Genomic DNA, 72089 nt, shown 5'->3' on the forward strand with positions numbered 1-72089 from the left:
CAGCCCATGAGTGTTTGTAGCCAAACAATTTTGCCCCTCCATCATTTGGAGTACCATAAGTTGGGTCCACTGGTGGCAAACACAAATAAGGATGGGGAATGTGTGAGTATCTTTTGCTAGGCGGCTTCGGCTTCTTTTTCTCTTTAACAGGAACAATTTCTTGCTCTTCTTCATCATCATCCTATCCCTATTCTCCATCCTCTTCCTCTTCTTCTTCATCATCATCCTTTCTCTCTTCTCCATCCTCTTCCTCATCTTCATCGTCTCCCTCCTCTTCCTCCTCTTGTCCTTCTCCTTCTTTGCCGGGTTCTAGTTCTTCTTCTTCTACATTTTCTTGGTCTTCATTTCCTTGCTCTTGTTAAACCTCTTCATTTCCTTGGACTTCATTTCATTGCTCTTCTTCATCATCATTCTCTTCTTCAATAACATTATCAATTGTATTCTCCATCACCTCTTCATTGACATCTTGGATTACATCACGAACATTATCTTGGTTGACTTCCAGTAACAAGCCCCATCCATGTTTAGCATTTGTGGCACCATGTTTTCGGAAATCTAAATGTTTTGCTCCACGGGGGGGTGGGAGTTTTCAAATCCTCATCTAGTTGTAGTCTCAATCCTTTTCCTTTGTTCCTAATGAACAAAAACCAAAGTATTAGCTAAACATAAGAGAATATTGTGTTACCAAATCAAATAGAAATAAAGAATAAAGTAAACACAACACTTGTGATTAGTAGACTATAGTTCGGTTACCATTTTTTTTTTTTTTGCATCGTAACCGAACTACATATTTCAAAAGTTCAGTTAGCCATAAAATTATCGACAAAACCGAACTCATTCTTAACTTTTGAAAATTTTAGTTCAGTTACGGGAGTTATTTTTGCGAGCACACCGAACTAAATTTCAAAAGTTCGGTTAGCAAGAGAAATTATCGACAAAACCGAACTCATTCTTTCAAAGGAAAAATTGAGTTCGGTAACGCGAGATTTTTTTTCGAGTAGACCGAACTGTGTAGTTCAGTCACCGAATATTTTTCAATTTTTTGCGAGCACACCGAACTGTTCTTATTTTTGGAGTTCGGTTAGCAATTCTAGGGTTACACAAAAAATTCTCCTAGCCGAAATGTCTACTATAACTACCATTTTCAATGGGTTTTGATGATTTCTAATCGATTTCTTCAACAAATAACGAATTGAAAAGAATGGGTACGAAGGAAATTACCCGCGAATTTGCATTTCACTTGAATCGGACTTCTTGGTTGCTGTTGGATGATTGATTTTGCCTCTGAACGGTGGTTCAAGTTCTTTTTGAAGTAGCAATTTTTTGGGAGATTCACTATATGTGGGAGTCCCGGACTCAATCCTGGAAGTCTGGCTGTTTGCTTGGCACGCATTGCTTATGAAGATTGATTAACCGACGATGAAATTTTTTCGAATCGACGATTAACGTCGATGTTGGCGAAGAAGAAGAAAAGAGAGAAGAAGAAGAAAAGAATAATCAGTTTTGAAACTGATTTTAAGTTTTTATTAAGGTTTTAATTAGGATTTAATTAGTGGGTTAGATTAGTGGGTAGTGGGTTAGATTAGTGGGTTATTAGGATTAGTTATAACCTTAATTAGAATAAGGGCAGATTAGTCTTCCCTAATCTTTTAAGACACCCCTTATAATGTAGGGTGGACATTTGTATCACAAAATAGTCCCCCACCTTTTTTGAGTAGTCCCCAAAAAAAAATCGTTCAACCCAAAGAGAGACTCTCCTTGTTGGACATTTAGGAGTGACTAGGCCAATACGTAGTAGGACTTATGGTGAGGTACCTGCCACTGTCAAACATGCCTTGCACTTCTGTCTTCTGCAAATGAAATCCGACTTCGATTAAGACCTTCTTCATCCGGATTGGGATTCAGACAGTATGGTTCCCATTTTTGAGTGTGACCGAGATTTCTTCTCAGAGATCCTACACTTTCTTCCTCACATTCCCGAACAAGTGTGTGGAGTTCTGGTTGTGTCTCGCCGAATTACTGTGTATTTTTGTACTGAACCTCTACAACTCTGCCGGAAAAATATTATAAGTAAAGAAGAAAAATAACCGCCTCTTCAACTCTGCAGTCTGCAATTAGGTAATTCCTCATTCAATTTGCGACCCCTTGGCTCAGTGTTATGTTCTCCTTAATTTCTATCTACCAATTGATCATTTGATTGTAGGGTTTGCGGTCTTTCTTTTAGGGTTTTGAGATCGCTACGGATTATGATCATTTCTTGTGTTATCCATGGTTTTTCTTTTTTCTGTGAATATTTTTTCATTTTTTTTTTTGATGAAAATTTAGGTAGACTCATCTGCTTCATCTGGATGGTGGAAGAGCCCGCCAGCAAAGACAGAAGCTAGAAGAAAGAATGATAGACCATCAAAAGACTTTTGTCTTGGCCTATCCATGTCTCTTTCGCTATCGCTCTACGGGTGTTCTCGTGTTCGAATTTGAGAAATCGGATTTGAACATTACAGGTAAATATGATTTTCTTTTAACAAATTTATTACTTTCGTGGTCTTTTTCATGTGATCTGAATTGATGCTTTCAAGTTAATATGCTAGCATTTTATTTTTTTACTAGAGATGAGATGTATGGAAGTGACTAGAGATAATATTGGATGGGATCCTGAGGCTTTCTCCGAAAATGTACCTATACCCTTCGGGAGTTGGGTTGACTGTACAGCTTTTGATCCTATTCTTGTTATGATTGTGGAGGGAGATGACGCTGTTCAAAAAGTTCGTGAATCGATATCCAAGAAGCAACAACCACCCTTCTGGATTGTCAAGTAAGCTTAAAACTCGTCGCTGTTTTCAATTTATTTCAATTCCAAAACAACCTATTCACCATACAGAATCACGACTGTACAAAATCCATGTCAAGATTTGTTGTTATGCCGAACCTCTAGTCCTGCATAATGAGAATTACAGGAAATCCATGGTGTACAGAAATGAGGTTGTATGATGTGAACATTGCAAAAAAATAGAGACTCAACTCCCGTTTCCTAGATCATCATGTTTCAGTTTTTCTCTTTTAGTGGCCAATGAGTTAGACTAATCCTTATCTTACTTAAACATACAATTTTTTGGAGAACTTTTGTATCTGACATTCAAGTCAACCTAGACTTGAGCGGTGACTCTCCATTTTTGGGCCTACGAGAAATCATTGGTGATCACTGTCCATTTGCATCATAAAGCACTCTCTTTTATGTGATTATGAAAGCTACCAATTTCTGCATGTATATATTCATAATGAAGCACCCAACCATGGCCGTATATGTTAATGAACATTGGGAACTAATAGCCAACAATCATAAGAAGGACAGGATCTGTCTAAAGGTTAAGTCTCCAAGTCCAAAGTGAATGAGTAGTTTACATGACTCACAGGAGGACCTTTTATCGTTTTGCATGTTTACTTTTAATGGCATAAAGCATCTGCTATCTGTGCATTATATATCTCCATTTCTATGTGACTGGAGAAAGACGGTCTGCACCAGCGATTCATGGGAGGCGAAACCAGAAGATACTGAAATATGGTTCGGTTCTGTTAACTTTATGGTTTCGCACATTAAATATCAATGGCATAAAGCCTCTGTATTTTTCATATATCTCCGTTTCTGTGTGACAGGAGAGAGGCTGTCCACCAGCAATTCATGGGAGCAGGCAAAAATATATATTGATTTGTGGTTCGGTTCCATTGACTTTAACGAAACCACGAAACCATAGACTTTGACAAAGCAGTTCGTCAAAGTAAAAAGGTAGTAATCGTGCTTCCAGGGGGGAACATATACGGCCCATTGCACGAAGTAAAAGATATATGGAAGCTAGATGCCTCCTACGAGATAAAACAGTAAGTTACTGTGACACAGCTCTGAGAATGTTTTAAATTATTTTTCTTCTGAAGGGCAAAGAGTTCATGCTAAACATTCGAAGAGTTTCTGGATTTTGTTGTAGAACAATATTCACTTGACTTGCTTGCTAGGTAATAAGCGATGTCTTAGGATACAGAGTTGTGACTGTTTTGCCTTTTACCTTTGCTTACAATTGCAGAAATTCTTAGTTGCCTCGTGTCCTGCAAAAATCCATTTATTTATTTCTTGTTGTTAGTTTGCTATGATAAGAAAATGTACTAGAATCCATGTTTTACTTTCGTAGGATAGTACGGGACTTGGGATTGTTATTGCTATTTTTGGTTGATTTTTGAACTTTAACCTTATCTACACATTTGGCCGTGTTCAATATTTATGTATGACAAGTTTCTGAGTCTCTGACACAACGAAGTTGAGTTTCTTTAACACTTATGTCTTACTGTGTCACTGTTCTAGGATAAGAATCAGTGATGATGCATACATCTTTGTGCTATTTAGATGGCATTTCTATACATCTTTGTCTTGAATTTCTGTACATTATTTGACCTTCATTTCTTCATAAATGGGTACAATTATCTCCTATATCCATTTGATGGTTTGAAAGCACCGTGATATTCGTTTAATGATCATCTTGCTCACATAAATTTTTCCTATGAAGAAGCTCCTTCTGATAGACTTTTATGCTGGAATTCTTCATTTTTTTAGTCCTTCAATTTATCTTATGGTTGAACCTAGAAACCAACTTTTCTTTCAGTTAGTAACCAATGTTTTATGTTATCACTTTATTGTTAGAGCATGTTTGTGGGTGTCTTTCTTTATTTGGCCGGATGCTCAAAACATTAAATCACGCTGTGATTGTCCGTACATGCTGGAATCTGTTTAGCTTTCTAGATGGCAATGTTCTTGAAAATAAGATAAAGAATGGTGGTCTAATATTTTATTTTTTGTTTACCTATTTTCTTTTGATTGCTTCTTTAATCTGTTCATTTGACCATTAGATTCTGCGTTCGCTAAATTTGTATTGTTATTGATATTGTGGCATGAACATGAATAAGTTGTTTCTTGATTTCGTTGAATCTATTAGGCATAGCATGGGGACGTTTCCTAATGGATTATCATCTAGGCTGGCAGTACATAGATAGCCGCAGTAATTGAATTCCAAGTTATATACTTAATACTTGCAGTAAGTAGTTTCTCTTTATGTTGGTTAATCACCTTTTGCATGAACTCTTAATTTTTATCTTTCAGGGACTTTAAAGCCAATTTTTTCATGGAAAAGATGTGTCTTATTAATCAAGCCTTTAGCTTCCCTGGAGCGTTGTGTTGGTGAAATTTTGGATGCTATTGAGGCCAACAGTTTCGGCATCAGGGGTGTGCTAGTAACCCTGCATCTCTGGTTTTATTTAATGACGTACTTAATTTTGGTATCATGCTCAAATCAGTTGTGTTGCGGTTGTGTAATTAAACTTAATGTTAGGTTTAAAGCTTGTGAAAAAAGCTAAACACCCTAGCATGGCGTGGCCTACTGATTCTGTTTCATACGGAGATGCGTATGGTGTTGCCGTGGTTGTTTATAATTTCAAATCAAGTTTTAAGATTGTGCCCGGGGATTCAAATATCAAGAATATCAACTGTAGGAAGAAAGTGTCTGAAATTAGCAGGTAAGGATTTGAAATGATCACAATTTAATTTTGAATGATTGTTTTATCATACTCGTTCAGTGGTTTAATGTTTCTGTGTTTCTTATAAGATTTGTATTGTTAATTTGTTTGCACAGCAACTACCTTTACAAACGCGAGCTATTGGAAGCTGCTTCCGATTTTTTTGAGTATGGATTTAATGTTTGGACACGGGAAGATGAATGTATGTTTGAGGCATCTTGGTCTCATCCCGTTGCTGTAATTAATTTTACATGTTCTCTTTCTATTTACTAGTATAACAAGCACGTGCGATGCGCCTGCCGCTCTTTCTAAATATAACAGTCAGCCCATGAGCCAACCAACAAACACTTTAGTAAAACCTCTATTGCCGATCAGATAAAGTATAGGTGAATCTCATACCAAAACTTTGTTGTGCTGATATATTATAATTCAGAGTAAATTTCATACATTATAACATGCTCAAGGTCGAGACTTCACAAAATTGGGTAAAAAATATACCTACCCAAAAGGATATAGTAAATATATATGCAGAGTGATAATACTTAATATAGAAGCATATACATCTTTCCACTGGCTTCCATAACAATCTGCAGGTCATGTACCACCTTCTATCATCTTTTACTCATGTTTCAGATGTGCGATGCAGTAGCAACAACCCATTTGCCTTCTGCATTGATATCAACTCACTACTACTCTGTATATAAATTGAATGCAAAAATAGTGAATAAGGTACTGTATGGGGCAATGACATAATAGTGGAATTGTACTCGCAAGTTGGTGATTCAAAAATCCAAAAATGCCTACGTAACACTATTCTATACCTTTTCAAAATTTCAGCTCAGCTAAAATTGAATGTAGTAAGCTTGTTAAAAAAAATAAAATGAAATGATAGAAAACGCGCTTAATTCACGCTGTTTCCACGCACTCCATCGTGGCCGTGGTTGGATGGAATTTTAGGACATTACACGTCAGTGATGAGTGTATAAGAAAGAGAAAAACTAGATCTAAATCTTAGTCGTTCATTCAGATTAAAGGGAAACCATCGTTCCCTCGCTTATATCAAAATCCCGCGAAATCTGTTGACCAAGACTTAAAACTTTAGAACTCATATACGAAGAAAATTTAACAGCAGATCTCAAATCTCAACAAATTTCTTCAAATTAATTACAAATTAAGACGAGTAATAGTGTAAGTTTCTTGTAACATCTTCTTCTTTTTTTTCCTTAATTCTTCGCAAACAATAATTTTTCTGTTTTTATGTCTGTATATATCGATTTGTTTACTCAAATTGTTAAATTGTTGTTTCAATGTATTCTGGTTTAAGAGGTCACGGAAAATGGAGAACTCAAGGCCGATGACATCAACATTGATTTTTATGATGACGATGATGATTATAATGCAGACGAGCTCAATGAGAGTAGTGAAAATGATGTGGAGTATGAGGATGAGGAATACGACGAGAATCCTGAAATCAGCATTGGTAAGATTTTTGATACACCTCTAGAGGTAGATGAAGCATATAGAAAATATGCAAAATCATTGGGTTTTGCTATGAGGAAGAAAACCCAACGAAAGAATACTCAGGGAATTCTTAGAAGTGTCACTTATTGTTGTAATCGACAAGGAAAGTTCAAATCCAGATCTTTCAAACCTGCAAGACCTAGCAAGACGTACCGGTGTGGGTGCTTAGCTTCTACTGCAAGATTGAATAACGACGACAAATGGGAGGTATCTCAATTCTTTGTTAAGCACAATCACCCTATTAATGTTGAGAATGCTCGACATTATCGTTGTCATAGGTTTATTAGTCCACATGTTAAACATAGGATACTAAACAATGATCAATCAGGGACTAAGGCTGCTAAAACCTTTCAATCTGTGTCAAACGAGCATGGAGGAATTTCCGCCAAGGGAGAAAGGCCATGGATGATCACATTGCTTGTTCAAGCTTTTTGCAAAAAAAGTTCTGTGCTACTGGGAAGCTTTTGTTAATATTTTTAGGTGATTCGGGTTGTTAAGCTCAACTGAAGTTATACACTAGAATAGGAAGTTGAACTTCAATTTTTTTTTTTTTTGTTATACGGCTAAGTTCTCTGAGATACTGGGAAGATCAGTTGTGCTGGGAGGTTCAGCTTCTTTTTCTGTAATAATTTTGAGTTACTGGGAACTTTAGTTAAACTTGTACTGACTTGCAAGTTTCTTTTGATTGATAGAATGTATATATTGTAAGCTTTAACAGTTGCAGCAAATTGTATTTGATGGAAGCTCTCTTAGAGCGACTGCAATGGTACGACTAAACTCAAAGATCAAAGACCAAAAAAAAAGACTAAATATGAGTTTAATCTGTATTGTGACGTTATGGGGAGAAGACCAAATTTGGTCGCGCGTAAAACAATTTTACGCATGAAGACGGGCGGAAGTATTAGTTACGTTTCATTTCTGCGCGGAATTATAAATTACGTTTCAAACGGGCGTAAATATAAATCACGTCTGTTATCAAGCGTAAATATAAATTACGTTTCGTATGGGGCGGAATCTTAAATTCCGCCCGTTGATCAGACGGATTCCAAATGACCGCTCGAAGAAACGTAAAAATAAATTCCGCCCGAGTTAAACACGGTCACACAGCACGTGTGAGATCAGACGGGCGAACATCTGGTGTCCGCGTGAGGAATTGTACGGACGGACATCTTCTGTCCGCGTGATGAATTTGTCAGGCGTAAAATATTTTTACGCCTGAGACGGGCGTATCCAAAATTTCCGCCCATTATAGGTTTTCATTTAACAGACCACATCTCCACTACTAACCTACAACTGTTTCTTCTTCTCTCTTTTCTTCTTCTTCTTCGTATTCTTATTCTTCTCTACTAACAGTACTACCAGTCTACCACTCTACATATCTATTTCTTCTTCTTTCTTCTTCCTATTCTTATTCTTCTCTACTAACAGTACTACTAGTCTACCACTCTACATCTCTACCAAGTCTCCACCACCAATTTTAGTCGAGTGAGACAAGATTTTTAATCAAAATCGATCAATAACTTCATTAAAAAGGTGTGAATCGTAGTTATGGCGTTCTTTTATCATCATATTCTTACTTGATTGTGATAATTTATGTTTGAATTTCACAATTTTAAAAGTTAGGGTTTTGATAGAATTAAAACATTTTTTGGGGGTTTTCCAAAATCAGGGTTAAGAAGATTGATTTTTTTAATGATATGAATTGGGTTTACGTTTAATTTATGTTTTGACAATTTTTAATTTTTTAATTTGAGTTTTGTTCATATCAGTTTGGGATTTTATGATTCTTACAATAGGTTTAAAGTGGAGATGAAATTCATGGAAGAATGAACACCTTCAGTAAGCGACCCTTCTTCTTTCTAGAAGTTGAGGTTGCGGTTGTTTATGGATTTTGAATGTATTCAATTTTGAATGGATGTGTAGTGGCAGTAATGTTCTTATGGTAGTATGGTTGTGGAATGCTTGTATTCTAAAGTTGTAATGAATATGCAGTAGATTGATTTCATATGGATTCTAATGAATTTTTTTTTTAAAACTGTTAATTTGGTGTATTGGGAATTAAAAGAGATTTTTGAATCTAAGTGAAATTTTGCAAGCACAATGCTTCAGATTTGTCTATGGAGGTGATGACATAGGATCTGAAGAAGTCCTTACTGTACGTTTCAGCTCTGATTCTGGTTTCCGCTCCTTAATCACTTACATATTAGTCGCCATATGTACTATTATAGTTAGTACTTTGTACTTAGTAGCATAAGAAAAATAACACCATAACAGGGCACTGATGCTTCTTTGGTTTGATAATCTTCACACGCGTCCTATGAGCTGTGCTAACTCTTTATGTTGCTGTTACAGGCCTTGAGTCTTGAATGTTCCTCCGGTAAAATCCAATAAACTGTTAATCAAAAATCTGCTACGCAAACCCGTTTCAGAGGGGCAGAATTTTGGGTCCGCCCGTGAATTTGGTGTCCGCCCAAGAGAGGCGGAATTTTGGTGTCCGCCCAAGAGAGGCGGAATTTTGGTGTCCGTCTGGCAACGCGGAATTCTGCTGTCCGTCTCATCAGGCGTAAATTTATGTTACGCCCGCAACAAACGTAAATTTAAATTCCGCCCCACCAACATACGTAAATTTGGTTTACGCCCGTTAACAAACGCAATTTAAGTTTACGCCTGACAACAAACGGATTTTAAATTTACGCCCGACTATATTAGGATTTGGGATTTGGTCGCGACTAAATATGGTCTGGGTTTTGATCTTTGGTCCAAATTTGATCTTTACTCCGTCCCACTGTGTTAGGATCTCATCCCATAAATTTGGTTATACTCGCCCACTGTGGATGCTCTTAGAGCGACTGCAATGGTACGACTAAACTCAAAGATCAAAGACAAAAAAAAAGACTAAATATGAGTTTAATCTGTATTGTGACGTTATGGGGAGAAGACCAAATTTGGTCGCGCGTAAAACAATTTTACGCATGAAGACGGGCGGAAGTATTAGTTACGTTTCATTTCTGCGCGGAATTATAAATTACGTTTCAACGGCGTAAATATAAATCACGTCTGTTATCAAGCGTAAATATAAATTACGTTTCTTATGGGGCGGAATCTTAAATTCCGCCCGTTGATCAGACGGATTCCAAATGACCGCTCGAAGAAACGTAAAATAAATTCCGCCCGAGTTAAACACGGTCACACAGCACGTGTGAGATCAGACGGGCGAACATCTGGTGTCCGCGTGAGGAATTGTACGGACGGACATCTTCTGTCCGCGTGATGAATTTGTCAGGCGTAAAATATTTTTACGCCTGAGACGGGCGTATCCAAAATTTCCGCCCATTATAGGTTTTCATTTAACAGACCACATCTCCACTACTAACCTACAACTGTTTCTTCTTCTCTCTTTTCTTCTTCTTCGTATTCTTATTCTTCTCTACTAACAGTACTACCAGTCTACCACTCTACATATCTATTTCTTTTCTTTCTTCTTCCTATTCTTATTCTTCTCTACTAACAGTACTACTAGTCTACCACTCTACATCTCTACCAAGTCTCCACCACCAATTTTAGTCGAGTGAGACAAGATTTTTAATCAAAATCGATCAATAACTTCATTAAAAAGGTGTGAATCGTAGTTATGGCGTTTTTATCATCATATTCTTACTTGATTGTGATAATTTATGTTTGAATTTCACAATTTTAAAAGTTAGGGTTTTGATAGAATTAAAACATTTTTTGGGGGTTTTCCAAAATCAGGGTTAAGAAGATTGATTTTTTTAATGATATGAATTGGGTTTACGTTTAATTTATGTTTTGTCAATTTTTAATTTTTTAATTTGAGTTTTGTTCATATCAGTTTGGGATTTTATGATTCTTACAATAGGTTTAAAGTGGAGATGAAATTCATGGAAGAATGAACACCTTCAGTAAGCGACCCTTCTTCTTTCTTAAGAAGTTGAGGTTGCGGTTGTTTATTGGATTTTGAATGTATTCAATTTTGAATGGATGTGTAGTGGCAGTAATGTTCTTATGGTAGTATGGTTGTGGAATGCTTGTATTCTAAAGTCTGTAATGAATATGCAGTAGATTGATTTCATATGGATTCTAATGAATTTTTTTTTTTAAAACTGTTAATTTGGTGTATTGGGAATTAAAAGAGATTTTTGAATCTAAGTGAAATTTTGCAAGCACAATGCTTCAGATTTGTCTATGGAGGTGATGACATAGGATCTGAAGAAGTCCTTACTGTACGTTTCAGCTCTGATTCTGGTTTCCGCTCCTTAATCACTTACATATTAGTCGCCATATGTGCTAGTATTAGTTAGTACTTTGTACTTAGTAGCATAAGAAAAATAACACCATAACAGGGCACTGATGCTTCTTTGGTTTGATAATCTTCACACGCGTCCTATGAGCTGTGCTAACTCTTTTATGTTGCTGTTACAGGCCTTGAGTCTTGAATGTTCCTCCGGTAAAATCCAATAAACTGTTAATCAAAAATCTGCTACGCAAACCCGTTTCAGAGGGGCAGAATTTTGGTGTCCGCCCGTATGGGGCGGAATTTTGGTGTCCGCCCAAGAGAGGCGGAATTTTGGTGTCCGTCTGGCAACGCGCGGAATTCTGCTGTCCGTCTCATCAGGCGTAAATTTATGTTACGCCCGCAACAAACGTAAATTTAAATTCCGCCCCACCAACATACGTAAATTTGGTTTACGCCCGTTAACAAACGCAATTTAAGTTTACGCCTGACAACAAACGGATTTTAAATTTACGCCCGACTATATTAGGATTTGGGATTTGGTCGCGACTAAATATGGTCTGGGTTTTGATCTTTGGTCCAAATTTGATCTTTACTCCGTCCCACTGTGTTAGGATCTCATCCCATAAATTTGGTTATACTCGCCCACTGTGGATGCTCTTAGAGCGACTGCAATGGTACGACTAAACTCAAAGATCAAAGACCAAAAAAAAAGACTAAATATGAGTTTAATCTGTATTGTGACGTTATGGGGAGAAGACCAAATTTGGTCGCGCGTAAAACAATTTTACGCATGAAGACGGGCGGAAGTATTAGTTACGTTTCATTTCTGCGCGGAATTATAAATTACGTTTCAAACGGATGTAAATATAAATCACGTCTGTTATCAAGCGTAAATATAAATTACGTTTCGTATGGGGCGGAATCTTAAATTCCGCCCGTTGATCAGACGGATTCCAAATGACCGCTCGAAGAAACGTAAAAATAAATTCCGCCCGAGTTAAACACGGTCACACAGCACGTGTGAGATCAGACGGGCGAACATCTGGTGTCCGCGTGAGGAATTGTACGGACGGACATCTTCTGTCCGCGTGATGAATTTGTCAGGCGTAAAATATTTTTACGCCTGAGACGGGCGTATCCAAAATTTCCGCCCATTATAGGTTTTCATTTAACAGACCACATCTCCACTACTAACCTACAACTGTTTCTTCTTCTCTCTTTTCTTCTTCTTCTTCGTATTCTTATTCTTCTCTACTAACAGTACTACCAGTCTACCACTCTACATATCTATTTCTTCTTCTTTCTTCTTCCTATTCTTATTCTTCTCTACTAACAGTACTACTAGTCTACCACTCTACATCTCTACCAAGTCTCCACCACCAATTTTAGTCGAGTGAGACAAGATTTTTAATCAAAATCGATCAATAACTTCATTAAAAAGGTGTGAATCGTAGTTATGGCGTTCTTTTATCATCATATTCTTACTTGATTGTGATAATTTATGTTTGAATTTCACAATTTTAAAAGTTAGGGTTTTGATAGAATTAAAACATTTTTTGGGGGTTTTCCAAAATCAGGGTTAAGAAGATTGATTTTTTTAATGATATGAATTGGGTTTACGTTTAATTTATGTTTTGTCAATTTTTAATTTTTTAATTTGAGTTTTGTTCATATCAGTTTGGGATTTTATGATTCTTACAATAGGTTTAAAGTGGAGATGAAATTCATGGAAGAATGAACACCTTCAGTAAGCGACCCTTCTTCTTTCTTAAGAAGTTGAGGTTGCGGTTGTTTATTGGATTTTGAATGTATTCAATTTTGAATGGATGTGTAGTGGCAGTAATGTTCTTATGGTAGTATGGTTGTGGAATGCTTGTATTCTAAAGTCTGTAATGAATATGCAGTAGATTGATTTCATATGGATTCTAATGAATTTTTTTTTTTAAAACTGTTAATTTGGTGTATTGGGAATTAAAAGAGATTTTTGAATCTAAGTGAAATTTTGCAAGCACAATGCTTCAGATTTGTCTATGGAGGTGATGACATAGGATCTGAAGAAGTCCTTACTGTACGTTTCAGCTCTGATTCTGGTTTCCGCTCCTTAATCACTTACATATTAGTCGCCATATGTGCTAGTATTAGTTAGTACTTTGTACTTAGTAGCATAAGAAAAATAACACCATAACAGGGCACTGATGCTTCTTTGGTTTGATAATCTTCACACGCGTCCTATGAGCTGTGCTAACTCTTTTATGTTGCTGTTACAGGCCTTGAGTCTTGAATGTTCCTCCGGTAAAATCCAATAAACTGTTAATCAAAAATCTGCTACGCAAACCCGTTTCAGAGGGGCAGAATTTTGGTGTCCGCCCGTATGGGGCGGAATTTTGGTGTCCGCCCAAGAGAGGCGGAATTTTGGTGTCCGTCTGGCAACGCGCGGAATTCTGCTGTCCGTCTCATCAGGCGTAAATTTATGTTACGCCCGCAACAAACGTAAATTTAAATTCCGCCCCACCAACATACGTAAATTTGGTTTACGCCCGTTAACAAACGCAATTTAAGTTTACGCCTGACAACAAACGGATTTTAAATTTACGCCCGACTATATTAGGATTTGGGATTTGGTCGCGACTAAATATGGTCTGGGTTTTGATCTTTGGTCCAAATTTGATCTTTACTCCGTCCCACTGTGTTAGGATCTCATCCCATAAATTTGGTTATACTCGCCCACTGTGGATGCTCTTAGAGCGACTGCAATGGTACGACTAAACTCAAAGATCAAAGACCAAAAAAAAAGACTAAATATGAGTTTAATCTGTATTGTGACGTTATGGGGAGAAGACCAAATTTGGTCGCGCGTAAAACAATTTTACGCATGAAGACGGGCGGAAGTATTAGTTACGTTTCATTTCTGCGCGGAATTATAAATTACGTTTCAAACGGGCGTAAATATAAATCACGTCTGTTATCAAGCGTAAATATAAATTACGTTTCGTATGGGGCGGAATCTTAAATTCCGCCCGTTGATCAGACGGATTCCAAATGACCGCTCGAAGAAACGTAAAAATAAATTCCGCCCGAGTTAAACACGGTCACACAGCACGTGTGAGATCAGACGGGCGAACATCTGGTGTCCGCGTGAGGAATTGTACGGACGGACATCTTCTGTCCGCGTGATGAATTTGTCAGGCGTAAAATATTTTTACGCTTGAGACGGGCGTATCCAAAATTTCCGCCCATTATAGGTTTTCATTTAACAGACCACATCTCCACTACTAACCTACAACTGTTTCTTCTTCTCTCTTTTCTTCTTCTTCTTCGTATTCTTATTCTTCTCTACTAACAGTACTACCAGTCTACCACTCTACATATCTATTTCTTCTTCTTTCTTCTTCCTATTCTTATTCTTCTCTACTAACAGTACTACTAGTCTACCACTCTACATCTCTACCAAGTCTCCACCACCAATTTTAGTCGAGTGAGACAAGATTTTTAATCAAAATCGATCAATAACTTCATTAAAAAGGTGTGAATCGTAGTTATGGCGTTCTTTTATCATCATATTCTTACTTGATTGTGATAATTTATGTTTGAATTTCACAATTTTAAAAGTTAGGGTTTTGATAGAATTAAAACATTTTTTGGGGGTTTTCCAAAATCAGGGTTAAGAAGATTGATTTTTTTAATGATATGAATTGGGTTTACGTTTAATTTATGTTTTGTCAATTTTTAATTTTTTAATTTGAGTTTTGTTCATATCAGTTTGGGATTTTATGATTCTTACAATAGGTTTAAAGTGGAGATGAAATTCATGGAAGAATGAACACCTTCAGTAAGCGACCCTTCTTCTTTCTTAAGAAGTTGAGGTTGCGGTTGTTTATTGGATTTTGAATGTATTCAATTTTGAATGGATGTGTAGTGGCAGTAATGTTCTTATGGTAGTATGGTTGTGGAATGCTTGTATTCTAAAGTCTGTAATGAATATGCAGTAGATTGATTTCATATGGATTCTAATGAATTTTTTTTTTAAAACTGTTAATTTGGTGTATTGGGAATTAAAAGAGATTTTTGAATCTAAGTGAAATTTTGCAAGCACAATGCTTCAGATTTGTCTATGGAGGTGATGACATAGGATCTGAAGAAGTCCTTACTGTACGTTTCAGCTCTGATTCTGGTTTCCGCTCCTTAATCACTTACATATTAGTCGCCATATGTGCTAGTATTAGTTAGTACTTTGTACTTAGTAGCATAAGAAAAATAACACCATAACAGGGCACTGATGCTTCTTTGGTTTGATAATCTTCACACGCGTCCTATGAGCTGTGCTAACTCTTTTATGTTGCTGTTACAGGCCTTGAGTCTTGAATGTTCCTCCGGTAAAATCCAATAAACTGTTAATCAAAAATCTGCTACGCAAACCCGTTTCAGAGGGGCAGAATTTTGGTGTCCGCCCGTATGGGCGGAATTTTGGTGTCCGCCCAAGAGAGGCGGAATTTTGGTGTCCGTCTGGCAACGCGCGGAATTCTGCTGTCCGTCTCATCAGGCGTAAATTTATGTTACGCCCGCAACAAACGTAAATTTAAATTCCGCCCCACCAACATACGTAAATTTGGTTTACGCCCGTTAACAAACGCAATTTAAGTTTACGCCTGACAACAAACGGATTTTAAATTTACGCCCGACTATATTAGGATTTGGGATTTGGTCGCGACTAAATATGGTCTGGGTTTTGATCTTTGGTCCAAATTTGATCTTTACTCCGTCCCACTGTGTTAGGATCTCATCCCATAAATTTGGTTATACTCGCCCACTGTGGATGCTCTTAGAGCGACTGCAATGGTACGACTAAACTCAAAGATCAAAGACCAAAAAAAAAAGACTAAATATGAGTTTAATCTGTATTGTGACGTTATGGGGAGAAGACCAAATTTGGTCGCGCGTAAAACAATTTTACGCATGAAGACGGGCGGAAGTATTAGTTACGTTTCATTTTCGCGCGGAATTAAAATTACGTTTCAAACGGGCGTAAATATAAATCACGTCTGTTATCAAGCGTAAATATAAATTACGTTTCGTATGGGGCGGAATCTTAAATTCCGCCCGTTGATCAGACGGATTCCAAATGACCGCTCGAAGAAACGTAAAAATAAATTCCGCCCGAGTTAAACACGGTCACACAGCACGTGTGAGATCAGACGGGCGAACATCTGGTGTCCGCGTGAGGAATTGTACGGACGGACATCTTCTGTCCGCGTGATGAATTTGTCAGGCGTAAAATATTTTTACGCCTGAGACGGGCGTATCCAAAATTTCCGCCCATTATAGGTTTTCATTTAACAGACCACATCTCCACTACTAACCTACAACTGTTTCTTCTCTCTTTTCTTCTTCTTCTTCGTATTCTTATTCTTCTCTACTAACAGTACTACCAGTCTACCACTCTACATATCTATTTCTTCTTCTTCTCTTCCTATTCTTATTCTTCTCTACTAACAGTACTACTAGTCTACCACTCTACATCTCTACCAAGTCTCCACCACCAATTTTAGTCGAGTGAGACAAGATTTTTAATCAAAATCGATCAATAACTTCATTAAAAAGGTGTGAATCGTAGTTATGGCGTTCTTTTATCATCATATCTTACTTGATTGTGATAATTTATGTTTGAATTTCACAATTTTAAAAGTTAGGGTTTTGATAGAATTAAAACATTTTTTGGGGGTTTTCCAAAATCAGGGTTAAGAAGATTGATTTTTTAATGATATGAATTGGGTTTACGTTTAATTTATGTTTTGTCAATTTTTAATTTTTTAATTTGAGTTTTGTTCATATCAGTTTGGGATTTTATGATTCTTACAATAGGTTTAAAGTGGAGATGAAATTCATGGAAGAATGAACACCTTCAGTAAGCGACCCTTCTTCTTTCTTAAGAAGTTGAGGTTGCGGTTGTTTATTGGATTTTGAATGTATTCAATTTTGAATGGATGTGTAGTGGCAGTAATGTTCTTATGGTAGTATGGTTGTGGAATGCTTGTATTCTAAAGTCTGTAATGAATATGCAGTAGATTGATTTCATATGGATTCTAATGAATTTTTTTTTTAAAACTGTTAATTTGGTGTATTGGGAATTAAAAGAGATTTTTGAATCTAAGTGAAATTTTGCAAGCACAATGCTTCAGATTTGTCTATGGAGGTGATGACATAGGATCTGAAGAAGTCCTTACTGTACGTTTCAGCTCTGATTCTGGTTTCCGCTCCTTAATCACTTACATATTAGTCGCCATATGTGCTAGTATTAGTTAGTACTTTGTACTTAGTAGCATAAGAAAAATAACACCATAACAGGGCACTGATGCTTCTTTGGTTTGATAATCTTCACACGCGTCCTATGAGCTGTGCTAACTCTTTTATGTTGCTGTTACAGGCCTTGAGTCTTGAATGTTCCTCCGGTAAAATCCAATAAACTGTTAATCAAAAATCTGCTACGCAAACCCGTTTCAGAGGGGCAAAATTTTGGTGTCCGCCCGTATGGGTCAGAATTTTGGTGTCCGCCCAAAAGAGGCGGAATTTTGGTGTCCGCCCAAGAGAGGCGGAATTTTGGTGTCCGTCTGGCAACGCGCGGAATTCTGCTGTCCGTCTCATCAGGCGTAAATTTATGTTACGCCCGCAACAAACGTAAATTTAAATTCCGCCCCACCAACATACGTAAATTTGGTTTACGCCCGTTAACAAACGCAATTTAAGTTTACGCCTGACAACAAACGGATTTTAAATTTACGCCCGACTATATTAGGATTTGGGATTTGGTCGCGACTAAATATGGTCTGGGTTTTGATCTTTGGTCCAAATTTGATCTTTACTCCGTCCCACTGTGTTAGGATCTCATCCCATAAATTTGGTTATACTCGCCCACTGTGGATGCTCTTAGAGCGACTGCAATGGTACGACTAAACTCAAAGATCAAAGACCAAAAAAAAAGACTAAATATGAGTTTAATCTGTATTGTGACGTTATGGGGAGAAGACCAAATTTGGTCGCGCGTAAAACAATTTTACGCATGAAGACGGGCGGAAGTATTAGTTACGTTTCATTTCTGCGCGGAATTATAAATTACGTTTCAAACGGGACGTAAATATAAATCACGTCTGTTATCAAGCGTAAATATAAATTACGTTTCGTATGGGGCGGAATCTTAAATTCCGCCCGTTGATCAGACGGATTCCAAATGACCGCTCGAAGAAACGTAAAAATAAATTCCGCCCGAGTTAAACACGGTCACACAGCACGTGTGAGATCAGACGGGCGAACATCTGGTGTCCGCGTGAGGAATTGTACGGACGGACATCTTCTGTCCGCGTGATGAATTTGTCAGGCGTAAAATATTTTTACGCCTGAGACGGGCGTATCCAAAATTTCCGCCCATTATAGGTTTTCATTTAACAGACCACATCTCCACTACTAACCTACAACTGTTTCTTCTTCTCTCTTTTCTTCTTCTTCGTATTCTTATTCTTCTCTACTAACAGTACTACCAGTCTACCACTCTACATATTTTCTTCTTCTTTCTTCTTCCTATTCTTATTCTTCTCTACTAACAGTACTACTAGTCTACCACTCTACATCTCTACCAAGTCTCCACCACCAATTTTAGTCGAGTGAGACAAGATTTTTAATCAAAATCGATCAATAACTTCATTAAAAAGGTGTGAATCGTAGTTATGGCGTTCTTTTATCATCATATTCTTACTTGATTGTGATAATTTATGTTTGAATTTCACAATTTTAAAAGTTAGGGTTTTGATAGAATTAAAACATTTTTTGGGGGTTTTCCAAAATCAGGGTTAAGAAGATTGATTTTTTTAATGATATGAATTGGGTTTACGTTTAATTTATGTTTTGTCAATTTTTAATTTTTTAATTTGAGTTTTGTTCATATCAGTTTGGGATTTTATGATTCTTACAATAGGTTTAAAGTGGAGATGAAATTCATGGAAGAATGAACACCTTCAGTAAGCGACCCTTCTTCTTTCTTAAGAAGTTGAGGTTGCGGTTGTTTATTGGATTTTGAATGTATTCAATTTTGAATGGATGTGTAGTGGCAGTAATGTTCTTATGGTAGTATGGTTGTGGAATGCTTGTATTCTAAAGTCTGTAATGAATATGCAGTAGATTGATTTCATATGGATTCTAATGAATTTTTTTTTTAAAACTGTTAATTTGGTGTATTGGGAATTAAAAGAGATTTTTGAATCTAAGTGAAATTTTGCAAGCACAATGCTTCAGTTGTCTATGGAGGTGATGACATAGGATCTGAAGAAGTCCTTACTGTACGTTTCAGCTCTGATTCTGGTTTCCGCTCCTTAATCACTTACATATTAGTCGAATATGCTGCTATATTAGTTAGTACTTTGTACTTAGTAGCATAAGAAAAATAACACCATAACAGGGCACTGATGCTTCTTTGGTTTGATAATCTTCACACGCGTCCTATGAGCTGTGCTAACTCTTTTATGTTGCTGTTACATGCCTTGAGTCTTGAATGTTCCTCCGGTAAAATCCAATAAACTGTTAATCAAAAATCTGCTACGCAAACCCGTTTCAGAGGGGCAGAATTTTGGTGTCCGCCCAAGAGAGGCGGAATTTTGGTGTCCGCCCAAGAGAGGCGGAATTTTGGTGTCCGTCTGGCAACGCGCGGAATTCTGCTGTCCGTCTCATCAGGCGTAAATTTATGTTACGCCCGCAACAAACGTAAATTTAAATTCCGCCCCACCAACATACGTAAATTTGGTTTACGCCCGTTAACAAACGCAATTTAAGTTTACGCCTGACAACAAACGGATTTTAAATTTACGCCCGACTATATTAGGATTTGGGATTTGGTCGCGACTAAATATGGTCTGGGTTTTGATCTTTGGTCCAAATTTGATCTTTACTCCGTCCCACTGTGTTAGGATCTCATCCCATAAATTTGGTTATACTCGCCCACTGTGGATGCTCTTAGAGCGACTGCAATGGTACGACTAAACTCAAAGATCAAAGACCAAAAAAAAAGACTAAATATGAGTTTAATCTGTATTGTGACGTTATGGGGAGAAGACCAAATTTGGTCGCGCGTAAAACAATTTTACGCATGAAGACGGGCGGAAGTATTAGTTACGTTTCATTTCTGCGCGGAATTATAAATTACGTTTCAAACGGGCGTAAATATAAATCACGTCTGTTATCAAGCGTAAATATAAATTACGTTTCGTATGGGGCGGAATCTTAAATTCCGCCCGTTGATCAGACGGATTCCAAATGACCGCTCGAAGAAACGTAAAAATAAATTCCGCCCGAGTTAAACACGGTCACACAGCACGTGTGAGATCAGACGGGCGAACATCTGGTGTCCGCGTGAGGAATTGTACGGACGGACATCTTCTGTCCGCGTGATGAATTTGTCAGGCGTAAAATATTTTTACGCCTGAGACGGGCGTATCCAAAATTTCCGCCCATTATAGGTTTTCATTTAACAGACCACATCTCCACTACTAACCTACAACTGTTCTTCTCTCTTTTCTTCTTCTTCTTCGTATCTTATTCTTCTCTACTAACAGTACTACCAGTCTACCACTCTACATATCTATTTTTCTTCTTTCTTCTTCCTATTCTTATTCTTCTCTACTAACAGTACTACTAGTCTACCACTCTACATCTCTACCAAGTCTCCACCACCAATTTTAGTCGAGTGAGACAAGATTTTTAATCAAAATCGATCAATAACTTCATTAAAAAGGTGTGAATCGTAGTTATGGCGTTCTTTTATCATCATATTCTTACTTGATTGTGATAATTTATGTTTGAATTTCACAATTTTAAAAGTTAGGGTTTTGATAGAATTAAAACATTTTTTGGGGGTTTTCCAAAATCAGGGTTAAGAAGATTGATTTTTTTAATGATATGAATTGGGTTTACGTTTAATTTATGTTTTGTCAATTTTTAATTTTTTAATTTGAGTTTTGTTCATATCAGTTTGGGATTTTATGATTCTTACAATAGGTTTAAAGTGGAGATGAAATTCATGGAAGAATGAACACCTTCAGTAAGCGACCCTTCTTCTTTCTTAAGAAGTTGAGGTTGCGGTTGTTTATTGGATTTTGAATGTATTCAATTTTGAATGGATGTGTAGTGGCAGTAATGTTCTTATGGTAGTATGGTTGTGGAATGCTTGTATTCTAAAGTCTGTAATGAATATGCAGTAGATTGATTTCATATGGATTCTAATGAATTTTTTTTTTAAAACTGTTAATTTGGTGTATTGGGAATTAAAAGAGATTTTTGAATCTAAGTGAAATTTTGCAAGCACAATGCTTCAGATTTGTCTATGGAGGTGATGACATAGGATCTGAAGAAGTCCTTACTGTACGTTTCAGCTCTGATTCTGGTTTCCGCTCCTTAATCACTTACATATTAGTCGCCATATGTGCTAGTATTAGTTAGTACTTTGTACTTAGTAGCATAAGAAAAATAACACCATAACAGGGCACTGATGCTTCTTTGGTTTGATAATCTTCACACGCGTCCTATGAGCTGTGCTAACTCTTTTATGTTGCTGTTACAGGCCTTGAGTCTTGAATGTTCCTCCGGTAAAATCCAATAAACTGTTAATCAAAAATCTGCTACGCAAACCCGTTTCAGAGGGCAAATTTTGGTGTCCGCCCGTATGGGGCGGAATTTTGGTGTCCGCCCAAAGAGGCGGAATTTTGGTGTCCGCCCAAGAGAGGCGGAATTTTGGTGTCCGTCTGGCAACGCGCGGAATTCTGCTGTCCGTCTCATCAGGCGTAAATTTATGTTACGCCCGCAACAAACGTAAATTTAAATTCCGCCCCACCAACATACGTAAATTTGGTTTACGCCCGTTAACAAACGCAATTTAAGTTTACGCCTGACAACAAACGGATTTTAAATTTACGCCCGACTATATTAGGATTTGGGATTTGGTCGCGACTAAATATGGTCTGGGTTTTGATCTTTGGTCCAAATTTGATCTTTACTCCGTCCCACTGTGTTAGGATCTCATCCCATAAATTTGGTTATACTCGCCCACTGTGGATGCTCTTAGAGCGACTGCAATGGTACGACTAAACTCAAAGATCAAAGACCAAAAAAAAAGACTAATATGAGTTTAATCTGTATTGTGACGTTATGGGGAGAAGACCAAATTTGGTCGCGCGTAAAACAATTTTACGCATGAAGACGGGCGGAAGTATTAGTTACGTTTCATTTCTGCGCGGAATTATAAATTACGTTTCAAACGGGCGTAAATATAAATCACGTCTGTTATCAAGCGTAAATATAAATTACGTTTCGTATGGGGCGGAATCTTAAATTCCGCCCGTTGATCAGACGGATTCCAAATGACCGCTCGAAGAAACGTAAAAATAAATTCCGCCCGAGTTAAACACGGTCACACAGCACGTGTGAGATCAGACGGGCGAACATCTGGTGTCCGCGTGAGGAATTGTACGGACGGACATCTTCTGTCCGCGTGATGAATTTGTCAGGCGTAAAATATTTTTACGCTTGAGACGGGCGTATCCAAAATTTCCGCCCATTATAGGTTTTCATTTAACAGACCACATCTCCACTACTAACCTACAACTGTTTCTTCTTCTCTCTTTTCTTCTTCTTCTTCGTATTCTTATTCTTCTCTACTAACAGTACTACCAGTCTACCACTCTACATATCTATTTCTTCTTCTTTCTTCTTCCTATTCTTATTCTTCTCTACTAACAGTACTACTAGTCTACCACTCTACATCTCTACCAAGTCTCCACCACCAATTTTAGTCGAGTGAGACAAGATTTTTAATCAAAATCGATCAATAACTTCATTAAAAAGGTGTGAATCGTAGTTATGGCGTTCTTTTATCATCATATTCTTACTTGATTGTGATAATTTATGTTTGAATTTCACAATTTTAAAAGTTAGGGTTTTGATAGAATTAAAACATTTTTTGGGGGTTTTCCAAAATCAGGGTTAAGAAGATTGATTTTTTTAATGATATGAATTGGGTTTACGTTTAATTTATGTTTTGTCAATTTTTAATTTTTTAATTTGAGTTTTGTTCATATCAGTTTGGGATTTTATGATTCTTACAATAGGTTTAAAGTGGAGATGAAATTCATGGAAGAATGAACACCTTCAGTAAGCGACCCTTCTTCTTTCTTAAGAAGTTGAGGTTGCGGTTGTTTATTGGATTTTGAATGTATTCAATTTTGAATGGATGTGTAGTGGCAGTAATGTTCTTATGGTAGTATGGTTGTGGAATGCTTGTATTCTAAAGTCTGTAATGAATATGCAGTAGATTGATTTCATATGGATTCTAATGAATTTTTTTTTTTAAAACTGTTAATTTGGTGTATTGGGAATTAAAAGAGATTTTTGAATCTAAGTGAAATTTTGCAAGCACAATGCTTCAGATTTGTCTATGGAGGTGATGACATAGGATCTGAAGAAGTCCTTACTGTACGTTTCAGCTCTGATTCTGGTTTCCGCTCCTTAATCACTTACATATTAGTCGCCATATGTGCTAGTATTAGTTAGTACTTTGTACTTAGTAGCATAAGAAAAATAACACCATAACAGGGCACTGATGCTTCTTTGGTTTGATAATCTTCACACGCGTCCTATGAGCTGTGCTAACTCTTTTATGTTGCTGTTACAGGCCTTGAGTCTTGAATGTTCCTCTGGTAAAATCCAATAAACTGTTAATCAAAAATCTGCTACGCAAACCCGTTTCAGAGGGGCAGAATTTTGGTGTCCGCCCAAGAGAGGCGGAATTTTGGTGTCCGCCCGTATGGGGCGGAATTTTGGTGTCCGCCCAAGAGAGGCGGAATTTTGGTGTCCGTCTGGCAACGCGCGGAATTCTGCTGTCCGTCTCATCAGGCGTAAATTTATGTTACACCCGCAACAAACGTAAATTTAAATTCCGCCCCACCAACATACGTAAATTTGGTTTACGCCCGTTAACAAACGCAATTTAAGTTTACGCCTGACAACAAACGGATTTTAAATTTACGCCCGACTATATTAGGATTTGGGATTTGGTCGCGACTAAATATGGTCTGGGTTTTGATCTTTGGTCCAAATTTGATCTTTACTCCGTCCCACTGTGTTAGGATCTCATCCCATAAATTTGGTTATACTCGCCCACTGTGGATGCTCTTAGCAGAGCATAGACAATAGATTACAATCAGTATATTGCCACTTAAGCAAGAGAATTACAAGCTCTTTTAGCAGCGCATAGACAGTACATAATCAAGTTCACAACCAATGATCACTTTTACCAATGGATGCGCTGTTGTACATTGTGGCACTAAATCTTTCTGCACCTTTCACTGTGCCCAAACCATCTTTTCTCCACTGAATTGAACCGACATCTTCAATACATTTTACCATACAAGATCTCCCTGAAACAACCATTACCCATATACTTGGATCTGTCAGGAATTTCATCAAACACCTACCATACGTAGACAATTCATTAATTTACTGATGATTGTAAGCAAAATTAATAGGAACCCAGTAAAGAAAACAATCAAAATAAAAAAAAAAACCCAAATAAGGATTTTAGTTAGATACCAGTTACACCAGTGAGAATTGCAGTTCCATCACCTCCATAGAAAAAACCAAATTGAAAACTGTTGGGAACTCAGTCCCAAAAACATCAACTCCATTCCCAACCATTCTCTGTTTTTTTTTTTTTTTTTGCTTTTTCAGATTTGAGTTTCTTCAAATTAACATCAACTTCAGATTTGAGTTTCTTCAGATTTGAATCAATTCGATCGATTTAGCAAACAATTGAGAACACGATTTTTGTAATTTCGAACGAAATGAAATTAGTGATTGATGTATTTCGACAAAGACAACAGAATTTGAAGTAAAATTGGATCAAGGTTGTTGCTGAACTACAAGAATCTAGATTTTTTTTTTTTTTTGAAGAACATTGATAGAGAAAGTCGCAAAGTGTTTTGGTTAAGAAAAATAATCTTTTTATTTCTCTCTCCAGAAGCTGATACGTGGAATCCATATATTCCAACTCTCCTGCCACATCACTGATCCAACTCAGAGTGCGTGAAAGTGGCGAGTAAACAGCGATCCGCCTAGCGCGACCGAAAAAATGAACTAAAAATGAACTAAACCACACTGAAATTATTTAGAAAAATCATTCAAATCTACTAACCAACTTAAGTAATTAATTAACCAACCTATGTGAAGAGAGATAGTGAGAAATTCTGGATAAGAACCAACATTTGTTTCTGCCTAAATGCGTAATGCTGAATTGAAACTCGTTTCACTTCATCTTAAAATTACAAAAATTAGAGCATCAGGTTAAGTTTTGCAAAAACTTAATGCAGAATTGCAATTAATTTCACTTGTTGATTCGTAATCTTGAAAAATAAAATACAAAAATTAGGATAATCGATAAAAATTATATACCTGCATAACTTGGAAAACGTTAATCAAAAATTATATACATGCTAGTGTAATCATTGGAGGGATAATTTGGATATTTCCATGGTGTGACGCCGCCTCTTTTCTTTATATTAGTAAAATTATGTCAGTTGAAAGTTATTTCTTTTATAGAAGGGTCAAACACCTTCTTCTACTTGGTGTGGTACTCCTTTTTGCATATTTACCTAAGTTAACACTCTCCCAGTACTTGCAAACGCAAGTTTGCAAGATAGCCTTAGGCTAACCCCTATGGTCTTCTAATCTAGCAGTTAGATTGGCCATCCACGTCAGTTAGGACAACCTACTAAGTCCTATGGGATAGCGAATCTAGCAGCAGAACGCTGAACAGTGCAGCGTCGAACGCTGAACAGTACAACGTTCAGGTGAACGCTGAACCGATCAGCGTTTGACTTGGTCAGCTAGGTTGACAACACTGAACTATTCAGCGTCCAAGAATCGGGTTTTCTCCGGTGCAGAAGCCCCTTCTTCCTCAGTTCTTCCCATTTCATTTTCCTTCTCAAACACACCCGCAAATGGATTTCGTAGATCAGTGATTCTAGACGTTTATTTCTCAATTCCTTCTGTGGGTTTGTACTCGATCGATTTTTTGATCGTTTGAGAGTTTTTCATTCAATTCCGTCTACGAAATTGATTGAGGTAAGGATTTAAAATTTTAGGGTTTTTTTTTTCTTGATTTTTGATTATGATGAAAATTTGATGAAATTGATGATTGATAGTTGATATAATGCATGCTTTAGATGATATGTTTACGTGATTTAAATGATATGTGATTGAAATTGATTTTTAGAATTGTTAGGGTTTAAATTGATTATTTGTGATGAAAAAAAAAATGAAATTGTTGATAATTTGATTATTTGTATGATGAATTGATAATGATAATTTAGTTTGTATGGATGAAAATGAATGATAATGATAATTTAGTTTGTATGGATGAATTGATGATGATCATTTAGTTTGTATGGATGAAAATGAATGACAATGATAATGATATTTTTTTTCATGTTTGTTATTGATTGTAGTATGAGTATGGATGAAATGCTAGATCGGTTGGATATAGTTTCATCATGGAATTGTGATAGACATGTATGTCACGATGTTATGAAAGACCCTCGCAAAGTAATCTTTAGAGGTAGTTTGAATGATATTGAAGAGTATTACAAATTTATAGTGAAAGATAATCCGGTAGCAAAATGATATTGTGACAATTGTGGCTTTTCTTCTGTTTTTGAGTTTGATTTTGCCAATGGAGATAAAGCCTTAGTTGAAGCCATAGCTGAGAGATGGTGGCCAAAAATAAAGAGCTTTAATTTTCGGGAGTTTGAAATTGGCCTCATTCATTTAGATTGGTACATGTTAACGGGAATTCCCACTGGTGACCCTAGTAAACGACCAGTAGTTATGCCGCAGTTGGGTAGTGATCTAACATATCCTGCTCTAGATGATTTATATTTTTTGGATATCAAAATTATGGTGTATGGGACTCTAAGAAAAATTCATTATTCTTAGCAGTCTTCAGAGAGTACATTGAAAGTAGAAAAAACCAGGATAATACTGCGTGTGCAGTTCAATTGACACGAGCATTCTTTATGTGGTGTTTTGGTCATTTTCTTCTATTGCATTCTACTGAAAAAGTAGATAAACGTTGGATTCTGTTGTTGACGGACTTAGATAGAGTCGGGGAGTATGATTGGGGTCTAGCTTCGTTAGGTAATACCTATAAATATCTCGACGATTGGTCAACCAAGGGTACGAATTTAGCTGGCATGGATATGGTACTTGAGTATTGGTACTATTACTACTTCCGCAACATGCAACCATTGCTTTGTCAGACACCTGGAGGACATTTTGATATTTTCCCAAAGATTTCTCTCTTCAAGAAGAATAGGATTGCATCAAGGAAGAGAGGACATCAAGGAGGCCAAAAGAATACTATGAAACACTCAGTCAAAAGCGCAAGAATTCAGATTGACACTAGAACAAAGGAATCATGTATTTGGCAACCATGGGAAGATAGTGAGTATTTTGTGGGAGACCAATATACTCATGCACTAAATATCTCCAAAAAGAGAGTTCTGTTTTTTGACTTTGAAAAACGCACAAGAGTTAGTTGTTACTTAGCAGAGAGATTCCAGAGGCAGATTAAAGGTGAGATTGTTGTCCCAACAAATCCTCCAAATTTGGATCAAATTGATGACTGAGATATTATAGAGGTCACTGACTATTATGCAGTCACTGAGGATCAATATAACACTTGGTGGACGAAGAAGAGTGTTGGACCTTATACCACTGAGTCATACCATGCACAGAACGTCGATGAGATAGCATTGGGTAGCTCAGTTGTTCCTCGCCGTTTGTTTCCTAGTAATCAGCCTCCTGATATGATGTCGCAAACATATACCTATGAGACACAGAATGAGCCCCCATCACAACTTCCAGAGATAGATTTCAGTTTACCATTTTCCAATGAAGCCGGCGTAGCACGTCAATTACAAGTTCCAAGGGCTCGTTGTCCCTATAACTTTCGGGAGATGAATTTGACATTACTAAGTACATTTATATTTTCTCATTTTCATTTTAAGTTTCTTGAATATTTGACTAAATTCCTCTAATTTATATACTTGTAGGATGATTGCTTTAGTTTTATGGAACAACAATGTTCATTCGATATTGGAGCTCGTCAACTCGTATGGGACGAGACATATAAAATGGCTACAACTTCATGTTCCTCATCTGGCAGATATACATCTTCTTCAGTACCATCTATCCAATCCCAAATACGAAACAATCCAAATGAAGTTATTACATCACAAGAACTCACATTAGGTGGTTATGAATGGGCTACAGGTCAACAATTTTACATCCCTACGATCGAAGATGGAGCTACTTCATCACAATATCAACAACAAAGAAATGAATTTACTGCGTTGTTGACGGAAAGCGAGCCTAACATTGTTTATGATATTCAGCTCAGCCAACAACAATCCCATAATTTCTTTGGCCTGAATTAAATTACTTGTCGTAGTGTTTAAAGTACTTGTCGTAGTGTTTATGAAACCATATGGAGTGTTATTTGTTGTTTATGGAGTGTTATACTTGTAAGTACTATTTATTTTATGGAGTGTTTTAATTTATTTATTTTTATGGCGTACTTTTATTTATTTATTTTTATGGCGTGTTTTAAGTTTTTTTTTATGGGGTGTTATAAAAGCTTTATGTTTTCGTTGTATTAGGTACATTATGCAGGGAGCTTTGAGAAGAATTTTGTTCGGCCTTCCGGATGATGAAGATGATATTGAGACGAATGTTGTAGCAGTGGCTACACTTTTGGAGACGCAGAGGAGGCAGGGAATACGTCAACCCGTCCCGAATGAAATCAAGACCCGTCAGACGGTGCACAGAAAACGTGTAGATGCGGATGCTCGTATGATGCATCAGTAATTCAACTTCAATTGTATGTATGGGCCAAAGAAGTTCAAAGGTCGGTTTGCTTTGCCTCGTCCACTTTTTCTGAGAATTTTAGAGCAAGTTTGTGATTATGACCATGATTTTCGCCAAAAAACGGATGCTTGCGGTATTCTTGGTCATACTCCATATATGAAAATCGTTTCCGTCATGAAATATTTTTCCAAAGGCATTGCACCGGATTCCTTAGATGATTACACACAAATGGTCGATACATGCGTCAACCTACCGCTCAAGATACAAAAAGGATTTTAGCAAAAAATGAAGCTCGGGGATTTCCTGGTATGCTTGGTAGTGTCGATTGCAATAACCCGTAGTGAAATGACAAAAAGGTTGCAATAACACTTGATGTTTGCTAACCGAGATTGTAGTTGTTTTTTGCATCTTCCATTAGCATTACCATTAATTCTCACAAATTCTTCAACAACTTGTTCCCAAAAGATGTTGGTTGTTTGAGACATGTTAATTGTGTGAAAACTTCTCACCAGTCATTGTCTTCGGCAATAAAGAATGCAACCATGCTTGATTTTTAAATTGAGAATTTAGGAGAAGAAGAAGAGAGTGAAACTTCACAAATTTGGGGTGGGATTTTGAGTTCATGTGTTGAGTTTATATAGAGATATGAAGTGATCTGAGTTTGGGTTGAAAATGTAGCCGTTTGCCAAAGCGCTGAACCAAACAGCGTCCAGTGCTGAACCAAACCGCGCTTTGCATAACAGCCGCAAGATCAAAAGTGACTGTTGAATCTCAACGGCAGGAAACCGAGCGTTGTACCATTCCGCACTCAAACGCTGAAACAAACCGCGCTGAGCAATCTCATCCATCGGATCAAGATGACCGTTGCATTTTCAGCGACTCAGATTTAGTAGCCGTTTGAAACCTCAACAACTATATTTTCAGGCTTCCCTATAAATAGAGGACTACTTCTCCTTCATCCCTCACACCAAAATCAATTGATTATCTTCTTCATTGATTTTATTCTTCTTCTTCACATAATTTTGTTCATACAAAATTATGACACACTTTACTACAAAAGAAGAAGAGGCACTAATTTATGGTTGGGTTATAGCAAGCAACGATCCGATTTGTGGAAAAGATAAAAAAAAGGTGCAGTATTTTGGAGGAAGATTATTGAAGAGTACAATAAAATAAAAGGTCCCGACGGTGTCGAAAGAGATAAAAAAGACATTACAAACAAAGTGCAACACATTGAGAGCCGAAGTGAAAAGATATCTTTCACATGTTAGGGCCTACTTCCGAAACAGACCTACGGGGATGACCGAGGCGGATTATGTAAGTACCTCATTTTTTTTTAATGTTTTGTTTCTTCCATTTTGATCTCTTTCTTTCTTTCTCTAAACTTTTACTTTCATTTTTTTCCCAGTATCGTCGTGGAAAAGAGAATTATGAAGCAGAGTTTGGAAGACTTTGGAAGCACGAATCGGTTTTCCAGATCCTGAAGACCTATCAACCTGATTATAACCCTGCGGTGAATAATGATGATGAGGTCGGTACTTCCACTCAACCTACTCAACAGACTCAAGCTATTCAAGAAAATGAAGATGATAATATGGATGAAGATTTGGAAAATATGGCAAGATTTGGTAGCACTTCATCTACTCATAATTCTGAAACCTCGGACATATCAAAGAGAAGACGTTATTTCAAACAAACAAATGACGTTAGAAGTGAAGGGAGAGATCAAGCAAAGAAAAAGGGTCGTGAGGCTAAAGCATCACAGAAATCAGATGAAAAATGGATAAACTCATCCGTAATCAATCTAACTTGTAGGAGTAAGATGGTCCAAGATTTATTTGAACGGAAAATATTGGACTAAAATCAATGTTGTTCAAATAAACTTTCTTAAAAATATGATAAGATATCCCAACTCCTAAGTGGTGCAAGATTTTTCCAACGACATCAAGTAGTCTTAATTTCAAAGTCAATTTATTTTTATCTAAAAGTAGTATTGCTGGTGATATTGTATTGTCACTGTCAAAGAAAAATAAAAAGAAGATAGCCGCATTGACATTGATTGACCAAGTGCTGCGAACTTTTCCCCAGCATGCACGTATTTACAGCGAAGTAAATCAAACGGCTGTCGGACCGGCTAACCATGTAGTGAACAATAGCTAATAGGTGACATTGACATACACGACTATAATCTGAAAACACTCTCGTGGAATAATTTAAGGTGCTAGTAGTTCAAGTCCCTGCAATCGTTTTTTATGACTGACTACCGTGGACCAGAAAGTAAGGATTCTGCAACTGATGATGCATTACTTATGCATATAGACACACTATCAGCACTGTAACTTTCGCCCTCAACGGTACTCGTTGCTACGGTGAAGACGTCATGATAGAGTGCCCATAACTCACATCTTGTTTGTTTGCAGCTGACTCGGCGTCTGGATCTGAGTTAACCTCTGACTCGGGCCGAGTTAGCAGTCAGACCGTTTGTTTTGCATTTTGAGTCAGATCTGACTCGACCTTTGACTCAGACATAACCCCTGACTCGGACCCATTTGAGTCAGGTAACAAAATACCCCTGACTCACGGGACCAAACCACTGACTCACATTTTTTGAGTCAGATGAATCAGATCTGACTCAAAACAGACATATTGAGTCAGATCCAGATGAGTCAGGTGATTTCACTCAGTTCCAGATGACTCAGATCCAGACGACTCAGATGAGTCAGGAGTAAACAAACATAGTATCAGTTTCAGGCAGAGGCATGTCTCCTTCTAAATACTGCAGACTTGTTTCATGCTTGGTCTAGCCTTTGGATCATCATGCGAACATAACAACCCTAACTTCAAGACCATTTCCATCTCTTCTTTTACATATTGATTCACTAGATTTGGATCACTTGTTTGTAATATTGCACCTCTTCTCCAACAGCATAAGACCCAATCAACAAGAACTTCACCCTCCGTCCCGGCTTTACACAACTCTACTGGTCTTCTACCACAAGCAACTTCAAGTAGGAATGCACCGAATGCGAAAACATCGGAGCTTGTTGTTGCTCTTCCGGTTTTAGTCATTTCTGGTGCCATATAACCCAAAGTGCCCACCACATTGGTCGTCTGAGGATTGGTTCCGCGGTCGTACAATCTTGCTAGGCCAAAATCACCTAACCTTGCATTCATTTCACCATCTAATAGTACATTACTGGCTTTGATGTCTCTGTGGATCACAACTTGGTCCCACTCTTCATGCAGATAAATCAGTCCACTGGTCGCACCTTTAATAATTTGAAATCTTTGGTTCCAACTGAGAACCGGTGATGTTGAGGTTGAATCCGAATGGCGAAATATTAACTTATCTAGACTTCCATTTGGCATGTAGTCGTACACCAACAATAGTTATTTGTTCCGCCTGCAGTAGCCCAACAGTTGTACCAAGTTTCGGTGTCGAAGGTGACCAATGCTTATGATCTCCGATATGAATTCCCGTACGCCTTGTTTAGAGTTATGGGAGATTCTCTTGACAGCAATTTTTGTTTTCGAAGATTGTAACTCACCTTTGTAAACCATACCGAAGCCTCCAACTCCAAGAAGTTGCTTCTTTCCAAATCCCTTCGTAGATATGTATAGATCTCTATATGAGAATCTCAGCCTCCCATACTTTTGTTCCAAATCCTCCACCCCCTCCATGGACTTGTTATATCTGAATACTCCTACGACGAATATGATGCCAATGATAAATGTTAACACGAGAACTGGGATGATTATAGGCAACTCAACTCCAAAGATATTTCGTTTTCTATGGTTCGTCTTTCTTTGAGGAGATTCAGAAAGTGGAGAGAGGTCGATGGGTGGCGTTGTTCCGTTAATCCGGAAACTCCATCCCCATATGTAATGAGATGTCAGAGCAGAACTTGTAGATGATGAGAAGCCAGCGTACATGGATTCTAAGATTATAGCTGAAAGATCTTTACGGTAGGACAATAGATGTATTTCGGGCTTACGCACGGTGGTCGGAGCTACTGTAACGTTAAGTTTCTTACTCATGCCATCATATTCTATCCAAACTTGAATGAGATCCCCACTTGCGAGGCTGACCCTATATTAGAAACCCGTCATTAAGATATCCTATTAGAAACCCAAAATTTGTTTTATAACTATTAATTTAATATACTAACCTTTTACTAGAATAAGATACCGTAAAAATAGTCAAAAATCGAAAAATTAGGAAAATCCCAACAATCAGTGATTGACCGATTATCTTCGAAACTTGAAAAAAGATATTAATTTTAATTACTAATTTTATTTCTTTATTTATAATATCTGATTTTGAAAAAATATAGTATAATTTTTATTTTTGAGTGGTAATTCCAATTTTGGTTGATGATTACAATTTTCACATATAGTCCAACCTCGATAAATGAATGTTCGATAGATGAATAACCTCGCCAAATAAATAATTTTTTCCAGTCCCGATTTGGACAAAGGTGATAAATGAATAACCTTGCTTAACGCATTAATGAATAAAAAAGTTTGGATCCTTAAAGGCCCTATAGAAATATAAACGAATAATCACTGAATTATATATAAAAATAAACCAAAATACATAATCAGAAAATTTTACATAAAAATATATGTAGGAATGAACTAAAAAATTCATTTATGGTTGATTGTCTTTTTCTTTCACCCAAATCAAAATGCACCGTATCCTTAATTTTATGCAATGCTTGCACAATTTCTGGAATATTTTGCTTGTGTTGTAGCAAGTAATTTTTTAATGTGACCATCGCTTGAAAAGCATCTTTAGATGACACATTTGGTACGAAGCTACTATCATCTGGTTCAAGATCATTCTCATTATTCATTACTGACTCAATAATTTCTTCGTTTGTTGGAGATTCCATAACTGCATCATTTTCGTTAGGATAGTTCAAAAGATGTTCGACGTCTATCACATTTCTATAACGTAAATTAGAAATGACACCAGTTAATTCAAAAGAAAATGAATGTTAATTGATAATTGATAAGAATTTTGACCAATATTTCCTAGGTATACTTGTACATTTTCTCCTATACAATGTAACTTCTTAATTAAGAAAATATTATCTAAATGAATAAATATTCGTTTATCGATAAATAAATAACCCCGCGAAACGAATATTTTTTCTTGGTTCCGAGTGCATTCATTTATCGAGGTTCGACTGTAATTCCAATTTTTAGTGATAATTCAGATTGTTTCTAATTTTAATGATAATTACAATTTTCACATGTGTTTTTTGCCAAAATCATAATTATCACCCGACCTCATATCACTGAAAATTACATTTTTCACTGGAAATATGGGTGAAAAATGATTTTTTCCAAGAAATATTTCGAGTGAAAACACAGATTTTCAGTTCTATATGAAAACACAGATTTTTTCACTGATTCTTTTTCAACTGCATAACAAGAGTGAAAGCACAAAGTTTCATTTAAACAATGATTTCTTTATTAAAAAATGAAAGGTATATATTTTCACCAGCAACATAGGTGGAACGGTGGATACGTTACACAACCATATCAATCCAAAGATGAGTTAGCTTCCATATATATATCTCGTTTGCTTCCATATGTAAATCAAGATCGTATTCACCTCACAAAACCGAACTGTTGATCTTCTTTTTTAACTTCAATTGGTAATAGATTTAAACCAAGATGTTCTCTAGTGCTAATATATTATACCCAAACACTATGTTTAAATTAATGGCAAGTGACACTCATCAAACCGTCTACAACTCCAAGATGTCTCAGACACTTGTTCCTCATGGCATAAACATGGCTACATGTACTGTTCTTTTTGTTTTGACCGGACGTAATCGACGGATACTTTCTTTTCTTTCTTCTTTTTACGAGATCTAGAACTATTAGCTTTTTGTTTGGGGTTTAACAATCTTATCTACAACCGAAATACCATCATGTCGATCTCGATTCTCTTGATATAACCGTCTTCTTGAACGTCCAACCCTTGGATATTACAGTTTTGTTGATTAGAGAGACGATTTTTTCATAGATTTTCTAGGTTCTTCTATACGGACCCGGAGAAAGAAAGATGACTTCTTGAACTGGATTTGATGATTTTTACTCAGTGGAGGAAACCTTAAGATAGAGACAGAGAGTGAAAATTTACTCAGTACGGAGGAGACTTTGAGATAGAAAGAGAGTGACTCTCGGAGAGAAAAAGTGAAACGTGAAATTTTAGATCGACCGGAAATTGTGGAAATTAATTTTACCTTGTTAAAAGAATATGTTGACCGATTAAAATGTAATTATTTATTTTTTAATAATACGTAATCATAAAGGTTAATTTAGTCATGTATAAAATGTGAGAATTCAAATTTAATCTAAAACTACTAATCTTAACCGTAGATTTAGTACTTTGGGCTACACATGTAGACAATCTTAATGATGAGTTTCTGAAAGAGAGAAAGATCATATTTGGGTTCCTCAGAAATTTCTATTTTTATTTTTGGTCGTGTGAATTATGATCAGCATCATTGCCTTGGACAGTGACTTAGAAATGTCAAAGCGGTACACCTGAACTAGTAATGACTGACCATGGCTCATGGCATATATACATGGTGAGAAAGAAAGCAAAATCAAGGGTGCGTTGATTTCAATCGTATACATCTTACTAATATAAAGAAAAGAGGTATTTTGGTTGGTCACAAAAGGACAAAATAGCTTGGTGTAACCTTGATATTACTAATATGACGTTAAATACCAACCACCACTATACATATGTATTGAAGGTTAAAAAGGTACATTAAATTAATACTTACATAGACAACCTTATATATTCACATATTCACATGAATGTCATTGTTCTAAAAATACATCAATTTTTTAAAAACTTGATATCTTTCGAAATACACATCGGATTTTTGTAAAATTAACATATTTGGAAAGTTCTTTGAAACAAGCCTGTTATAGGGGCATCATGGTTTATTAGAGGGGAGGCAGTGTGATAGTAATGTCCTTCTAGTTGGTTAGGGGATGTCCTATAGGGGGTGTAAATTGACTAGATTACCCTCCCAATTTTTTAACCTAAATCAAAGCTAAATTGAAAATTTGTTTTCTTTCTTCTTCTCTTCTCCTCCTCCTATCAACCGTAACCTCCATTAAAACTCAAAATTTCATCGTCTTCGATTAATCGACGATTCGAAAATTAATCAAGTGTAGTGTAATGACTTATATGAGGTATGTTTTAAAATCCAGTTACAATTTGGTTTATTTTGTTCGATTTAAGTTTAATTTCTATCAAATTCTCTTCACTCTCATGAGCATGGCCCCCCCTGAAACGGTCTTTTTTGTCTTTGATCGCTTGTTGTACCTATGTATTCCACCACCAAGCGTCTTTCGGGTCGCGTTTTTCTCCTCCTCTTGATACTCCTAGCACTTTCACCGCTATTTGTTGAACACGACTAGCGGTTTCTTTCCATATGTGTTCCGCCGCACATAGCACACCATCAGAAAGCACCTTTTCTCTGAAGGCACGCGTGGTATCCTCCTTGAGATTCCACCATTTAGTTCCTGGTGCGTTAGTACCTTCTCTGTTGGAAACACGTCTTGATAAAGAAGTCAGTCACTAGGAGTTTATGTTGGACGACTAACAGATTCTCCCAGCAGGACTTCGCAATCGGAGGACTCTTGCCTATCTTCCCTCATTGCGAGGATATAGTCGATCTTGTCCACACGTTGTCCGCACTCATAGGTAACTGTTGCAATACTACTGATTCTTGACAACACGACTCTCCATCAAAAGAAAATCAACCTGTATAACTAAAGAAACACAATTACTGAAGAAGAGACAAAAATGGCCCATTCCATCCATAATCAGCTCTAGTTTGTAGAGAAAGATCGTCCAAGATTTTTGAAACTATGATAAGATATCCTAGTGGTACAAGATATTTCTAACGACATCAAGTAGTCTTAATCTCAAAGTTGATTTATTTCTAGCCAAAAGTAGTATTTTTTTCTTTTCTTTTTTTGACAGTAAAAGGGAAAATTTAATTAAAAACAATAGACGTCACCAAAGTAGTGACATCTAAAGAGGCAATATACAAAAAATTTGGCTAACTGTTGCTATTGCCAACAACAGCATCCCAATTACAAATAAGAGTACTAAGAGAAAAACCATCAAATAGTTTGGTAGTAGATGCCCAATTAAACATAGTGCATTTAACAAAAATGATTAGTTGCTCCCAGTTTCTTCTTCTCCTTGCCATACAATCTCCCGTTTATCTCGTTCCAAATTGTCCACCAGATAGCAAAGGGAAGTATGCCCCAAATTTTCTTAACCATGACCATACTCTTCTTATTAGGCCATTCCCAAAGGGTAGCCGTTACGGAATCAACAAAAGCCCAATTGATACCAAAACTAGTGAAAAAATAGTTCCACAACCTAGCCGTCTCTTTGCAGTGTAAGAACAAATGCATATTAGTTTCCTGGTTTATATTGCAGAATAAGAAAATGCTATTATTAGTTCTACCAGCTTGTTGTATAAAGTCAAGAGTAGGTGCACCATTGAAACACAAAGTCCAGACCAAAAATGAGACCTTTAGAGGGACTTTGTTGTTTCATAGCTGCTTATAAGGGCAAGAAAGAAACCCATCCACGTCTAATGAAGTAAAACAGTGCAACAGTGAACTCACCTCCTGCTGCATCCCAGATTCTCTCATCATCTTCATTTACATCTCCCAAAATGGAAGTAGGATCGCCAAGAAGTTGAATCAATCTAACAGCATCTCCCAACTCATGTTCTTTCAAGTTTCTTGGAAAACCAAAATCCCAAGCAGTTGAAGAATAAATAATGGAAGCATCACAATGTATTTCAAATGGTTTGTCAAAATTCGGCATAGAAAGAACAGGAGCACTACACAGTTTTTCTTTGAGTAAATTGAAGCTTTTATCTGCTTCTTCAGTCCACACAAAGGTTTCACACTTTAAACAATCCGTAAGACCAGCTGCAATAGTGCTGAAATTCTTGACAAATCTCCTATAAAAATAAGCTAAGCCATGAAAGCTTCGCACTTCACGAATAGAAGTAGGAGTTGGCCAATCAGCAATGGCTTTAACCTTTGAATTATCAACAGAAATACCAATACTTGAAACCACATATCCCAAAAATGTCACTTTATTTGTAAGGAAGGTGCACTTTTTAAGGTTCACATATAAAACATTCTCTTATAGTGAAGAAAATACCTGAGATAAATGTTCAAGATATTCTTCCTCATTGCGACTGTAGATCGAAATATCATCAAAGTATACGATGACAATTTTTCCCAAAAAAGGCTGCAACACTTGATTCATAAGACGCATAAACGTGGTAGGAGCATTAGATAAACCAAATGGCATTACAAGCCATTCATATAATCCTTCACGAGTTTTAAATGCAGTCTTCCATTCATCACCTACATGAATGCGTATTTGATTGTAGCATCTTTTTTCCTTGAGAGCTTATACAATCTTTTGAAAGAAAACTGTAGAGGCTGGTCACCAACGCATTTGTCCTTCCAAAACATTACTTTATTACCACTCTTAATTTGAAATTTAGAGTTAAAGAATATGGTCTTTAGACTTTAGGATCCCCAACCATAAGCTATGACCAACAGACTTAGTACAAGATTTAGGTAAAAAAACATCAAAATTACCTCCAAATTTTTGATGTACCAACTTCCTCCACAAAGCATTCTTCTCTATCCCATATCTCCAAATCCATTTTCAATGCAAAGATTTATTAACAAGCTTCAGCTTCAGCCAAAAGTGGTATTGCTAGTGATATTGTATTGTCATTGTCAAAGAAAAATAAAAAGAAGATGGCCACATTAACTTTTTTTTTTGGCCACATTAACATTGACTGACCAAATAAGGAATAGAGTAGTTCCAAAAAACTCATAATATACATTACTGCGAACTTTTACCCATCCTGCAAATCAAATGGCGGACGGACCGGCCAACCATGTACTGACAACAATTTTTTTTTTCTTTTTTTTTTTTGGTACATACACGAATATAATTTGAAAACACTAGTCTAAGTATATATCTTAGGAGGCGGACTTTAAGTTGCTAGTAGTTCAAGTCCCTGCACTTGTTTTTTTTATCACTGACTATCGTGGACTAGAAAGGAAGGATTCTGCAACTGATGATGCATTACTTATGCATACAGACACACTATCAGGAGATTCAGGACTGTAACATTCGACCTCAACAGTACTCATTGTCATCATGGAGACGTCATGATAAAGTGCCCACAACACAGTTTCAGGTAGAGGCAAGTCTCCTTCCAAATACTGCAGAACTTGTCTCATGCTTGGTCTAGCCTTTGGATCATTATGCGAATATAACAATCCTAACTTCAATACCATTTCCATCTCTTCTTTTACATATTCATTAACTAAATTTGGATCACTCGTTTGTAATATTGCACCTCTTCTCCAACAACATAAGACCAATCGACAAGAACTTCACCCTCTGTCTCTGATTTATGCAACTCTACTGGTCTTCTACCACAAGAAACTTCAAGTAAGAGTGCACCGAATGCGAAAACATCCGAGCTAGTTGTTGCTCTTCCGGTTTTAGTCATTTCGGGGCCATATAACCCAATGTGCCAACCACATTGGTCGTCTGAGGATTGGTTCCGCGATTATACAATCTTGCGAGACCGAAATCACCTAACCTTGCATTCATTTGACCATATAATAGTACATTACTCTCTTTGATGTCTTTGTGAATCAAAACTTGTTCCCACTCTTCATGCAGATAAATTAGTCCACAAGCTACACCTTTGATGATTTGAAATCTTCGGTTCCAACTGAGTACTGGCGACGTTGAGGTTGAATCTGAATGGCGAAATATTAACTTGTCTAGACTTCCATTTGGTATGAAATCGTACAACAGCAACAGTTCTTTGTTCCGCCTGCAATAGCCCAACAGTTGTACCAAATTTCGGTGTCGAAGGTGACCAATGCTAATGATTTCCGATATGAATTCCCGTACGCCTTGTTTTGAATTATGGGAGATTCTTTTGACAACCATTTTTGTCTTCAAAGCTCGTAACTCTCCTTTGTAAACCATACCGAAGCCTCCAATTCCAAGAAGTTTCTTCTTTCTAAATCCCTTTGTAGCTATAAATAAATCTCTATATGAGAATTTCAGCCTCCCATAATTTTGTTCCAAGTTCTCCACCCCATCTGTGGACTTGCTATATCTGAATAGTACTCCTACGACAACAATGATGCCAAGGATAAATGTTAACACGAGAATTGGGATCATTATAGGCAACTCAACTCCAAAGATATTTTATTTGTAGGAAATACCAAATGGTCCTAAGAATAATATATTAGAGTTAGTTTGGGCCAGTTGACTGGGTCAACTGTCTGTTTGGTCCTTCTTAAAAATATAAATTGTTATTTGGTCCAAAAAATTATGTTTGGTCTTAGGATGGACAATACCCACGCGGATGACGTCATCAATGATGTCACAATCCTTTGATAGTGGTAAAAATACCATTTTTTTTCTCTTTTTTTCTCTCTCTTAATAAAAATAAATAAATAAAAACTTAAAACTTAAATATCTTTTGAACCATATGTCCAAAAATGATAAATTTTACATATTCGGAAAGCCCTCGACGATAGCTTTCCAACGAGTACCATTCTCTCTATGTTCCAGAGCTTTTAATTTTTGTCTTATTTTTTAGCTATAAAATGAATTATTATACGAGTTCATTCTACAAAATGAACTACTTTAATGAACTATTATACAAGTTCATTCTACAAAATCAACTACTTTAATGAACTATCATGCTAATTAGATCATTTCAAAAAGTGAACTCTTTGGATTAAATAACATACGAGTTCATTCTACAAAATGAACTACCTTACGACTTCATTCTACAAAATGAACTGGTATAATGAACTATTTTTACGAGTTCATTTTACAATATGAATACCTATCACGGGTTCATTCTACAATATGAACTACCGTTTACGAGTTCATTTTATAAAATGAACTACCATAATGAACAACTATTACGAGTTCATTCTACAATATGAACTACCATTCTTAGTTACTATTACGAGTTCATTTTACAACATGAATATCAATCCTACTATATGAACAACTATTATGAGTTCATTCGAAATTAAGAACATCTATCATGAGTTCATTCTTCAACTACCATTGCGACTTCATTCTTCAAATTGAACAACTACTATGAGTTTATTCTACAAAATAAATTGCTAGTGTATATGAGCTCATTCTACGAAATGAACTGCTAGAACTAAAATGAACTACCATGTTATAAAATAGTGTTCATTCTCGAATATGAACTACTATCATACTGAAAAAAATTAAAAGCTCTGAAACATATCGACAATGGTACTCGTTGGAAAGCTATCGTCGAGGGATTTCCGAATATATAAACTTTATTAATTTTTGACTTATATTTTGAGAGATATTTAATTTTTAAACTTTTATCTATTAAGGTTAAGAGGAGAGAGAAATTAGTAGAGAAAATAAAGAAGAGAGAGAAAACCACGAAAAATGATTTAGGGGGAGGAAAGAAAATAAGAGAGAAAAAAGGTACTTTAGATATTTTAATATTTTTAAATAATTATGGACCAAATGGAAAAGATGATTTTTGAAAGGATCAAATAGACATAGGACCACTAAAAAGGATTAAATCATATTTTTCCCGTTTTGTTTCCGATCATCTGTATTTCGTTGAGGTGATTCAAGAAGTGGAGAGAGGTCAATGGGTGGTGCTGTTCCGTTAATCCGGAAACTCCACCCCATATGTAATGAGATGTCAGAGCAGAACCTATAGACGCCGAGAAGCCAGCGTACATCGAGTCTAAGATTATAGCCGAAAGATCTTTACCGTAGGACAATAAAGGAGTTTCTGGTTTAGGCTCGGTGATCGGAGCTAGTGTAACGTTCAATTTCTTACTCATGCCATCATATTCAATCCAAACTTGAATGAGATCCCCACTAGTAAGGCTAATATTACGGTACGTGCCGTTGCTACCGATGTAGTACTTCGGAGGTTCCGACTTCTCTGATCTTAAGTTGTTGACATTGATTCCTATATGCTGACCTTCTATGATATCACACTCTTTAGTATATACGGTGTCTAGTTCAACTGCGAGGACATGGTTCGTAGACTGTCCGACATTTGATGAGTTAAACAAGCCTAGATATCCGTTTTCTTTTGTTCCCGGTAATTCTGCCTGAGGTGCAAGAACAAAAGAAATCCCTTCACCAGCTGCACCTGAATCCGGCGCCTTTGGATCTTCCCGCAATATAGAGAAGATGAATGAAGTGGAGAAGGAAAAAACAGTGCCGTTAAAACTACTGTTCTTTTGTTCTATATTTTTAAGATGCAGGGGACGTGAATAAAAAGCATGGCCTATTTCATGCGAACCGCTGAAGTTGTTGGTTAACCTCAATAGTCCATTAGGTGTTATGTTTGCTATGCCATTACCAAATCTCAAATTAGAAGTTGCACTTTTAAAGCCATTGTAGACAAAACCACCATCAATTTGTACTACTTCTTCTGACTGTGGACACATAAATCACGAAGGCATCCACATGTCCACAAACAATGTTCGCATCCATAAATGAAAGACGTTATACACAATATGACGGTTATAAATAGCATAAACACGATGACTCATCGACTTAGAGTCTTCGGACTCGTCATTGTCTAGTCGAGATTAATTTAGATCAATCATCCCTCAGGGTTACGAAGTGTGACTGATCCAGATATAAGTAATAAAATGTAAATACGATGCTGAAATGTAAATAACACAGAGATTTACGTGGTTCAACGCTAAGTCCTACATCCACGGGGTGTTGAGTTTCACTATGTATTGAAGGGTTACATATGAAGTCGAATGACTTTAAGTGAAATACGATAATGGAGGAAATGGAAATCATACTTACTATTCCTATTTCTCTCTCCTAGTTCTCTCTTCCCTCTTCCAGATTGGTTCCCCCCTTTCTCTCTCAGAGGAGGAGGATATTTATAGGAAAAATATGCGGGGTCTCTTGTCAGAGACCGTTGAAATCTTATCTTCTTATTCTCTGTGCCAATCCCACTGGTGTCTTCGTTCCGAACCGATGCCCCCAGCGACTGTTGTTGATACCGCTGGATCGATGCCTTCTCTTCCTTAGATATCTTGACACGTGCCCTATGGTTAGGGAATTTAGTGTTAGTATTTTTAACCCCTACCGTCGATCTTTGAGTTATCCTCGAGATTGGTTAAAGTAACGTTTAGGGCATCTTTCCCTATTTCTCGGTGGTTCGTAGTTTCAGTGCCCCTTGGTATAGTGGTCTGCATGCCTTCCACGTGTAGATTTTTGGACACGTGTCGAGAGATGGATTATGTGCATAGAATTTTCCCTTTTTCTTCTAATGTGGGTTTTAGTCAAGGTTAGAAGATAAATGTCGTCATAGTCCTCCCATCTCTCTTCAATAACTTCCCCTGGATTTTAGGGCACGTTCCCCACGCCCTTGCAATAACTTCTTCTCGATTCGAGGGTTGGTCTCAATATTCCTGGTGCTATAAATGGTGGGAGAGAGAGTTAATTTTGACATAAATCCACATTTTCTTTCACTCTCTCTTTCTTCTGTCAGTCTTCAACTCTATGACTCTTCATCCTCTTCTTCCATTCCTTTCTTTTGTTTTTTAGTTCTTTACTGCTGGTGCTGCAAGGAGCAGGATATCCTAGGATTTTTCAGAGTTTTGTCCGCTTGTCGCTACCTTCCTTACTCGCCTCTGTAAGCTTGAATCGCAGGTACGGGGTTTTGTCCTCTTCTTTCAGTTGCGTTTGTTTTGCTTTTCTGCTGCTGTATTATTGGTTTAGTGATGAAGAACAATTATACTAAAGTATATATACTTGCCCCCGTTCTTCATCACTAAACCTATAAACTTCTTACTCTGTGGATTCACTTCTTTCGTTTGCAACCTACCTAAGGTTCTCCGCTAGATTCTCTCTTTTAGGGTTCTCAACTGATGTTCATGATGAGTTCACAAAACTTGAAAAGTTGCACTTTTTGATCCTTATAGTTTCTTTTGTTGACTCTTCGTGTTGTTTTCATGCCTTCTACGTGTGGATATGGCTGATCATCACCGGGCTCCCTACCAGACTCCGCCACCGATCCCTCGTGGGACTCCTCCTAGGGACCCAGGTATATCTCCGTCCGAAGGAAGTCCAGCTAGGTCTTCGCACCCAGATCTTCGTGCCCCGAAGAACTCTTCTGCCCCAAGTTCTAGAACTCCTTCTGTTAAGAAGGGGGGTCAAGCGAGGGGCCCTCAAGGGTCAAGGTACGCTGTTAGTCGTCCCGCGGCTACCCAACGGGCTGGGTCAGCAGCGGTACCACCTACTTCTCATCGTCTCACTGAGTCGCCACTGAATATCCAACCTCTTCGCTCAGTTGTTCCTGACACGATGCATTCCCCCCTTCGGACGTTCCGATGAGAGGGAATATCATTAAAGGCGGCGCTTCAAATATTGGTTCATCCAGGAATCCGACATCTAAGAGAAAAGATTCGGACTTAAGTCCCCCGAAGGGGTCTTCTCCAGATCAAGATGAAGATTCCGAGGCCCTTCCCTTGATACGGAGCTTCTCCGTTGCCAGAAAGAAGGTAAATTTCAAGCACATAGATCTCGAGCTTTTAAAGCGAAACACGAACTCGAACACTTTGATGTTAGATTTTATGATTTTGATGATGATCTTACCTTTGAGATGATATCAAGCTATAAGTACGATGAGTATCATCTGCTTATTACGGTGGGGGCCTTCGAGGCCGGGTTGATGTTGCCTTTGTATAAATCTGGCGATTCTTTCTATTACGACGTATTGGCTAATCGTGAGGGTTCTACTTCTTCTACACACTGTCGCTCCATGGTGCAGCTGACCAGGAATTATCTTCGTGCACTCAAGGAATGTTATCTCCGTAGCAAGGGGCAAACAATGATGACCTGCTATGTTCCTAACCCAGCTGAGCGGGGATGGTATACTCCTGAGAACTTTAATAGCTGCTTCAGAGATTATGTTAATGGGAGGAACCGCAAGCCTTGGAGTGTTGGTCTTCGTACTATTACGACACCCAGTTGTGGTGTTCGTCTTTTAAGTGAAGCGTGTGGTACCAAGCTGAAATACGTTCCTGGTACCGAAAAGTCAAGCCAGCGGAGGCTTTTTCCTAATCGTGAGAGGATTCAACGTGATCATGATTATGAGTGGCATGCTACCGTTATCGAGGTTATTGGTCCTTGGGCTTACGATTGGATACCTGGAACACGTGATTGGCGTCCCGTTGCTGGTAGCAAGGCTCGTGAAACCCCTCCCTCTCGCTATGGTGATTTCTGTCCGTGGCGATTAAACTTCGAGGGGATGGACTTTGAATATGCCTGCGATGTTGTCGATATGGATTAGGAGGAGAGTTCTGATCTTCCTCCGAAGAGTTCCGTTGCGGTCCTGGTATGGTTTATTTGCCCCTTTTCTGTTGATTTTGACATTTTAGTCAAAATAAAAAGAAAAACTCATCGGACTCACTACATATTGGTTTTTAGGCAACGAAGAAGAAAAAGCTTGGCCCCGTTCAATCCTCTACAGCTGCTGCTGAAGAGCCGGAAATGGATGATGAGGTGAATAGTCCAGTGAATGAAGACTTTATTGAGGATGACTTGTCCGATGATGAAGAACGTACCGGTACTTCCCCTCATGAGCACGAAGAGTTCAAGCATGATGGTGATGGTTCTGCTGAGAAAGACGTTATTCCTGATGATGGTGCTAAGGAACATGAAGATGCCGTTGGGGGAGGTGTGCAACAAGAAGTTGCCGCTGGTGGAGGCCTTGGTCCTCCCCCCACTCTTAGTCACGGGAATGATGGAGCGGGTCCTCAGTCTTCGATGCCTGTATCTACCCAAGAGTTTTCTTTTGGAAAGATTTACTCTTTGGGTGGGTCGGTTGATATGGATGCTGCCATGGATTTGGCAGAGGATTTCTCTCTTCTTTCTCCCAACAATGATTGGGATGTTCTTGGCGACGGGATGGGTGGTGAACCCATCGGTACGGGTGACAAGACTGTTGGGGAGGAGAACCGTTCTGTTGGTGAAGATGCAGAAGCTCTTGCTGGCCAGGAGAAGGAGGTTCAATAAACTTTTATAGTGGCGGGTAATCCTGATACAGGAAAAGGAGTCTTCGTCGAAGGTACTATCATCGATTCATCCTCAGAGGAATTTCCTCAGTTGCAGACGCCTGAAGGTGACGATGTAATCCTTGATTAAATGATGAAGAGAAAGCTGATGTTCGTGCCCCACCCTGCACCGCTGGTTCCTGGTGAGAAAAAATCTAATGCCTTTACTCGTCAGATGATGCAGATGACTCCCGAAGGGAAAGTTGCAGAAATGTGGGACAAAGATTTAAGGGGTTCTTCTTCGAGACTCCTGGTTGATCCTCCTTCATCGGTTGCTGAGATGATGGCTATTGCTGATGGCTATCAATATGGTTTTCCTCAACAGCGGGTACTCGAGGTATGTTCTTTAGATATCTGATTGATCACTCTTTCGTGAGCGTAAAATCTGACTTCTACTTTGCTCCATCATATGATGAGGAGTGAGCATTGCAACCATACTCTGTACCAGTTTTTCAGGGCCAAAGACCTTAAGATTGAGGCCAAGCTTCGTCACCGGGAAGAGGAGTTGAGCACCGCTGAGTCTCTCATCTCTGCTAAGGATAAAGAGATTCAGGATTTGAAGGACGGATTGAAAGGGAAAGAGCAACTGGGTGCTATGGAAGAGCAGCTTCGAACGGACTTGGCTCTTGTTCGAAGCGAGTTGGAGGAAGCTCGCAAGGGCTCTTCGTCAGTTAAAGGTTCGTGTTCTCTTCGTTATCTTACCGTCGTCTTCTTCCTTAGTCTTCTTGGTGTTCTGTCTGAGTCCCACCTGATAATGTTTTTCCAAAATTGTTGTAGTGATAGATAGTGGTAAAAAGATTCGTTTCAAACTTGTGAAGGAAATTGAATTTTTAGATTTAAAAAAAAATATATATACAAAAATATTAACAATGGGCGAGAGGTACTGGGACTAAGGATTTGGCCGAATTCACTACACAGGGTTCATTCATATATTCTTTGACAATTTAAAACTCAATAAAATTAACATGGACTCTGATTTTTCCAAGATAGATTCTCAAAACATCGATTGTAAGTCCTAAGCATGATGTATCAAAACACCTAAGCTAAGCATACATCATCAAATTAAATAACAACCAATTAATTCAAATCATATTTCAATTTTAAATTAATGCAAAAGTCATAAAAAAGAATAAAATAAATTTACCCGTGTATGAAATTCACCCTCCTCCGTCGTCCCAGTGTTGGGTTTAGCTCATCATGCTAAAAGCACGCTCAAAATACTTATTTATTGCTCAAATGGTTTTTACAATGAAGAAAAGAAGAGAAAATGGTGTAAACAGCTAATGTGTGACCCACAGGAAGCGTCACAAAAGAACGATAAAAGAGAAGTGCTATTGTCACTGTGGTTCTAAGATCCACACCTACGACCCACGCCTGTGAGTCTGTTTCACTGTTGATAAACGACTGTCCCTGCGAGTCTGTTCTTCGTGTTCTTGGTGTTCTTCATCATCAGCAGGAGCAGAAACAGAGTTTCATCAACTCTTGATTTCTCGCTCCTGAGCTCTCCTATCGACCCCAAACTCTCGACACCCTTTCTACTCAACCCCCGCAACCTATTTATAGGCAACAGACCCATCGAATCTCGCTCATTCACTCCATATAATTCTCTTTAACTCTGAAGTAAAGAAAATATTTTTGGGAATATTTTATTTCATGTTTCATCTTCTCACGTGTTTTCAAGCCTCCAAATTACCATATTTAACTCCTTCACGCTCCAACAGGCTGTGAGGGTCTTCCATACACGTACAAAACACGTTGAATCTTCTCCAAATCACGTGAAACCCGTGATATACACGAACTTCCCTGTTTTCAACCCGTGAATTGTTTAGCTGATTCTAGCCAATTCTGGTCGAACCAAACGCCCACAGTATGTTTAATAGGCCATATCACAACTATCTTCCAAAAATCAGCCATTGAATCTCCCTAGAACACGTTCAACAATTCGATCAAAAATCTGCAGAAGTGTTCTCCATTTTCCCGCCAAAAACAAAATTCAAATGGAGAAGATGACCTCCCCTAATCTTGTACTGGGGTGCGAATAGCAGATGCCTTTTGGGTGACCTGGGGTGCCCCTTAGTAATTGAGGTGCCCCTTATCCAACGGTGAGAGTCCGGATAACACGTGTCCTCTGGGGCTTTTACCAACTTTTCGAGCCGAATTTTCCAAAAAATGTTTATTTTCCAAAGGTGCCTACAAACATATAAAACACCAAAATTAGTACAAACTCGAGTGCGAACAATATATAGTATTGAGATCAAATTAAACACAAAAATGTGTCTATCAAATACCCCCAAACTTATTATTTGCTAGTCCTCGAGCAAAATTTATTTTTGAAAAGATAAAAAGACTACACTTAGCACGTGCAGCAGGCCGTTAAACCGCTAGGTGGCCCTAGCGGCGGAGTGTTGTCTCCGGAGGGTTTACCAGAGGTGTACCCACAAAACCTTTACTCCTAATTGGTCAAAAGTATCCAAAGAGCTATGAGGATATACATATTCTCAACCTATCTCCAAGTAAGTAGAATGCCATAGAAATTAAAGGTGTCAGCTCTAAAGCTGACTGAAGAAAAGGGGAGACACATCCACACCACTGCTAGATAAAGAGATATCCGCTACACAGCTAGATAAACATTGTAAGATGCGTCCGCTGCTTTACAGCTGGATAAGATTAGGAGAGAGATAAAAATGAGAGGGACATCTGCTACACAGCTGGACTAATTACGTGATGAGTGCCAAATATTGTATATATTTATCCCTTTTTGTTGGCATTTTAACTCATCTTTTGCGCATTAATTCTACATTTTATCCCATATTCTGTATTTTCATTGTTTTCAAGAATAAATATTTTTATTAATTAATTTTGTATTTTTAGGTAGTAAATAAAGTTCGGATGAGTCGCGGAGCGAAAAGAGCAGAAAAGTAGTGAAAAGCCGGGAGAAATTACGCAAGGAAGCCGCGAAGAATGGTGCGCACAACCTCATTTTCGACACACAAAAGCGCCTCCGTTCTCAGCCATCAGATCATTTCTCAGAAGCATCCGACGGTCGCTCCTTCATAGAGCATCAAAATCTGAAGTCTATGCCGAGCACCACAGCGCTGGAATTCCAAGCCTTCAGATTATATGGTAGTTGAATCCAACGGTCGCTCCATTGCTGTTCATCAAAGTTTGATATCTCCGCCTAACACTACAACACCTAACTCCATCTGGCATCGTTGATTTTGTTGTATCATAAAATCCAGCGGTCGCTCATCGCTTGCCTCCGCATCACCGTCCGATCTACCAACCATCTTCGCATCTCGCAGCTCAGAGTCACAGAACATCAAAACTAGATACACCCGCCTCACACCTTAGTGACCGAGCACCATCCACCTAACCAAACAACCCCTTCTCCCAACCAGTCGACCTTCTCCTCCACCCACCCCTCTGCAGAACCATCTCCCTGCAACCATGTCCTGCCACCACCTTCTCCACCTCTGTCACCACCTGCTCCGCCACCCACCTCTGTCACCACGTCAAACAATGATAACCCATCATTGTTCCCATCCCCCTAGTCCATCTAATTCACTTATTTCACACATTTTCAACCGAAACCCTAAAGTGTGAAATAGGTAAATTGGGTTGAGCTAGAGTGAAATTGAAGGCATGGAGAGGTAGAGAAGGACAAGTAGAGTAATGGGTTGCGTTCAATTTGATGTTGCTACATCAAATTAGGTAAGAATTCACCAACCCTAGCTCTGTCAGTTTGGGAATTTTTTTTGTAGAACCCTAATGTGTTGTGGGTATATATAAGACTGTGGGTATGTTGTAATAGTTATGTTTGGAATAGCCAACATCCAGAACTTCTCAGTTCTGTTAATTTTTAGTTTACAGCTCAGTTTCATTTTATGCTCAGTTCTGCTAATTTGCATTATTCCATGTTTTCAATCATTGTTTGTTAATGTTCCTGTTAATACTTGGTCTCATATCCTGTTAATGCTTGATGTTAAATGTTAAAATGTTCAGTTCACAGTTCAATTTCCATGTTCTGTTCATGTTGTTCTTTTCAGTTCAATTTGCTGCTAATTTTCATATCCATGTTTCAGTTAAAATTCAGTCATACTCACTGTTAAATGTTCACTGTTTTATGTAATTTGCTGTCACATTTGTTGGAATGCTAGGCTAGATATCTTGAAGCTTTGTGCTGATTGTGCAATGGCAAGAAATCAGTGCTCATAGCAAGCTGATGTTCTTGCCATTCTCCTTGTATGCTTAGGTTGTAGTGTTGATTGTGCATTGGGGGAAATTAGTGCTCACTAGTGACAATGAGCAAGCTAATTTTCCTCCCATTCTTTTAGTTTGCCTGTATCCTGCCTTAGCTTTGCTTCATTTCAGTTTCTTATTCAACCCTGCCCTTGGCCTTAGGCCTTGGTTCATTCTTGTGTTATTTTCTGTTGCTCTTGTTGTGTTTTGCTTTTGTTCACTGTTTGTTCACTGTTTAGTTTTCATTTGCTTTGTTCCATTGTTTTTGCCCTGTATTGCTTTTGTTTGCTGTTTTCTTGCCATTCCTTGTGCATTCTGTCACTGCTGTTGTGCATTTGCCTTGCTGCATTGCACTGCTGCATTACTATTTGCTTCCCCTGCTGCTACATTGCCTTCTCTGTCACTTGTGCTGCTGCTGTTGCTGCTGCCAAGCAGCTGCTGTTGCTGTTGCTTGTTGCCAAGCTGCTGCTGCTGCTGCTAGGCCTGCTACCTGGTGCTGCTTCCTTTCTCCTACAGCTGCCTTTCTGCATTCTTCTGCTGCAGCTCTTTCCCCTGCTTGTGCAGTTGCTACTTCTCCTGCCAAGCTGCTGCCACTTCTTGCTACTCCTGCAGCCAAGCAAAGGCCTAGTTCAACAACTGAGTCCAAAGCCCAAAGGCCCAGTCCTCAGTAACCAAAGCCCAATTTCATTGAGGCCAAAGCCTAAGTTTAAGGCCAAAGCCCATTTGCATTTCAAAGAACAAACTGAGCCCAAGCTCAGTTCCTTTTATTGAGAACAAACCCAATAGTACATTAAGCCCAACACTTCCAAAAGGCTTTTAAGCCCAAAGCAAATCTAGGAACCTAAATTAGCTAGAAACATTCCAAAACACACCCGATCTCTGTGGATCGACCCGTACTTGCACGAGCTACAACCGACGACCGTGCACTTGCGGTATTACTGTAGGCCCCCGTTTTTATCACGCTTAATTTTTATACATATCTCCGGGCCTGCCAAGTTTTTTGCGCCGTTGCCGGGGATTGGTGCTGTGTTTTATCTGTGTTTTTATTAGCTATTTTTGCATTTCATTGCATAGCATTTGCATCTGCATCTGCTTCATTTCATTTGCTGTTGGACCTGCTGATTCTGAACCTGTTTTTCCTCTGCTGGGACGCCACCAAGGAAAAGAACCAAAACCCAACTGGGTTTTTGCAACAATATCAGAGCAGCTGGGCTGTGCTACAAAGGTAAGCCTAAACCCATTCATTGAGAGAACCCAACCTGTGGGCTTCCAATTCTTTAATTGTGGGCTTGTAATAATTAACCCAATTTTTTTGGGCTTTTTATTTTTCTATTTTGGGTTTGTAATAATTTATTTTTGGGCTTGTTGTTTAATTTGTGGGCTTGTATTTATTTTGTGTGGGCTTGTTTAAATTCTTCCATTGGACTTGTATTCTGTATTCTGGGTTTAAACCCAGCTGAGCTTATAAATGATTGTGGACTTGCTTCCACTCAAGAGTGGACATCGAAACCAAAGTTTTAAAACAAACGTCGGGCCTTAACCAACTGGGCCAAATTAAACTTTCAAAAATTAAAACTTGGACTTTCGTAGGCCGCAGCCTTCATTTCATCAGAGGCTTGCACAGTGGGCTTGCTCCCATTTCAAAAACCAAATTTTATTTTCTTCATTTTATTATTATTTTTTTAAAAAAAAAAAAAAAAAAAAAAATTTCTTTTGCTCCCATTTTAAACCAAATTTTCAAATATCTCCCACCAAAACCAAATTTTTCCCAAAAATCCAAACCCTTTTAAAAACCAAATAGTGGGCTTTTTGTCATTTCAAAATGGACCAACCTCGTGCTCTCCATGAATACATGTATCCATCAATACAAATTCCATTATCATGTATTGTCTTACCTCAAACCAATAACCCTTTTAAAATAAATGCAAGCATGATACAAATACTTCCTATATTTCGAGGGTTCGATTCTGAGAACCCCTATACTCATGTAAGAGAGTTTGAACAAATTTGTCGGACTATGCAACCTGATCATTTGTCCGAAGGCTCTCTGAAATTGCGTTTGTTTACATTTTCTTTAAAGGAAAGGGCCAAAACATGGTTTTACGGTTTGAGACCACAATCAATCACCACTTGGGAACAACTCACTAATCAATTTTTCCAAAAAAATTTTCCACACCATAGGACCATCGCTATTCGTCAAAGTATCAATTGTTTTGTCCAATTGGATGAGGAAACTGTTTTTCACTATTTTGAACGTTTTAATGATTTGTTGAGTGAATGTCCGCACCATGGAATTGAGAAGTGGAGACTTGTCGTCATCCTCTATGAGGGACTAGACTTTAAATCTCGAACCATGGTTGAATCTATGTGTAATGATGAGTTTATTGATAAATCTGTGGATGATGCATGGAATTTTTTAGCCGAGATTGCAGAGAAAACCCATCAATGGGAATCCGTTAGGGAAACAGGAACAACACCACATGATATGAGTCATCCCCATGAATTAGAGTTTTATTCTTGTAATAGCTCCGACCTTAGGATTGAAAATTATCCTAGATTGCAAAATGCCTATCATGATGATGATGATTATGATGTTATTTTAGAAGAACATGTCTATACTGAAAATGTTGTGGAACCTTTGAGTTCAAATACATTAGGCTTCTCTGCCCCGACCTTAATGCATGATATTTCTTCTAGTATTCCATGTGATGTTTCCCCTGATGTGCCGATACACGAGAATAAATCTGTTGATGATGTTGATAATTCTGATTGTAATCTTGCCAATGTGATTGATGATAATGAGCATGATGTGACATGTGTAGATGAGTTAGAAGATTTTGATTTGATTGATAATATGCCTATTCTTCTACCTAAGTCACAATTTGTTGGCCTTCCACCCAACCTAGATTTGGTTTGTACCAATATTGTAAAACCAATTTTTCTGAAAATGCCTAACCTAGGTTTGGAACTGTGTGCTTCCCAAGTCCTCTTGGACTATTTTGCTTCCAAATATAATACATTTGAGGAACCACAGTTGGAATTAGCATGTTTGCCCGTCCCTAGCACAGTTCATTTCGAGCTAGACCTTTTGCATAATGAACCCCCGAAACTGCGCGATTTTGTTTTCAAAACTATATCTTCTGTAAAATCCAGGTTTGGGGGTAGCTCATTTTGTTTCACAGTTTCACTTGCATTTCTTTCCTATTATTATTGTGTGAAGCTGTTGAAATGTCTACACTTCGTCTTTTGGGTTGATCCTCAACTCTTTAGATTGTTAGTGTATGGTGAATATTTTGTATATAATCCAGTAGTAGATAAAATTTTAAAAATCCTTTTGTTCCTTTTGTATATATTTTTCTAATCCAATATGATCTCGGCTGAAATATGTTGGATTTTTGCCTTGAATAACGGAGTTTTAATTCTGCTTTCGCCGAAATCGGGTATTCTCTCTCCTTTTACTCTACTCAGCATGTCCCTTTCCATATGTTGCATTTTAATCCTTTCCATATTTTGAAACATTGAGGACAATGTTTAGTTTAGGTTTGGGGGTATAGAGTAGATGCCACGATAATATGCTATAATTGAAAACAAAACTCCATCTTTTTGAAAAAATCGAAAAATTCCAAAAAAATTGAAAAATCAAAATTCAAAAAAATTAAAAAAATGAAAATCATAAAAAATGGAGCTCATTTACCTTGAAATGTTGACTCTTGTGCAAATATGTATAATTATTAGGAGTCTTAGTCTAGATATTTAGGCACCCTGATTCTAGCACAATTCACATAGTGATAAGAAATTTGCACGCGCACGATCTACCAATACATGTATGGCCTCGATCTTCAAGGTGTTTGATAGGAAGTTACGATTGCCAATCACTTTAGAATACTGAACGAAACTTGACTAGCTTGTTCTTTGGTTGGTTGGGATAGAAGGTGGAGGTTACATTAAGAAAAACAACCATCGAATTTAACTGGGTGCATCAAAAAGGGCTACCTCTTGCAAAGTGTCATGTAATCTTTTGTTTCTTTTTGTTATGTATCAAAAGTGTTTCCTTGTAAAAAAAAAAAAAAAAAAAAAAAAAAAAAAGAACGATGTATATATTCAAAAAAAAAGAGAAAAAAATATATCAGAAAAATACAAAAAAAAAAAAAAAAATCAAGTATTTATCAATTCCATCATCTCTTGTTCCAAAAATAAAAGAGAATAGTCAATGTAAATAAGAGTCATGTAAATAGTCATTTTGTTGTTTTATTGTAATAAGCAAGGAGGGTGTATGCCATTGATGTACAACGCGAGTAATTGTGAAATACCTCCAACTCATTCACAATTCTCGTAAAGTCCGGACAGCTAGCTAGATTTCGACCTCAGTTCTTAGCCTGAGAAACTATCTCTTGGTGATTAGTAGTCATGACTTCAGATCTTTCTTTACACATGTGTAGATACACTTTACACTCTTATCACATGTCTTTATTTGTTATCAGTGCTAGGATTGTGCCTTCGATAGCTAGATTGACATCTCCATTTTGCTGTGAGCCTAAACTGTTTTGCACATGTCACGTTTGATGGAATCTGAGCTTATATTTTGTCCTTAGGTTTTGTAGGCACACCTCTGGTAAACCTTCACGAGACTTCAACTCGTCCACTAGGGACACTTAGTGGTTTAAAAGGCTTAGTGCATACGCTAAATGCATTCGAGAGACCAGCGACAGTGGTATAGTTAGGATTTCCTTAGTTCTGTTTTACTTGAGGACAAGTAAAATTCAGGTTTGGGGGTATTTGATGAGTGCCAAATATTGTATATATTTATCCCTTTTTGTTGGCATTTTAACTCATCTTTTGCGCATTAATTCTACATTTTATCCCATATTTTGTATTTTCATTGTTTTCAAGAATAAATATTTTTATTAATTAATTTTGTATTTTTAGGTAGTAAATAAAGTTCGGATGAGTCGCGGAGCGAAAAGAGTAGAAAAGTAGTGAAAAGCCGGGAGAAATTACGCAAGGAAGCCGCGAAGAATGGTGCGCACAACCTCATTTTCGACACACAAAAGCGCCTCCGTTCTCAGCCATCAGATCATTTCTCAGAAGCATCCGACGGTCGCTCCTTCATAGAGCATCAAAATCTGAAGTCTATGCCGAGCACCACAGCGCTGGAATTCCAAGCCTTCAGATTATATGGTAGTTGAATCCAACGGTCGCTCCATTGCTGTTCATCAAAGTTTGATATCTCCGCCTAACACTACAACACCTAACTCCATCTGGCATCGTTGATTTTGTTGTATCATAAAATCCAGCGGTCGCTCATCGCTTGCCTCCGCATCACCGTCCGATCTACCAACCATCTTCGCATCTCGCAGCTCAGAGTCACAGAACATCAAAACTAGATACACCCGCCTCACACCTTAGTGACCGAGCACCATCCACCTAACCAAACAACCCCTTCTCCCAACCAGTCGACCTTCTCCTCCACCCACCCCTCTGCAGAACCATCTCCCTGCACCATGTCCTGCCACCACCTTCTCCACCTCTGTCACCACCTGCTCCGCCACCCACCTCTGTCACCACGTCAAACAATGATAACCCATCATTGTTCCCATCCCCCTAGTCCATCTAATTCACTTATTTCACACATTTTCAACCGAAACCCTAAAGTGTGAATAGGTAAATTGGGTTGAGCTAGAGTGAAATTGAAGGCATGGAGAGGTAGAGAAGGACAAGTAGAGTAATGGGTTGCGTTCAATTTGATGTTGCTACATCAAATTAGGTAAGAATTCACCAACCCTAGCTCTGTCAGTTGGGAATTTTTTTGTAGAACCCTAATGTGTTGTGGGTATATATAAGACTGTGGGTATGTTGTAAGTAGTTTATGTTTGGAATAGCCAACATCCAGAACTTCTCAGTTCTGTTAATTTTTAGTTTACAGCTCAGTTTCATTTTATGCTCAGTTCTGCTAATTTGCATTATTCCATGTTTTCAATCATTGTTTGTTAATGTTCCTGTTAATACTTGGTCTCATATCCTGTTAATGCTTGATGTTAAATGTTAAATGTTCAGTTCACAGTTCAATTTCCATGTTCTGTTCATTTGTTCTTTTCAGTTCAATTTGCTGCTAATTTTCATATCCATGTTTCAGTTAAAATTCAGTCATACTCACTGTTAAATGTTCACTGTTTTATGTAATTTGCTGTCACATTTGTTGGAATGCTAGGCTAGATATCTTGAAGCTTTGTGCTGATTGTGCAATGGCAAGAAATCAGTGCTCATAGCAAGCTGATGTTCTTGCCATTCTCCTTGTATGCTTAGGTTGTAGTGTTGATTGTGCATTGGGGGAAATTAGTGCTCACTAGTGACAATGAGCAAGCTAATTTTCCTCCCATTCTTTTAGTTTGCCTGTATCCTGCCTTAGCTTTGCTTCATTTCAGTTTCTTATTCAACCCTGCCCTTGGCCTTAGGCCTTGGTTCATTCTTGTGTTATTTTCTGTTGCTCTTGTTGTGTTTTGCTTTTGTTCACTGTTTGTTCACTGTTTAGTTTTCATTTGCTTTGTTCCATTGTTTTTGCCCTGTATTGCTTTTGTTTGCTGTTTTCTTGCCATTCCTTGTGCATTCTGTCACTGCTGTTGTGCATTTGCCTTGCTGCATTGCACTGCTGCATTACTATTTGCTTCCCCTGCTGCTACATTGCCTTCTCTGTCACTTGTGCTGCTGCTGTTGCTGCTGCCAAGCAGCTGCTGTTGCTGTTGCTTGTTGCCAAGCTGCTGCTGCTGCTGCTAGGCCTGCTACCTGGTGCTGCTTCCTTTCTCCTACAGCTGCCTTTCTGCATTCTTCTGCTGCAGCTCTTTCCCCTGCTTGTGCAGTTGATACTTCTCCTGCCAAGCTGCTGCCACTTCTTGCTACTCCTGCAGCCAAGCAAAGGCCTAGTTCAACAACTGAGTCCAAAGCCCAAAGGCCCAGTCCTCAGTAACCAAAGCCCAATTTCATTGAGGCCAAAGCCTAAGTTTAAGGCCAAAGCCCATTTGCATTTCAAAGAACAAACTGAGCCCAAGCTCAGTTCCTTTTATTGAGAACAAACCCAATAGTACATTAAGCCCAACACTTCCAAAAGGCTTTTAAGCCCAAAGCAAATCTAGGAACCTAAATTAGCTAGAAACATTCCAAAACACACCCGATCTCTGTGGATCGACCCGTACTTGCACGAGCTACAACCGACGACCGTGCACTTGCGGTATTACTGTAGGCCCCCGTTTTTATCACGCTTAATTTTTATACATATCTCCGGGTCCACCAAGTTTTTGGCCGGGGATAATTTTATACGCTTTCCCGGGCCTACCATTACGTGTGATGAGTTAAACCAGTGCTAGAAAGATTTTGTGCCAGATTGAAAGCAGACTAACAAAGCAACCAAAATGCATCTTTCTTCGACTCTCTCATAGTGCTCAGTAGAAACAACGCCTTCTTCGGTCTTCAACTGTTGATGATAAACTCTCGAACCTCATAGAACCTTGACAATTAACTCTTCTCTTCGATTTCTTGCTTGACTTATAAATTTCTTCTTCCCTATGGCCTTATTGAACAAAAAGAACGTAATGATGTTTCATTTTTTTTTTATTTTTTTTTAAACAAAAAATTACAAGACAACAATTTACATGGCCATGAGAGAAGGACTTTCAAAACTTGGATCTTCGCAACTTGTGATGTCTAGGTATCATGGATTCTAACAACTTATATCATTTGCTCTTATAACTTCAACTTTGATTTTTGAATTATTCTCTTCTATTGTTGCTTCTAAACCTAAAACGTCTTCACTTTCTTCATAAATTTTGATGTCGCTCCGCTAGTTGATGATGATAAGTTTCTACTGAGAGAGAGTCGCAATCTAGTAACTAAGACTACATTGTGAGGTTGCTTTGTCTTTCTGGCATTTCCCTAACCTACTTGCCTTTCCATCATGTATGGTTAGGTCCATCACGGTTACCCTCTAAAAGGAACAAGTTCTCTCCTGAATTTCAAGGATCTCAATGTCTTTTTCTCTAATGTCTCAATAAGTTGTTCTCTCTAGCATTCCAATTTCTATCTTTTCGGTGAGAAACAGTATGTAAACTTAGCTAACCGGATACCATGTGACGCTAGAAGTTTCAAAAGTGCAACTAAAAAGTTTCTCCCATACCCCCAAACTTAAATCTAACATTGTCCTCAATGTTCTAAAGATAAAATTAAAAGCATATGAACAAGGAGAAACTGTTACCATTTGAAGCAAAAGAGTTAAGGAAAGGTATTACCGTGTCGCATGAGATTGGGTTACCTCCCAAGAAGTGCTAAGTTTAAAGTCTTCAGCCAGACATCGGAAGGAATTAGTCACCTCATAGAATCAAAAAGTAACAGCCGAAATAACTGTGGGTCTTCAAAACTAAATAGAGCTGACCAAAGGAAACTGCAATGAACCAAGAAAGTGAACAAGACTAGCATGCCCTTACTTAGTTTCATGATTAATAAATTTATATCTAATTGTGGTTCAGGTTCAAGTTCTATGAAAGGGTCTAAATAGAAAATTTTCATTGGTTGCGTTTCTTCATAGGTGGGATCCGAATCATTAGGTCCTAGAGTCTGGAAAAACTCAAATATGATCTTAGAAGCGCACAATAATTACCTAAATAACTGAGGATCCTCTAAGTCAATAAGATTTGACTTACATAATTGACCACAATGAGAGTAGTGGTCATTCTTAAGCAAATGTGTCGATTCTAATTTCCTAAAGCATTTAGGTTTGGTCTTACAACTTAATATTCGACACATTTGGAATATAAACGTTCCCACGGTTGGAAGAAAACTATTTGGTGGGAAAACAAAGTCAATCTGGGGATCATAGCCTGGGCAAACCACATCAACCAGAGAATGGGTTTTTAACGACTGAACTTCTTCCTGGACAGCATTAGGTTCGGGAAAATGAGTATGAAGGTAATCTTGTAAAATTGTTGAGGCAGAGATATCAAGTCCTAAGTGAAGGGACTTTCTGAGAGTTAAAGGTAAGGCACTAGGAAGGTGATAATCACCCCCAAACTTAGAGTTTTCAGTGTCTCTAGATAGACTAGTTACAATCTCCCTAATTTCTGGATCATTAGATTCTTGAAAATGGTCAATTGATTCTTCTAATTTATTATCAGGTAGTGCAACTTTACTCATCTCTACGGGTATATCTTCTTCATCTAATACTATTGTTTCTAAGTCGCTAGACTCTAAAACAACATTTTCGGAATAAACCCGTTCCTCTAAACCACTATCGGCTTCGTAATCAAAAGGAAAAACTACATCGTCTAAAACGGTGGTATCCCTAATCAAATCCTCGTCCTTTTGAATAGGTGAATAATCATAAAAATTATTTGGATTTGAACTAGAAATAATATAATCATTATAAAGCTCAATTGGATTAATAGATTCCTGATCACTATGCCTACATATTTCAGATTCTTCATTACTACTATCCTCATCATCATAATAGTACAAAGATGATTGAACCTTATCTAAATATGTAGTGTCTTTTATTCTAGCCTCGTCTTCTAAATTAGGCAAATATTCACTATTGATATCAAGGGTAGAATTAGAAACCCTATTTTGGAAATTTAGATTATTTCGAGCAGCATTAGCCAACTGTTCATTTTCTGCCTCTAGACGTGCCTGAATTTCACTGAGCATAACACTTATACGTTTACCACTCTCGTTTATCATCTCAGAATATCGTGTACACTCTTCTTTTGAACTATTCATTGCAACTAAACGTTTATACGTCCTTTCAATCCGTTGTTGGGTCTCTTCTAGAGATGGAACAGGTTCAGAAATATCATAATCAGGACTAGTTTCCAAAAACGAGTAACCAGTACTACAGTGTTCCTGATTTTCTTTCTCGTAAGACCAATTCGCGTGTGGATAGTAATTGGGCTCACCATGGTATGAACCATAACCTTGAAACGGGTGGCGTTCCCAACTACTATTCCCACCATGGTCATAAAAATGATGATGTCCATATTCAAATTCAGATCGATACTCATTGTATTGGCTTCTGTCATACAGTTCGACATTCTTAATTGCAAGGAAATTCTACACAATCACAAACAAGGATGACTCGACCAAATCAAACCTACTGATTTATAGCAAACAAAAAGCATGATGGCTCCACTTAGATTGTTTCTAGACCAGCTTCTAATCCTTCGAAAGGGAATTCGTTACAATTTAAGCAAACCCCTCTGGAATCAATCCGAGTTAAAGTAAGTTGAATCGAGGCGAGGGAAGCTCAGTGGAGCTTTGATACCCAAAGCCTCACCGGTACAAGGCGGCGCAGTCACGCATTCAACTTACAGAAACCATCAAGAACTTTGAAGTATGCTTAAAAGAGTAACCAATATTTTTCGAAAGATTCTCCTACCAAGCTCGTTACCCTATCGGTCTCGTTCTAATCAAATTTTAAGCTTGGGTTCGAGTTAGGTTTCGTTTACCTAAGGCGGGCAAGAAGGGAACGGTGATGAAATCCGAACCCTTATCTTATATGGCCAGTTCTTTCCCTTTACTAGGAAATTAAAGCAGCCGGTTCAGTCCTCAACATATAATCACCTTAAGGCAGACAGTAAACCCGCTGACAGGAGATTCGCGGGTGTTTAGAAGTTTACCTCCCGTACCAGACGGGCGAAGAACCGCTGTAGTCGACTCGGGCCACTGACTCCGGTGTCAGTGTGCGAACCCGAGGGGCCGAGACGATATTGTAATCGTCGTCCTTCCCTGCAAACAATTTATATTTTTATTTTATTTTATATAACCCTTCCGTAGGGTTTAAAATTAAAATAAATTGTCCAAGTCCAATCCAATGAAAAGAAATACAAAAAAAATAATAATAATAATTACAAAAAAAAAGGAAAGTCTCTTAAAAAAATAAATAAATAATTCTCTCTCTTTTTTTTCCTCTCTTTTTTCTTTATTTTTTTGCTTTGTCTTTTTTCCTTCTCTTTTAGCTTTAAGCTTTGATTCCAAGGTCTTTAGTATCCAACTTCAAATCTGTAATACAAAGACACAACCAAAGAGACGTAAAAATAACAAACGGAATAATAAAAAATAATAAAAACCTAAAAATTCTACCTAAGAACAAATCCGCGTCGGCGACGCCAAAATGATAATGTTTTTCCAAAATTGTTGTAGTGATAGATAGTGGTAAAAAGATTCGTTTCAAACTTGTGAAGGAAATGGAATTTTTAGATTTAAAATATATATATATATATACAAAAATATTAACAATGGGCGAGAGGTACTGGGACTAAGGATTTGGCCGAATTCACTACACAGGGTTCATTCATATATTCTTTGACAATTTAAAACTCAATAAAATTAACATGGACTCTGATTTTGCCAAGATAGATTCTCAAAACATCGATTGTAAGTCCTAAGCATGATGTATCAAAACACCTAAGCTAAGCATACATCATCAAATTAAATAACAACCAATTAATTCAAATCATATTTCAATTTTAAATTAATGCAAAAGTCATAAAAAAGAATAAAATAAATTTACCCGTGTATGAAATTCACCCTCCTCCGTCGTCCCAGTGTTGGGTATAGCTCATCATGATAAAAACACGCTCAAAATATTTATTTATTTCTCAAATGGTGTTTACAATGAAGAAAAGAAGAGAAAATGGTGTAAACATCTAATGTGCGACCCACAGGAAGCGTCACAAAAGAACGATAAAAGAGAAGTGATATTGTCGATGTGGTTCTAAGACCCACACCTACGACCCACGCCTGTAGTCTGGTTCACTGTTGATAAAGAGGCTCAATCTTCCCTAGTGCAGCAGGAAAGTCAGACATCGTATTACAAAGGTTTAGCTGATTCTCGTGACGAAGCGGCGACGGAGGCAACTAAGGAAGTGGCTCGGTTGACTGGTTTATTGTCCCAATCTGAGCTTCGGGCTACTGTTATCGGTCACAAGGATCGCTGTCAGTTGGTCGAGGATGTCAACAAGGTCTTGACACGGGTCGAGCAAGGCCTCTTAAGGGATCATAATATTGTCAAGAACTATCCCTGTCGCTCCATGCCCGAACCTATGACTTTCTCCTCTGGTCCTTCTTCGGGTGGGAGCGTTCCTTCGTCTCAGAAGAAAAATCCCACCAATCATGTTGAGTCATCTAGGAGAAAATAGGTTTCTTTATTTGGGAAGTTGATCTTTGTTGATTATTTGGCTTCGGGCAATTTTTTGGATATAATATTATTTTCTTGTGTTTTGCCCGATCTTGTAATCAACTTTCATGAAATAGATCAACGCTTTTTGGTATATTTACAATTTTCTTCCTACCTGCAACATTTGGTCAGTTAATATATTAGATGCTTAGTAAGATTTCACATGATAAAAGTGTTTGGTTGCGATGCCAAAGGTGTGCACCTTCGTGATCATCTTGGGACCTATACCCCGCTGGCTAATCCTGTGCCAGAGGATTCCCAGACGGTGGGGGTCGAGGCAGCGTTCCCGAATATGTGGTGAGTTATTGAAATATTTACAAACACCCATTCCGCTGAACCGCTACCTTAGAGTTGTTTGGGTATCTCTTTCTGCTGGATGTCTCCCCCATGGTTTTACACTTATGAACACTTATAGGGGGGTCCTGAGAGATTGTAAGTGAATACTTTCCCCAATGGATAGATTTTTCAAAAAGTTGGATCATTTTGATTGATAGATTGAGGGATGCTACTCCTCGTCCAGCGATAGAAACATGTCGAGCGAGTACGCTGCTTTCTTCTTCTGGTACTCTTCACGCAGATGCAGGGCTGCGCTGCATTATGGGTAGTATGGTTTGAGATATTTAGCATTCCAAGGGTGTCTGAGGATTTCTCCTTTAAGGTTACGCAGGTAGTATGCCCCGTTTCCTGCTATGTCGTGTATAACAAATGGTCCTCCCCATGTTGGTGCTAGTTTACCCCACTTCTTTTCTCGCTAGTATTGGGGTATAGTTCTCAGCACATACTGCCCTTCTACAAAATTTCTAAGCTTAACCTTTTTATTGTACTCCCTTGCTAACTTTTGCTGGTAGTTTTCCATCTTTTGTAACGCTGCTTCCCTTATTTCCTCCAAGTCATCTAGCCTTTCCAACATCATGTCCGTGGTGAGGTTCTTTTCCCATGCCTCGGTCTTTGTTGTTGGCATAAGGATTTTCGTTGGTATGACCGCTTCGGCCCCGTAGGTAAGGAGGAATGGAGATTCACCGGTGGCGGACCGACGCGTGGTTCGGTATGCCCATAAGACGTTGTGTAGTTGTTCGCACCAGCGTTTTTTGTGTTCGTCCAATTGCTTCTTGAGGATGAGGGCGATAGTTTTATTTGTGGATTCGGCCTGTCCGTTGCTCTGGGGATAGATCGGTTTTGACTTGTTCTTCCTAATTCTGAAAGTATCGAAGAGCATGTCTATGTTTTTTCCTTGTAATTGCTTGCCATTGTCGGATACGATTTCCGCTGGGATACGGAACCTGCAGATGATATTTTGTAAGATGAAAGTGAATACGTCTGAGTCACGGATTCTAGCCAGAGCCTTGGCCTCCACCCACTTGCTGAAGTAGTCCGTGGCTAAGATTAAGAATCGTCTTCTCTCTGACCCTTCGATCAGGGGTCCGACAATGTCTATTCCCCATTTGGAAAAGGGCCAGGGTATCTACAGAATTTAACTTTGTTGCGGGAGCATGGATCCTTATGGCAAACCGTTGACATTCTTCACATCTTCTGGCCATCCTAGCTGCATCACTTATCATATGCATCCAGTAATACCCCTGCATTTTTGCCTTGTCCGATAACGATCTCATTCCGCTATGATTCCCTGCATCGTCATAATGTATTTCTTTTAGAATGAGGTGCCCCTCTTGTCTTGACACGCATCATAGTAATGGTACGAGGAAAGATTTTTTATATAAGATCCTGTCGCGGAGGTCATATATCCCTGCCTTGGCTTGTATCTTCCTGGCTAGTTTCAGGTCTGCAGGTAGAGTACCTTTTTGAAGGTAAAGATGAATCTCAGATCTCCAATCTTTTTCCTTGGTAAAATCATCATCCTCATTTGATTTCATTACGATGTCATCTTCCATGAAATCGTCGGCAATATACTCCCATGCATCATCCTCAGCAATGTCCTCCCCAACGTTGTCCTTGCGGTGTGTGGCGAGGGATTGCTGAGGGATGATGGAAGGTTCGTACACCCTGGATACTTTGATAGCTTTCACGCTCTCATCTTTTAACATAGATGAAATGTATGCCAAGGCATCGGCATGCCTGAGTTCCTTTCTGCATAGGTGCCGAAATTTGATGTTCGGTATCTGGTCTGCCAGTGTCTGGACTAACGCCATATACTTTGAAAGGGTTTCATCATAGACATTGTATTCTAGCCCGATTTTCCGTATGACCAGTTTTGAGTCACTTTTCAAGCGTACCTCGGTTAAGCCCATTTCTATTATTAAACGAAGAGCATATACCACATCTCGTATTCGATGATGTTGTTGGCATGCCCCTTGAACTCTAGTCTCAGCGCATGGACGATCCTTTCTCCGGTGGGGGTGGTGATTACGATGCCTATGCCAGCACCTTCCCGATTTATGGACCCGTCTACGAAGACTTCCTATTTCCTTTGGTTTGTAGGTTCCAGAATATCGACAGGCTCCTTTCCATCTTTGGTTTCTGACATGCTTTGGACATCCTCGTCATTGTCCAGAAGTAAGTCCGCTAGGAAATCTGCCAAAACTTGAGATTTCCGGGAATGTTGAATCTCATGGATTATGTTGAATTGGTCGAGATGTGTGTTCCATTTTGCTATCCTCCCAACTTTCCCGGTGCTTTTGAGAATAACCTCTAACGATGCTTTGCAGGGGACACGAATATAATGAGTCGAGAAATATGTTTTCAACTTCTGAGTTGCCCATACTAGTGCCAAAATGAGTTGCTCGATCTTCGTGTAATTCTGTTCCGCCGGGTTAAGTGTCTTGCTGACATAGTAAATTGGCTGCTCGATCTTCGTATTGGTTTTAACCAGTACTGCGCTGACCGCATCATCGGTTGCAGCTATATAAAGAGCCAATACTTCGTCAGGATCCGGCTTCTGGAGAATGGAGATTGTTTCCAAGTACTCCTTAATTTTTTGGAAAGATATCTCACATTCAGGGGTCCACTCGAATTTGCATCCCTTCTTGAGGATGCTGAAAAAGGGTTTGCATCTATCTGAAAATCTTGAGATAAACCTCCCTAGCGCTGCTAGGGATCCATTGAGTTTTTGGACTTCTTTCAAGTTCTTCGGGGACGACATTTCCACGATGGCTTGGATTTTGGCAGGATCGACTTCGATGCCCCTTTTAGTTACTAGGTGTCCAAGGAATTTCCCTGAAGTAACACCAAACGTACACTTCTTCGGGTTTACTTTCATGTTGTGCTTCCTCATAGACTCAAAGATATCTCTCAAATCCTGGTGATGGTCCGCGCGCAGCTTACTTTTGACCAGCATATCATCTACGTAAACCTCCAGCGTATTCCCTATCCACAGTTTGAAGATAGAGTCGACCATCCTCTGATATGTCGCCCCCGTATTTCTCAGTCCGAAGGGAATTCTTGTGCAACAATAGAGGCCGTGAGGGGTGTAGAATGTTTTGTGTTGTTGGTATTCTTCCTCCAGGAAACCTGGTTGTATCCTGAGTAACCGTCCATGAAGGATAGTTCTTCGTATCCTTCCACAGCTTCGACCAGTTGGTCGATGCTAGGGAGTGGATAACTGTCCTTAGGACAGGCCTTGTTGAGGTTGGTGAAGTCGATGCAAATTCTCACCCCTCTGTTTTTCTTTGGCATGATGACCATGTTCGAAATCCACGTGGGGTATTTCACCTCCTTGATGAATCCTGCTTTTAGCAACTTGCTGAGTTCCTTCTCAATGGGTTGATGATACTCTGGAGCTATCTTGCGTACCTTATGTCTGAAAGGAGTTGTGCCTGGTTTTATACGGATCTCATGTTGAATTATCTTCGGATCTATTCCCGGCATGTATCCTAATTTCCACGCGAAGACATCCGCGTACTCTATGAGTAGTTGGGTTAGGGCTAGCTCTCTTTCCTTGCTCATTAAAGTTCCTATCTTGATCATTTTCGTATCTTTCTATGTCCCTATGTTGATTTCCTTAGCGGGTTCCAAAGATGTAAATGTAGGCTTCGTTTCCCCTAGGAGAGGTACGTTCTTTAATTGTTATTTGGTAGGCTCCTATGTCGTCTTGGCCGCTGAGGTACTTTCCTCAGCGCATTGAACGTCGCCCCCCTTCGTTAGGCTTTCTCTTGCGATTCCTTCGAGGTACAAATCAATGGCCTTTTCTTTGGAAGCTTCCTTGTTCCGGCCTCTGCGGGATTTCCGTTGCTCATCTAGCTCGTTATTGAGCTGGTTTTGCATAGCTTGGCATTCCCGAGCAGTGACCTGGTCACCCTTGATCTCCATTATCCCTTCGGGTGATGGGAATCGAAGACACTAGTGATAAGTTGATGCTATCCCCTTGTGCTTGTGCAACCATCTTCGTCCGATGATAGCATTGTAGGGGGGAGGAGCATCTACCACACTGAAATGGGTGTCTATCTTCATCGGTCCTGCATTTATTTGTAGAAAAATGTCCCCCAATGGTTTCGTAGGAGCCCCGTTGAATCCATAAATGGTGTGTTACGAAGATATCAGCTGCTCGTCGTTTAGCTCCATTCATTTGAACATATCATAGAACAAGACGTTGACTGAAATTCCTCCGTCAATGAGGATCTTCTTGATGTTGCACCCTGCTATGGGCAGTGTGAGGATCAAAGGATCATTGTGATCCTCCATGTCTTCCTCCACATCATCTTCCTCGAAAGTGATCGGTGCATCCATCCATTGCTCGTGGTCGTATATCTCTACCTCATCGATCTTGTACAACTCGCAGTAGTCTTCAAATTTCTTTCCCAGCCTTTTTCCAATCTGCGCTGTTAACGATGGTCCAACGGCTTCCGAACACGAAATGGTGTTTAGCGTTCGATTGCCTTCAGGCAGTTGAACTTGTTTGGTTCGTTTCGACCTGTCATCTGCTTCTTCCTTCCTTATGTATTGCTTCAGTTCTCCGTTGTCGATAAGCTTTTGGACCATTATCTTCAAGTTCTTGCACTTATCGGTTGGATGCCCATTGAAACAGTGGTAGTCGCAGTATTCCTTCGATTTTTCGATCTTGGGGGTTGCTTTCCTTTTGACCATGGCCATTCCAAGTTTTCTCGACCCTTAATTTCTTTTAAGATTCGAGCGTAACTTGTGTTTAGATTCGTGTAGACTCAATCTTCGAACCTTCGATCATCGTTTCGAGGACCTCTTCTTCCTCCCTTATCTTCGTATGGGCGTTCGATCGAACTTCTTTTCGATCCGCTGGCCTGCTCCGTGGAGTTAGTTCGATGAGATCTTTGAGCATGGGCCCTCGGATTTTCTCGTTGGATTTCTTCCAACCTGGCGTGTTTTTCGATGATTACTCGAAGATCCCCTTCAGTCGTGGGTACACTCCCATGAATCTTGACAAAAAACGGGCTCATCATGTCTAAACCCCACTTGTAGAAGTTAATGCTGACCACTGGGTCCATATTCCCTATAGCCTGGCATATCTTATGCCATCTATCCGTGTATTCCCTGGTCGTCTCCTTATATCTGATGGATAATGAGAATAACTTGTCCATCCCAGCGTGGATGACCTAGTTATACATGTAAGTTCTTAAAAACTTTTCGGTGAGTTGCTCATACGATCCAATGGAGTTGGGAGGTAGGTTATCAAACCAGGACAGAGCCGATCCCTTCAAGATCGAATGGAAATATCTACAGAGGACCACGTCGTCATGATCCCATCGGGCCAACATACGGTTGTAATACCAAAGATGGGCCGCGGGATCGCTGGATCCATCGTAGCATTCAAATGCTGGGATCGGACATTTCTTGGGGATTTCAGCTTTGGCTAAGCTTGGGACTAGAGGAGTAGTATTAGCTTCTCTCATTACTTCCTCTAATCTTCCACCTCCTTGCCTGGCCTTCAGCTGCTTGATCTCTACCATCATTTCAGCGCGAAGATCTTCCATCGCACGGTGATGGCCGGCTATTGCTGCGGATTGCCCTGGTCTTCGATCATTACTATCGAAGTAATCCGAGTCTTCGGGATCATATTCTTGGTCTGACGATCGGTTTCCGCTGATGTGTCCTTGGTTCAAGGGATCAGGATTGGCTTCGTTTGTTACAACCATTCTTCGATCGTGATTTGGCTCTGTGTGCTTTTGAATTATCTTCTTCATGTTGGTTCGCTATCTTATTTTTGAGCTCCTAGTTTTCTTTAGCCAGTAATTCCACTGCTTTTGCGTATGTTCTCTAATTATTCTTTAGTTCTTCGAGCTCTGTCATCAATTGGGAGGAATGATTCGATCCTTGGTTTGGTGTCCCGACCTGTCCCTGCCCTCCAACCGCCATGGTTCGACCTTCGTCCATTGTACGGATTTGGGGGGCAGGGGGATCAGTAGCCCCTCATCGGTGGCTCTCCTTGTGTTACGATGGGTTGATTCATCATTAGAAATGGCTGAGTGGTTGGAATGGTCTGGTTTTGATCATTCGTCTGCGGCATTCCGAAGGCTGCCTGGTGCATTGTTGATTCTGCGAACCCTTCACGTTGCTCATGAACGTGTGATCCCGTTGCTAGATTGGTCTTATCAGCCTGTGCCGCAAGGACTTTGACCGCTGTTGCGGCTATCATGATGACGTTCATTGGTGAGGTGATCTCGGTTGTGTCCACCTTCTGGGTCGCGGTCTTTGCCTTCTCGACCTTCTGCTTATTGCGGGTCACAACTGGTGTGGTCCTCAGCGTTTCTTTTCATGGGGCTTTTCCTTTTCCTACCTCTGTGACTTTTTCCATGTCATATTCCTACAAAAGACGATAAGCAGTCGAGGGAAAAAGGGATCGCAACGGTTTTGTTAGCATAGTTAAACTTAAGTGCGGGCGATCACGACACCGAAGGTGCGAAAAAGATATTCCATCTATTACTCCCTTCTTCAGAGGTATTGGATTTTCTTGATTCCTTCGATCCATCGTGAAGCTCTAAGAATAACATGAGGGAGTTTTAAATGTGTTTTAACATCCTAATACGACAGATCTGCGGTTTTAAACGATAATGCTTGGCAGATCTGTTTGTTTTAAACAGCAGAGGTACCAGATCTGCGGTTTCAACATTCAAAGTCGACAGATTTGATATTTTAAAAGGACAAATGGCAGATCTGTTACCTCCAAACAGAGAAGACAAATCCTAGGAAACAGATCTGCTGTTTTTACAAGTCCGTAAACGAAGTTTGTAGAAGAATCAGCGTAAAAACTCTTATGGAAAAATCAGTGTAAAATTCTTGTAGAAGAATCAGCATAAAACTCTTATATAATTGCAAAGGCCTTTAAAGGCGGCCATAAAGAAGTTAGAATAAACCGTCTGAGATACTATTTCACGAGGAATAGTATCAAAGGCTCAAAAATCACAGGAAAGATAAGTCTTTTACCTGGAAAGTTCCCTGTTTCTAGCGCCAGATTGTGGACACCTAAATCACGAAGGCATCCACATGTCCACAAACAATGTTCGCATTCATAAATGAAAGACGCTATACACAATATGACGGTTATAAATAGCATAAACACGATGACTCATCGACTCAGAGTCTTGGGACTCGTCATTGTCTAGTCGAGATTAAGTTAGATCAATCATCCCTCAGGGTTACGAAGTGTGACCGATCCAGATATAAGTAATAAAATGTAAATATGATGCTGAAATGTAAATAACACAGAGATTTACGTGGTTCAGCTCTAAGGCCTACATCCATGGGGTGTTGAGTTTCACTATGTATTGAAGGGTTACATATGAATTCGAATGACTTTAAGTGAAATATGATAATGGAGGAAACGGAAATCATACTTACTCTTCCTATTTCTCTCTTCCCTCTTCCAGATTGGTTCCCCCCTTTCTCTCTCAGAGGAGGAGGGTATTTATAGGAAAAATATGCGAGGTCTCTTGTCAGAGACCGTAGAAATCGTATCTTCTTATTCTCTGTGCCAATCCCGCTAGTGTCTTCGTTCCGAACCGATGCCCCCAACGACTTTTGTTGATACCGCTGGATCGATGCCTTCTCTTCCTTAGATATCTTGACACGTTCCCTATGGTTAGGGCATTTAATGTGGGTGGTTGGGTCGTCTGCGTGCGACAGTCAGCTGTCTGCAGGTCCCATCATACTCATGTCAGTATTTTTAACCCCTACCGTCGATCTTTGAGTTATCCTCGAGATTGGGTAAAATAACGTTTATGGCATCTTTCCCTACTTCTCGGTGGTTCGTAGTTTCAGTGCCCCTTGTTATAGTGGTCTGCATGCCTTCCACGTGTAGATCTTTGGACACGTGTCGAGAGATGGATTATGTGCATACACTGACAGAGCTTGAACTGATAATACCAGTGCCACCAGTACCATTAGACGCTGCTTGACCAGTAGCATGCTAATATCGGATCGAAGAGTTTCGGAGAGTAGTGATAAAAATGTATGCAGATAGAGAGAAGACTAGTACTACTGAGAAGAAGAAGAAGAATAATGGGATGATATGAAATGAGGAGAAACAATGTAAAAGACTATTATACTCCCTCCGTTCTTTTTTAATAGGATGGTTTCTATAAATAAATGTTTCAAAAAAATAGGCTGGTTTTCTAATTGGGAAAGTGAAATGTTACTTTAATTTTCTGGGACCACTTTTCTCTAAAATTCTTTTGATGACAAGTGTCATGTGGACCATTTCACTATACTTCTTTTGCTGACAAGTGTCATGGTGACCATTTCACTTCACTTCTTTTATTGACAAGTGTCATGAGGACCACTTTCAATGATTAGTTCTCTTAATTTCCTTAATTTTCTCTAAAAACAAAACCATCCTATTAAAAAGGAACGGAGGGAGTATATCTTATCATGAGGAATCGAGTAAATGTTGGAAGTCGGCGTGGTTCCAAATTAGCAGCCAGTATTATTACTGGTCCAAGGGCTTTTACATCAAAAGCACGTAGGACGTTCATTTATGGTTGAGACTAGCAGCCCGCATTATTGTTTCTCGTAAATTCACAAATGAGTCAAGTCTACTCGGGCCATATCACGAATACTTTTGATATGAGGGTTTCTTTTAACGGAGAACTGCGGTTAGATGGTCATATCGTACCGAAGAAAGAGTCCTTCCGTTATTTGGATCTATGATCCAGAGTAACGGAAACATAGACGAGGACATCCGACACAGAATCAATTCAGGAT

At 38.6% G+C, this 72089-nt stretch overlaps 2 long non-coding RNA genes and 2 pseudogenes across 4 annotated transcripts; 1 reads left to right on the forward strand and 3 right to left on the reverse strand.

Moving 5' to 3' along the window:
- The first annotated feature begins 1822 nt into the window (after window positions 1-1822).
- On the forward strand, window positions 1823-5866 carry LOC113348998. 3 transcript variants are annotated; one of them, XR_003359870.1, is made up of 7 exons: window positions 1823-2118; window positions 2326-2501; window positions 2608-3559; window positions 3652-3873; window positions 5141-5263; window positions 5370-5553; window positions 5670-5866. It is a non-coding gene; the product is annotated as an uncharacterized LOC113348998 (long non-coding RNA). The 3 variants fall into 3 exon arrangements; XR_003359871.1 differs by having other exon boundaries at window positions 2608-2812; window positions 3411-3559; window positions 5141-5553; XR_003359869.1 differs by having other exon boundaries at window positions 5141-5553.
- An 18686-nt stretch (window positions 5867-24552) lies between these two features.
- LOC113353885 lies at window positions 24553-25347 on the reverse strand. Its single transcript, XR_003361589.1, has 2 exons — window positions 24950-25347; window positions 24553-24830 (listed from the first exon to the last, which is right to left on the reverse strand). It is a non-coding gene; the product is annotated as an uncharacterized LOC113353885 (long non-coding RNA).
- A 6653-nt stretch (window positions 25348-32000) lies between these two features.
- On the reverse strand, window positions 32001-39030 carry LOC113351868 (annotated as a pseudogene).
- Window positions 39031-39418: 388 nt separating this feature from the next.
- Window positions 39419-42880, reverse strand: LOC113351869 (annotated as a pseudogene).
- Between the last annotated feature and the right edge of the window lie 29209 nt (window positions 42881-72089).

The sequence above is a fragment of the Papaver somniferum genome, chromosome 2, assembly GCF_003573695.1.
Source record: "Papaver somniferum cultivar HN1 chromosome 2, ASM357369v1, whole genome shotgun sequence".
NCBI lineage: Eukaryota > Viridiplantae > Streptophyta > Magnoliopsida > Ranunculales > Papaveraceae > Papaver > Papaver somniferum.